Source organism: Diospyros lotus, chromosome 14 (genome assembly GCF_014633365.1).
Source record: "Diospyros lotus cultivar Yz01 chromosome 14, ASM1463336v1, whole genome shotgun sequence".
NCBI lineage: Eukaryota > Viridiplantae > Streptophyta > Magnoliopsida > Ericales > Ebenaceae > Diospyros > Diospyros lotus.
In genome coordinates, this window is record NC_068351.1 from 25,050,634 (window position 1) to 25,122,722 (window position 72,089).

Consider the following 72,089-nt stretch of genomic DNA (forward strand, 5'->3'; position numbering starts at 1 on the left):
CCCCTGCATGCGGCCCCACTACCATACAAATTACACAATCACACCGCCGAGCAAGATACATGGACACACTTCTATGCAAGATACACGGACACACTGTCATGCAAGATAGGCGGACACAACCTTATAAGATAGGCAGACACACCACCATAGTGATACACGGACACATCGCCCTTATAAGATATGTGGACACAACACCATAGGGATAATCGGTGCGCGCACATACAAACCCATACACATGCATTAACATGCATTCTTATGGACCTATTCCCATTACCTCCTTAGGGAGTAATTTATATAAATATTACCCTTTCTCATGCCTTTCTACAATCATAGCACCTAATGCCCCATTTCATAGAATATTTTCATAATTGCACATATAAATGAACAACCATTTTCCACACCTTCCAGAGATGATAAACAAGGTTAAAGTTGATGGAAGGGCTTGCTGAAAGATTATATAGTGATTTGGAAGCATATAGGAAGTATAAATGAAGAGTCAAGCAACCATAGAAGCCAAACTGTCGACAGATGGAAGAGAATTGTCAACCGCTAGAAGCCATGCCTCTATCTATCGACAGATGAACTCCCATTTGTTGACCGATTGCCCCTTGCAAACCTCCAATCTATCGATTGATAGAATGCCATTTTGCCATCCATTTATCGATTGCCTCTTAGAAACCCCAATTTGTCGACAAATGCCATGCATTTGTCAACCGATAGAATACCATTTCGTCATCTATCGACCGATTCGACTAACCTAGTCGACAAAAACCTTCTCAACTCGAATATCCACTCATGAAAGACTAAAATCTCATGCAAGCAACACCAAACTCTTGCATGAAACTACACCCTAGCATCAAACATGCCATTCCATTTAAAAATACGGGGTGAATCAAGTCCCTATTTAGATGATAGTCACGGTTTAGCAAAAATACAAGAAAAACAACACGAGCTGCAAACACCTAGGTTTAAACAAAACCCCCTTCCAACGAAGGGTTTTATGAGATCTTTACCCACAAATAGATGACTCAAGTTTCACAAAGGAAAAAGAGAATTAGGACTTACATCAACAAGGATCCAAAAAGAGGACTTGCCATGGAAAAGAGATAGAATAGGAACTTGCCTTAGTTGAGCGATGAATCCAAATGAGAAGGCAAGCCACGAACCAAGTCACCAAAACTGACAAATAGCCCTCTAACTTCAACAACTGATCTCTTATTTGGCATCAATAAGAAGAAGATAAAATAGAAGATTGGATATGACAAGAGAAGAAGAATCGGGAGAGGAAGGAAGAAAAATGAAGAAGATTTATACAAGGCCTCTTATATACTTCTCCTCCTCTTCAATTTACCCTTGCACTTGCAAGTATTTACAAGGTTGTCACTCCCCTTTTTCATCCATTAAATTAAATAGAAAATGCTCACACACACACACAATGCAACCGGTAACACCATTCCACCTCCAATTTCAAGCCCCCATTTTGACTTTTTCACATTTTTTACATTTGACTTTCATCCCAATTCCATTCCCTTTTAACTTTGAATAATCAATACACATGGTTTTCATTTAGTTTCCAACTTGTTCAACACTTGAAATATTTCAACCATCTAAATTAATCATACCAAAATGTAACACACACCAAACAAGGCCAACATATTCTAGACGCTACTATTGGGTCGTTACACAGCAATCGCATCGCTTGGCAAAAACATAATGGAGTGGCCACTCGATTCATATTCCATCTCCCACCGAGAGGCCACTTGGAAATATCAATTGAAGAATTGGAGAAGCAGGAGGCGCATAATCTCGGCCACCGCTTGACTACAAGCTGAGAGGCTTCTCGGTCCTAACAATCCTCGTGGTCACAAATATTAAGCCTCCCTTGAAGTCAACGGACCCTCTTGGGGTGTTCCTCGATCCAAATATTTTAAGAAAATAGTTGATTGTCAGTAAAGAATTATAATTTTAAAAGGACTTTAGAACAATTAAGATAAACACCTTACATAACGATAAGCATCATCCATAAGAAATATACGTCATCATAACAATCTTAGTCCTAGCTAGACTAGGAATAATTAAGATAAACGCTATCTACAAAGAATCCTAATCTCTGATTAATTAGAATTACTCCATACTCCTCTATAAATAGGAGGTCCGCCTCTTTATTCAAGTACACCCACTTTAATACTCAAACCTTATTTTTGCGCTCAAGCACTCGAAAATTGACTTAAGTATTGGAGGGTTTGCGCGGGAACAACCTCCCGTGCCTTTCACCGTTTGTTCGTTTTGGCAGGCCATTCGATTCCTGAAGACTAGCCAGTTCTCAAAGACTACTCAGTTCTTTAAGGTCTCTCAGTTCTTAAGGGTTTCTCGGTTATTTTAGGCCTCTCGTTCATCAACAGGCCTGCTCATTAGCATCAACAAGCTATCATATCTCAGGGCTTCCTGATTATTTTTAATCTCCTAATTATATGTCACGAGACTTCCTAATCATTTGCTTCAAGGTCCCCTGATCATCCTTGTCAAAGAAAGTCAAGATTATTTTTTCCCGCCTTACAAGTCTATTGTTGTTTCTTGGCAACAACTGTCAAACAATATATGTGGTGTTTGGTATATAGATTAGTTAGTGATGGAAATAATTTACATGAAAATCCAAACACGAGATTACAATATTAGGCGACATTACCAACTTCATATAAAGATGTATGTTTTAAGTATATCTTTATATTAAAGGTAAATTTTAAACACTACACCACGGAGGTTTAACAAAAAAAAAGTACCAGCATATTCTTCTCTTATTTTTAAAGTATATATTGCAGAGTACATACCTCTCATGATTTAAATGACTTCGGAGATCGTTTTTTTTTTTTTTTTTTTTGGCATAGACATATTTTCTGTTAAATTATATTAATTGAAATATCATTAAGTTAAATTTAATCAAAAATAAAATAACAAAATAAAAAAAAGTTAAAGAGTTTAAGATTGAACTTATTAAGTTCCAAAACCTGCAACAAATTCTTAATCCACTTGGATTCTAAATTATCTAAAACCCATTGCATGTGTGGAGAGAGAAAAGAGAGAAAAGAGAGAATTGAAGTAGAAGAAGAATAAGTAGTCAACAAGACCCTCATCGATGATGTCTTTTGGTCAGTCAGAATCCTCCTCTTGCAAAGGTTTTTGTTAGCTTTAATTTGTTGTTGTATTATTTTAATTAAAATCTACTTAATTATGTTAAAATTTATAATTAATAGAGTACGAAACGAAAGAGGTGTCCATACCAAAAAAAAAAAAAAAAATTAACTACAGAAACCTCAAACCATTTTTAAAGGGATGCTGATCTTTTGGTCCCCTTCTTCAGTTGATCATTTTATCCCCTCTTCCCTCTTTTGTTTTTTCGCTCTCCTCCTCGTCGGGTATCTCTATCTTCTCTTTGTAGTTGTGAACAATCTCATATATGGGATACGATTCAATTAGTCATGAAAAAATATATTCAAAACGAGAAAAAAAAAAGGGGGCGGGGGGGGGGGGGGGGGGGGGGGGAAGGGAGGAGAGGAGAGAGACGATGGGAGAGGGAGGAATTAATAATCCAAATAGATGGATAAAATAATCATCTTTTATGATCAATTGATGACAAGAAGGTGAGTTACATTTTTAAAAGTATAATAGTTAATGCCTTCTTACTAACCTTCTTTCAATAATGATTTGACGTGAAACAGACCCTTTATTTGTTTAAAATTAAGACCTAAACTTGTGTCTATTTAAGTTGTTTTACTGCTGGGAAAAGAAAATTCAAAACGACTAAAAACACCAAAGAGAACACCAAAGAGAAGAGCAATATACAGAATAGAAACAAACAGCTCGGTACTGTGTATGTACCCAAGAAAGACAAAAGGGATGAAGACAATAATAATACACATGATAAAATCCACAGTTGAAAGCATCACTCACAGAAACAAATGCTTGTTGGTTCATCAAAGGCCATTCATTGCACCTTTAAAACTTGGACTATTGACATCCCCCACTACTGGTACTAGCTAAGCGAAGCTAGTGCAACTTCAATAATCAACACTCTGCACACCCATAAATATCACGAATCACAAATCACAAACCTTCATTCCAAGTCCGGTCCTTTTTCCTCAGATATGAAGTCTGGGCCATCACCCCCATCACTGCGATCTGCAGCCACATCCCTCTTGAACAATTCATCATTCTCTAGAGCAGCAAACTTATCTTTCGACTCACCCTTCAACAGCTCCACCACCTCGAGCATGGTGGGTCTCTTCTCCGGTCGACTGTGCGCACAGAACAGTCCAACAAAGGCGACTCTTTTCAACTCCTCCTCTACGTACTTCCCGTTCAATCGTGGGTCCGCCAGCTCACTGAATCTCCTCTCGCATGCCAGGGGCAGAGCCCAGTCCGTAATTGCGCACTTCATCGTTGAACTAAGCTTTTCGAGGGGTTTCTTGCCACTCATAAGCTCTAGCAGAAGAATGCCAAAGCTGTAGACATCGCAGCTCTCTGATGCCTTCCCTAGCATTGCATATTCTGGCGCAAGGTAACCAAGGGTACCCTTAACTCGGGTGGTCACGTGCGATGCACCATCAGGTATTAGCTTTGCAAAACCAAAATCAGCTACTCGGGCTTGAAAATCTGAATCCAGCAATACATTGCTCGCTTTAACGTCTCTGTGGATTATGTGTGGGGTTGCGTGATGATGAAGATAGCTGCATCAAGTAATTTAGGTCAACAAAATAGTATGAGAACGGAGGGAGGAAGATTCAGTTGGTCAAAATACTAACGCAATTCCCTCGGCTGATCCAATTGCAATATTCATTCGTCGATTCCAATCAAGAAGGCACTCAGCTGAATGTTGCCCATGAAGATGAGAAAGCAAGCTCAGGTTAGGCATGTAATCATAAACAATTAGACGCTCTTGCCCTTCTGCACAATAGCCACGTAAGCTTAGCAGATTCTTATGCCGCACTCGTGCCAAAATCTCAACCTCAACTGCAAATTCCATTTCTGCTTTGCTGCTCCAGACCTTCAACCTTTTCACTGCGATCTGCAGATCATCACCAATAAGCATGGAAGAAAATGTTTTATTTGTATAGACTACTTTAAGATGATCATGGTAAGAATCAGAGGTTCCGTGTTGAGCATCCATAGGAAATTCAACAAGTTCACGAGTGACCAGAATTATGTGATGTGATGTGATATTCTAGCTTAATTATTTTCTCTAGTAGAACCTAAATTGAATTCTTTTAGCCTTTTCATTTTCACTTGCCTTTCTTTCGTTTTACCTCTCTTTTTCTCCTTCGGGATTCTTTTTCAAAGGTTTGCTGCTGCTTTCATAGACAAAGATGTTCCAGTGAGCTGTCTATTTGACAATTTTACCCACATTGAAGGTAAAGACTTTACCTACTATATATGCTAAAATAACTAGAATTCTGCAAATAGTTGATCTTACAGTGGATGTTAAAGTTCTTTGGGTAATCACTGTGACTGAATAATATAAATGAGAGGGAAAAGAATAAAAGGAAAGAACACTGCGGCAGGGGGGAGGAATTGAAACATAGTTTAAATAAACAAGGAGAAACCATGATAGCTAACCAGAGTAGTTCTCAACTTTTACTTATCATTGTTACATTCCACTAAAAGCCAAGTCCTGATAAATGAGAGAAAAAAACAATAATTCAATAAACTTGATAAATTTTAAATCATTCAACACAATGAAGTAAAAAAAAAATCATCAAATCCTATAAAATTACTTTCTGATGAAAAAAAACAATTGAATTCAATTATCAATAAATTAGCCATAAAAAAATGCAAAATATATACAACAATCAAAAGCCTTAACCCTGATAGGTGGGGTCAGCAACATGAATTCCACTCACATAGATTGTGTCTTCTCATTTGCAACTTTGACACTTATAAATGATTATAGTATACTTCTTCATTTTGCTGCTACTCCTACATGCACCACATCAAAGAGAAGTCACTGTTTACACTTTCAAGTGGTTACCTCTTTCCAAACTCTTGTACAAAGAAAGAACCGAATCTGTCATTGGCCAAGAAAGGAGAAAATAGAAGACACCAGATGTCCCTATCTACCTTAAGATGTTGAAAACATAGTTAGTAGGAACGTGGAACGAGGATAGACACATGGTATGTTAGAATACTAAATTTGTGGTACAAAGGGGGCAAGGTTAATTGGTTAGCTATTTTAGATTGTGGTACGTTTTATTGTTGTACTTAGGTCATAATTAGTTGGATTGATACTCTGCTTTATTATAGAAGGTGGTGATTTTTTTTTAAATTCTTTTCTATGTTCTTGCACATTGAAGAATCTAATGCAAATGAAGTCACATTTGAATATTGTTCAAATTGCGACATAATGTACAAGAAAGAGAGGTATGCAAACTTTATTTTCTCTAATATTCTTTGAAAACTATTGGTAGGGATAAGAATAGAAATATTTTGATATTTTTCCTATTTTTATTTTAAAGATTAGATTTAGATTTAAATTAGGATTTATCTTGTTATTTTGATTTGTTTCCATTTTTATAGACGTTGAATATTGTAATTATTGTATAGTTGGCCAAGCTGATTGGCTGGTTTATAGGTTGATAATAGACTGATGTATAGCTAATTTAATAGACTGATTTATAGGCTGATGTATAGGCTGTATTTCAGGCCTAATTCTTTGCCTAATTTTCTGCTGTAAAAACGTTCCGCATTACTATAAATATGGATTAACCTGAGGCCCTTGCCCTCAAGCACTCAGACAATTCTCTTCTCACATGGTATCAAAGCAAGAGTGAGAAAATTCTTTCCTGCTGTGTTATCCTTCCTGCAGTGCCTTTCTTCTCTTTCCAACTGTGCTTCACAAGCGGTGCATTCCCTCTTGAGAATCTCAGTTCTGGTGTGCTAGGATTAACATCAGAAAATTCCAATTGGCCTATTCCTGGTCATGCACTGCCCCTTCTGTGTGTGGGCTTCACGTGCCATTGCATCCTTCACTGAACTGCCACCAAACCTTCCAAATTGTGTCTTCAGCCTTTTTCTGGCATGTTTTGGCCATTATTTCGTGCTTATTGACACTGTAAAGCCCCTAACTAGGTCTGTCCTCTCATTATGAAATCCACAAAGGTTACTTCTGACATGGCAACAAATTCTCTTTCACCTCTACCAGTATCCCTGTCTTTACCTCTGAAAAATTATTGGGTGCTACTAGTTATCTATCCTAGGTTGCTGCTGTTGAATTGTGCTTCATAGGCCAGGGACATGAAGATCACTTGACTAAGTGAGCTGAAGATATTCCTGATGCAGACTGCCCAAAATGGAAAGAACAATGCTCAATTATGTGGAGCTCTTTGACAGTCTATTGACCACTCCCTCACAGTCCAATACCGAGCATATAAAACCTACTGTGATGTTTGGGAGAAAGCTCAAAAATTATATACCAATGATGTCTCGTTTCTACATGATTGTCTCCATGATTACCTTGAAGAAGAAGAACATGGATACACAAACTATTTAGGTAAACTTGAAACTTTTATGCAGGAATTTAATGAAATGATGACTATTTCCACCAATGTAGAGGAACAATTAGCACAATGGGGGAAGCTATTTATGGTTCTTGCACTCTTTGGTTTGGCACTGGAGCTTTAGCCTGTTTGAAATCAAATTCTAGCTAATTCCCTCATTTAGACCTTTGATGATGTATCCTCATAGCTACTCCCATCTATTTGCACCTGTTGTCCCTCTGACTCAGACCATTTCTATCAACTCCTCTGTTCTAGCCTCTTAGAGAAATGACAGATGAGATTGTGGGGGTGGGGGTGGCCGTGGCAGAAACCACAATTGTGACCTTCATCCTCAATGTACTTATTGCAACAAAATTGGTCACAGTAAAGATCACTGTTATTCTTTATACGGGAGAGATCACAGTTATTTTTTACATGGGAGACCTCCATGTATTGCAAACATCACTCACACAGATAATTCAGAGGGGTATGGTTATAAATTATCAGGAAGTCAAAGTCTTGATACAGGGTCGATGTTAGGAGTTGATTATAATGCATTTCTACAATTCCAGGCAGTCCAACAGCTTTCCACACCTGTAGCATCTGTTGCTCAAACCAGTAATCCCATTGCCTATATCTCACAATCTTCTCTTAGAACACTGGTGCCTCCAACCACATCTTTAGTAACAAAAACCTTCTCTTCGCTTACTTATTCAGATTCTCTTCCTAATGTTACTTTAGCTGATGGCTCACAAACTAAAGTTAAGGGCATTGGCAAGGCCAAGCCTCTTCCCTCATTATCTTTAGACCCTGTACTCTCTATTCCTGGTTGTTCTTTTAACTTGATTTCCATTAATCAAATAACTCATTCCCTTAATTGTTCTATCACCTTTGTTGCTGACTCTGTACTGTCCTGTACGGTTTCGATAGGAAATTGGAAGAATGCAAGGGAAACGGAACAGAAGGTAGGGGGGAAAAACTAGAAGAAATGAGAGATATATTAGAAGAATAGAGGAAGATATTCAGACAGAACAGCAAATGAGGGAGAGATTAGAGAGAAATGAGAGGGAAATCGAGAGAGAATTTCTAGAGGAAAACTGGATTCAATTATCATTCTCTAACTACCTTAGCCTATGTAAACTGAAGGTACAATACTACAGCAGCTTAAAGTACAACAAAGGAAAAAATACATGTAATAGAACAATTACTCCTATAATGGAACAATTACTTCTATAACCTTGGGTCGTGACATGTACTCGTGTAAGATTAGGGTACGAGACGGACAATTGGCACAGGGTGAGTCATGGGGGCTTTACTATCTTAACATATCAATCACTCTCGTGGCTTATCCTAATACTGAATCACCAAAAACCATCCACATCCATTTAGGTCATCTTGGTTTTCAAAAACTTCAGCAGATGGTTCCCAGCTGACCCAAATTGTCATCTTTAGAAGGTGAGTCATGTCAGCTCGAAAAACATGTTCATAGTCCGTCTCCCAGTTGTATCAAGCGTCGAGTCTCCTTTTCCTTTAGTCCACTTAGATGTGTGGGCTTTGAGTCACGTCCATTCAACTTTGAGTTTTTGATATTTCATCACTTTTAGTGTTGATTTTTCTTGGTGTACTTGGTTGTTTTTAATGAAGAATCGTTTACAATTATTTTCTATCTTCCAAACCTTCTGTTCTAAAAAGAATCCAATTTGGTGTTTCCATTAAAACTTTACATAGTGACAATGAACGTGAATATTTCTCTGCTTCCTTTCCCTCTTTTATGAGCAAGGTATTCTTCATCAAAATCATCTTGCCCTTATATTTCTTAACAAAACAAAGTGGCTAAACGGAAAAATAGACACTTGATTGAGACAACTCGTGTTTTAGTTCTTCAAACCAATGTCCCATTATGGATCTGGGAAGATGCAATACTTATCGCTTGTTACTTAATCAGTCACATGCGGTGTATTCTTCATCAAAATCATCTTGCCCTTATATTTCTTAACAAAACAAAGTGGCTAAACGGAAAAATAGACACTTGATTGAGACAAAAATAGTCACATGCCTTCTTCTATGCTACAAAATCAACTTCCACGTTCAATCTTGTTTCCTCAACATCCACTCTTTTCTCTTCCCCCTTGTATTTTTGGGTGTACATGTTCAGTTCATGATCACACTCCAGGCAAAGACAAGTTAGCAACTTGATCCCTTAAATGTATTTTCTTAGGCTACTCCTAGTTACAAAAAGACTGCTGGTGTTATTCTCCAAATCTCAACAGTTATGTTTTTTCTGATGATGTCACCTTCTTCGAGACGATCCCCTTCTTCTCCTCTACCTCTATTGCATGCCACTATCTCTAAAGTCCTTCTAGTCCCATATGTTGGCAATATCCTTGTATATCCATTTGAAGCCACTTCTTCCTCTGTTCCAGTCCTCACATATCATCGCTAATCTCAATCTGTACTTGAACCAGATAACAACCCTTCATTTGTTCCTAATGATTAACACCTTGCTCTAATGGTTTCCCCAACCATGGTTCCTAACGCAAGTCCTTCGTTTGCCATTCGAAAAGGTACTCGCCCACACGTAATCCTCATCCCATCTATAATTTTCTAAGCTATCATCGTTTTTATCTTCACCGTATTGTGTATTTGTATCATCCTCATCTTTCGTTTCCATTCCAAAAACTATAGGTGAAACTCTTTTCCATCTTGGGTGGCGTTAGGCAATGCTTGATGAAATGGTTGCTTTGCACTCTAGTGGTACTTGGGAACTAGTTCTACTACCACTTGGGAAATCTACTGTTGATTATTGTTGGACCTATAACATCAAAGTAGGCCCCACTAGTCAAATTGTAAAAGCTCGCTTGGTTGCTGAGGGGTATGCCCAAATCCTTGGCCTTGATTATGGTGATACTTCCTTGCCAGTGGCCATGATTGCTTCTGTTTGTTTGCCTTTTCTCACCATGACTGCATTCGTCAACTAGCCTCTCCATTAGTTGCATATTAAAAATGCATTCCTCCATGGCAACTTACAAGAAGAGGTTTATATGGAGTAACCCCTTGATTTTGTTGCTTAGAATGAGTCTGGATTGGTATGTTAGCTAAGCAAATCTCTATGGCCTAAAACAATCTCCATGGGCATGGTTTGAACGATTTAACTTTGTTGTACAACAATTTGCCATGACTCATAGTGAAGCCAAGCACTCAGTATTTTATCACTACTCTTCGCCCAACCTTTGCATTTATCTAGTTTATGTGGTTGATATCGTCATTATAGGTAGTGACCAAAAGGGCATCCAAAAGCTAAAACAACACCTTGTTCATCACTCTTAGGCCAAAGACTACAGTAAATTGAAGTATTGTTTAGGCATTGAGGTGACCCAATCAAGTATTGGTATTGCCATTTCACATACTGATGGATGCTAAGGTTATTGATATTCCAATGGATCCAAACCTCAAGCACCTACCAGGATAGGGAGAGCCTTTAGCAAACCCTAGTAGGTATCATAGTTTTGTTGCGCAACTGAATTATCTCACAGTAACCCAGCTTGACATTTCCTTTGTCGTGAGTGTTGTTAGTTTCTAGATTCTCCTTGTGATAGTCATTGGAATCTTGTGCCTTGCATCTTGAGATACATCAAAAGTGCATCAAGTAAGGGTCTATTGTATGAAGATAAAGGACACACTTAGGTTTGTTGGTTACTCAGATGTTGATTGGGTAGGATCTCTATCGAATAGACGCTCTACGTTTGGGTATTGTATCCTTGTTTGTTGGAGGCAACTTAGTATCATGGAAAAATAAGAAACAAAATGTGGTTGCTAGGTCAAGTGTAGAGGCTGAATGTCGAGCTATGGTTGTAGCAACTTGTGAACTCATATGGTTGAAGCAATTGCTCCAAGAACTAAAATTTGGAGACATAAGGCAAATGAAGCTGATATGCAATAATGAGGCAACTCTTCACATTGTCTCTAATCTAGGTTTTCATGGAAGGACCAAACATATAGAAATAGACCATCACTTTGATAGAGAAAAAATTCTTTCGAAAGATGTCACCACTGCCTTCGTGAACTCTAATGACCAACTAGCTAATATCTTCACTAAATCTCCGTAGATCAAAGATAACTTACATATATAACAAGCTGGGTGCATATGACATGCATGCTCCAGCTTAGGGAGTGTTGAATATTGTAATTATTGTATAGTTAACCCAACTGATTAGCTGATTTATAGGTTGATGTATAGTTGATTTAATAGATTGATTTATAGGCTGATGTATAGGTTATATTTCAGGCCTAATTTTCTGCTGTAAATATGTTCCATATTACTGTAAATATAGATTAAACTGAGGCTCTTGCCCTCATGCATTCAGCCAATTCTCTCTTCCCACAATAGATAACTATAGATATTACAGGATTTGGATTGAAATCATATTAGAATTTAGATTCCTACTCATACTAGAGTTAGATTTAGTTTTGGCCTATAAATAAGGCTCATGATGTAACGTTTTATTCAGTTCTTGATTATCAAATACATTGGTATCGATTTCCTCTCTTGGCTATTTTTTTCTCTTTTCTTCCCTCTTGGATTTACTTCTTTTTAAACCCCCCCCCCCCTCCTCTACTATCCTGCATCAATTTTGGTATCATAGCAGAATTCAATTCTGATTTCCTTCATCTTTCTTGAGTTTATGGAGTTGAGAATTTCTGCCAGAAATCTTGCTAAACCAAGACTTGCTCAAGCCCAAACCATTTAATCCCAACCACCAGATTCTCCATTGCCAAAGAACAAATTGTTTCGTTCCCTCTTCCAGTTTTAATTTAATTTTTCTGTTTTCTAAAATTAGTATTAATTAGTTCTTGTGTGGTCAGGATTTTAATAGCCTTATTTGCATTGCCTAACCATATCATCATCCTTATTTTCCCAGCATTACCTATACCTCAAACCTACTAACATATCATCATTACCACCTCTAGCATACACTGTCCTCTTATTTTTGAGCTTCCTTAGTGGTTGACAGTGCTTTGATTTTGGTCAAAAATCCTTGGATAGTCATCTCAATGGATGAGTGCCAACTCAATTCAACTAGGGTCACCTAAATCTTTTCTCAACACCCCATACTTCAACATTGTTTGATGTGCCCTTACTCAACCCCAGGAATCTAATGATTGAAGTTGTCACTCAATTTTTCACACTTACATTAAAATTGATGACAAGCTATGCAAAATCATCATTGATAGTGGAAGTTGCATTAATGCGGTCTCCTCATCCCAACCCAAATGATGTTTTACAGATCAACACATCTTCCATTGTTGTGGCAAATCGTAGTGTAGTGCCTATTCAATTCCTTGATTATAAGGAATACATTTTGTGCAATGTCATCCCTATGGCTGTGGGTCACATTATTTTGGGAAGGCTGTGGTAGTTTGATTGGCATGTCACAATTTCTGGTTGCTCTAACTCATGCTCGTTTATATACAAGGCAAGAAGATTCAAGTAACACCCTCACCACCTCAACCTACCAACCTAGAAAAACCTAAGTGGTACAACAAGAAAGATATAAACATCACAAGCTCAAAGGAGCTTAAGCATGAGATAGGGGAACAATCTGAAGCACTTGCGGTAGTGCTTAAAGTTCTAAAGGAATAACAAGAAGTCCCTAAAGAGGCATGCTAGGTACCAAAATTCCAAGATGTTTTTTCTAAGGAACTCCCAAATAATCTGTCCCTTTAAAATGAAATTCAACATGTCTCAAATCTTGATATCATTCCCATCTTGCCCCAGGCCAAAGAATCAGTCTACTGAGTCAGTTCCACCACATACTTGTGAATTGCATGTTGAGATCCCTACACAGCTCGAGGCATGTAGGCTTTATTCAAACCTCAAGCTGACATTCATAAGCATCATATTGAATATAAAATTGGTAATTTTGTGTTGACTTGCCCTAGACCAGAGAGGTTTCCTTTGGAAATTGTCTTTAAGTTGCATTCTCAAAGTGCAGGTTCTTTTCAAAAAAGTGTTGGACCAAATGGCTCTATCGTTGATATACCACCTAACTCTGGTTCTAGCTCTACTTTTAATGTTGAGGACATTGTTGCTTATAAAGACCACATCACCCCACCTGATCCTTTCATTGATTCTATTACTGACCCTCCTGAGCCCAAGCCTATCCCTTTGTTACCTGAACCTAAAATTGCATTCCCATTACCCCATGTAAATTCTGCACACAAGGGTAAACTTGTTGCTAATTTGGATATGCAGAATTTTTGTACCAGGGATGGACAGATACAATTTTTTCTTGTTTGTTGGATGAATCCTACTGATTTCACCTACACTGAGATTTCTAACAAACTGTCACCATTGCTTAGCCTTGTTGCACTGGAACAATATAGGAGACAACAACATATAAACATGCCAACAACAGGCCCTTCCTAATATTAGCAAGTCTATGTTGATGATAACACCTGGACACTAGTGACATGGCTATATCATAGTTAATCTAAGACATAGCTGATAGGGGAATAGCCTAAATGATTTCGTGGCTAGTGTGATTATGTGATATTGGATTGAATCTATTTGTATTACATGCTAATTTAGCATAGCATGAACATCTAGACACATGTCTTGTGTGTGTATTTGCATTGCTTGAGTTTCTCTCTAAGCAAGTAAGCTTACCACATATTTTAAAATATGTGACAGAGGAATAGGAGGCACTGGTGGAGGTTCGTTTTGGATGAGCCATGCAGAATCAAGATTTATTTTGGGAGCTCTCTTGTAAATAGCATCTTGGTTGCCTAACCTAGAATGTATGTGTAAGGCTTGCATGATGGTTAGAGAAAACATGTTTTGTGAATACTACTTTTGTAATGACAGGTGTACCTCGCATTGGTTTATGAACAATGCTTGTATAATTTTCTCAAAGTAGCACATTTTTCTATTTAGTAAATGAGCTTGAATTCAGGAACCAAAATGACAAGTATGATTCCAAGCTAAAATTAATCAATTGAAAGTGGGACCGTGGTTTGTCAACATGCTTCTGCATCCAAGGGATACATAACGGCCTGGAATTATTAAAAGAAAATTTACCTAGCATAATAGTTAGTCCCTTGTGGCTTCTCGAAGGAGGGTTGCGGGGTCAAGTGCCTAGTGAAGGCAAGCTGGGCATTTTGCTTCATCAATTCACAGCCAGAGATTTGGAATCTTATCTTCTATGATTTTTACAGGAAACATGATATATTTTAAGGGCGGATGTTTTTTACTTAGTTGAAAAATGGCTGCTCTTCTTGTTTTCCTGACTGACATGCTATTCCTTGTACCCTTTTTTCTTTTCTGGATTTTTTCAGGGGAATTCATTATTTTGTAGATTCATGTGGGTTTTCTATTCCTTGTACCCTTTTTTATATGAGTTCCCTAAGACTCAAACTTTTTCTATTCTCATTCTTTAATATTATCATTATTAATGATTGCGAGAATTGATAGCAATAATAAGATTGCTCCCTTGTGGCTAGAAAGTCACGAGTTAAAGTTGTGGAAACAACTTTTTTGCAAAGCAAGGGTAAGGTTGCCTGCCAAGATGACCCTCCTTTGACTCTCACAAAGCAGAGTCTCACGCATTGGTGATGCCCTTTTATTATTATTATTATTATTATTATTATTCAATAAAGAAACCATCAAGGCTTCCTCTTCCCATCTTCATCCTCAATCCCAAGGTTATTTGTTAGTGTTACATAGACTCTTATATTCCCTCTTATGCATGGTTGACTCTGTCAGTTATGATAAGGGTAAGGGTCTCACATGTGCCAGACCACCAAAATTAGATAACAGATACTCTTATTATATTTCTGGTTATGTGTACTGTTAGTTGGTTAGCTGTATATGAGTTAGAGGCTGTTGATACAATTAGTTATAATAGTTGGACAGTTAGTTAGGAGCCGAGCATGTATCATGTTTTTATACCTGTGTTCAGCTCATTTTCTGAAATAAGATTGAGAGGTATTTTTTTCCTATTCTCTTTGTTTCAATAAGGTATATTACAGCACTAGCTCGCTTTATCTTCAACGACTCTTGTCGTCACATTCTCCCGATCCTCCTCTGGCGGCCACATCGACGGTCCCTACATTCTTCTTTGTTCGAAGTCTACTTACTTGCGATTCTTCCAAACTTCCTATTCATCCATTTTTGTCCTATGGTGACAATGATTCTAGACTTTTCCTCCTCGTCAATGAGCAATTCCACCATTGATGATGGATCAAGTCCTTACTTTTTACATCATTTCGACAGCCCCAGACTTCTCTTGGTTTCTCAACTGCTAAATGGAGACAATTATGCTTTGTGGAGCCGAGCAATGATGATCACATTGTCTATGAAGAAAGCTAGGGTTTGTGAATGGATCCATTCCTCGACCATCACGTGATGATCCTTTTCTTGACGCTTGGATATCAGAAACAATAATATTGTTATTTCTTGGGTCTTGAATTCTATCTAAGGAGCATAGTTTTGAAAGGCGAGAGGCGTAGCGAGGCGCAAAGGGTCCTGGAGCTTGAGGTGCGACTTTGCGAAGCGAGACACACCTTTTAGAAAAAAAACTCAAAATATTGTAAAATCATAAACAACTATCAAATTATCAATAATAACACATTGATATCATTCATGATTCATTATTTTCAAATTCTAAACTAACAACATCAAAATTGATTCACTGATCATGCAAATTCTAAACTAGAAATATCATCAAAGTTCAAACTTAAAGTCTCAAACTCAAACAAGTACCAATCATAAACAACAACACGAAAACAACAACCGTATAAACTAGAAAGAGAGAGCAGCAACCAGCAAGAGATATTAAGCAAGAAAGCAAGAAATAATCAAATAAAAAACAAGTAAAGAACTCACAAGAGTAGGCTGGAACCAAGAAGAGGGGAGGCTGGAATGGAACCGAGATTGGTAGCTACTTTCGATGGGTAGCGGGCTGCTTAACAGCTTGAACTTGAAGAGCAAATGAGAAGAGAGGCGAGGAAGAGAGGAGAAGAGCATGAGCAAAGGAGAATAGAGGAAGAGGGTGCAGCTGGAGAGGAAATTAACAAGATAGGAGGCAGGCGTGGCAAGAAAGGAGAGGAAGAGAGGAGGCAGGCGCGGCTGGAGAGGAAAGGAAGAGGAAGATTGGGCCAAGCTGGAGAGGAGAGGAAGAGAGGAGGGGGTTGCGGTTGGAGAAGAGAGGAAGAAGAAGATCGGGTCGAGCTGGAGAGGAAGATAGGATGCGGGCGTGGCTAGAGTTGAGAGGAAGAGGAAGATCGGGCGAGCTGGAGAGGAGAGGAAGAGAGGAGGCGGGCGCGGCTGGGGCTGAAGAGGAGAAGGAGAGGAGGAGGAAGATCGAGCGAGCTGGAGAGGAGAGGCTGGAGAGGATGCGGGCGCGGCTGGATGCTGGAGTCAGGAGGAGTGAGGAGCGATTGGACTACCAGTTTTAATTAAAAGACCTAAGTTCCATGAGGCGTGCCTCACGCCCCAGCGCCTAGGAGCGCAAGGCGAGGGCCTTGCCAAAACCGCCTCGCCTCGGCCTAGGCGAGGCGCCAAACTGGCGCCTTGCGCCTAGGCACGCCTTTGATAACTATGCTAAGGAGATCTCCGCAAGTGTGACATATTCCGAGTACGCTCATGATATATGGATCGATCTCAAGGAAATGTATTAACAAAGCAATGGACCTCATATATTCCAACTCAAGCGTGAATTGATGAACTTGACACAGGGACAATTATCTGTAAGTGCTTACTTTACCAAACTCAAAATCATTTGGGAAGAACTTAGTAACTATAGGCCTATGTGCTCATTTGGAAAATGCTCTTATGGTGGTTAAAGCCCTAGTGGACCATTACCAAAAAAAGTATGCGATGTCTATCTTAATGGAATTAAATGATTCTTATGTGCAAGTTAGAGGTTAGTTACTGCTTATGAATCCAATACTCCAATTAACAAAGTATTTGCACTCATTACTTAAGAAGAAAATTAGAGGAATGTTCTTAATTCTGCTAGTGGTTCTGATTTTGTTATATTTTCTGTTAAGCATGATGTGAGTAAACCTAATCATGGTAGATTCTAGAATAGAGAATGACCTATATGCACTCAATGTGGATACAATGGACACACTATAGATAAGTGTTACAAACTGCATGGTTATCCTTCGAGATATAAGCCTAAACAACAGAATAACCCTAGCCAAATGAACTCTAATAAAGTGAAATCTACTGTTGTCAGTCAGGTGTCTGATTCAAATAATAGTCAATCTCAGAATCAGGAAATTGGAGGTTTCACGCAATCCCTGAACCCAATGCAGTACCAGCAATTGTTGAACATGTTAAGCTCACATTTTGCTGTTGCTAAAACAAGTGCAGAACCTGATGCTTCCCTTGATCAGGCATTAGGTACCTGTTTTTCCATTTTTGTCAGTCCAATGCTTAGTTGTCCTAGGTATTTGATATTGGATTCAGGAGCCACAAGCCATATCTGTTTTGACTATTCCTCATTCGATGAGTTGAGGCCTATTCAAAATGCTTATATCACTCTTCTTGATCATACTCAGATTACAGTGAATTCTATTGGAAATGTGAAGCTTACTTCCCATATAATATTGCTTGAGAATGTTCTATATGTGCCTCAATTCAAATTTAATCTAATCTCTGTGAGTGCATTAGCCGGGGAAAAATACCACGTGTCTTAGTTTCTTTTGTCATACATGTATTATTTAGGATGCACACAATTTGAAGATGATTGGCAAGAGTGACCTACTTGAAGGTCTGTATGTTATTGATATTGAATCTGTGGTATCTGATACTCAGATGGTAGATAAGGGTTGTACTTCTAATGCTACAATAGCTCATGTTGTTAGTAAAACTACCTGGCATAGTAGGCTAGGTCATCTTTCTTTTAAGAAGATGGACAAACTGAAAGACCAGTTACAATACAAAAACATTAACAGTGCTCCTTGTTCTATATGCCCTTTAGTTAAACAAAGAAGGCTATCATTTGTTTCAAATAATCATTTGTCCCAAAGTGCTTTTGATCTTGTTCATTGTGATACTTGGGGTCCATGTCATATGCCAACTTATGCTGGTCATAGATACTTTCTTACCTTGGTTGATGATTGCACACGATTTACTTGGGTTTTTCTCATGAGGCATAGATCTGAAGCTTAAACTATTATTCCCAAGTTTTTCTCTCTAGTTGAAACCCAATTCAACAAGGTGATTAAGAAGTTTAGATCAGATAATGCTCCTGAATTACAGTTTACTGATTATTTTGCCTCTAAGGGTGTTATCTATCAATTTTTGTGTGTTGAGAGGCCTGAACAAAATTCAGTAGTGGAAAGAAAGCATCAACACCTCCTTAATGGCATTGTTTCCCAATCAAGGGTTCCTATTAAGTTTTGGGGAGACTGTATTCCTACTGTTGCCTTCTTGATTAATAGAACTCCTACTCCTATTATACATTACAAATCACCTTATCAATTGCTTTATCAGTCCCCTATGGACTATACTCCTTTTAGAGTCTTTGGTAGCCTTTGTTTTGCCTCTATATTACCCTCTTATAGTATCCTAGAGCTACAGCCTGCATTTTCATTAGCTATCCTTTAGGTGTAAAAGGGTACAAGTTGTATGATATTACCACCAAGGCTGTTTTCATATCTCATGATGTTGTATTTCATGAGCATGTATTTCCTTTCTGTTCTATCACCTCTTCTAATGAAGTGGTGAATCCCTTTCCTGACTTGGTATTGCCTGCACCTATTCTTGACTTACCCTCTTCTTCTGCATCTAACCCCATACATGTTGATTCTCAAGCCTTGGCTAAGGACACCTCTATCCTGTCTAATCCCAGCCCGATTGAGCCTGATCTTGTTTCTACCATCCATGTTCGTCGGTCTACTAGAACCATTAGACCTCCTACCTACCTACAAGATTTCCACTGCAACTTGCTAGCCCATGGACCTCTCTCAACTCAGTCCTCACACCCTTTGCACCATTATGTTTCTTATTCTCAACTTTCTCCTACTCACAGTTCTTTCCTTCTTAAAGTCTCTTCCAATTTTGAACCCGAATATTATCACCAAGCAGTGCAATATGCTCCTTGGAGGGGTGCTATGGCTGTTGAATTGAATGCTGTGCATCTTAATAATACTTGGTTTGTCACTACTCTTCCTCATGACAAACATGTCATCGGGTGTAAATGGATTTACAAGATTAAGTATAAATCTGATGGTTCTATAGAGAGGCGGTTCTATAGAGAGGCACAAAGCTTGCTTAGTGGCTAAAGGGTACACTCAACAAGAAGGGTTGGATTTTATTGACACATTTTCCCCAGTTGCCAAGTTAGTTACTGTCAAAATATTGCTTGCTCTTGCTGCTATGCATAAATGGTTTATTGTTCAACTTGATGTTAACAATGCCTTCCTCAATGGTGATCTTTTTGAGGAAGTTTATATGGATCTCTCGGTTATCAGCCTCAAGTTCTTGTTCCTTCTTAGGGGGAGAAATTGGTATGTTGATTGCATAAATCCATATATGGTCTAAATCAGGCCTTCCGACAATGGTATTCTAACTTCTCTCATGCCCTCATTCAATATGGTTTTCAGCAATCAAAATCTGACTATTCTTTGTTTACCAAGGGTAATGGTTCCTCTTTTGTGGCTCTTCTCGTTTATGTGGATGATATAATCATCACAGGTTCTGATATTACTGCCATAGATTCTCTCAAGTCTTTCATTCACAGTTAGTTCAAGTTCAAGGATCTTGACCGTTTGAGGTATTTTCTAGGCTTAGAGATTGCTCAATCAGCCAAAGGTATTTTCTTTTCTCAACGGCATTACACTTTAGAACTTCTGGAAGATACAGGTTTTTGATAGATTATTGAAGATAATCTATCTTGGTTTACTAAAAATGGAGAGAAATACAACTAGAAAATTAAGTAAATGAAAAAAAAGTGGACTTTCGAGAGGTCCACACTCTCCCACTATCTTCACTACTCCAAAAAATTCCCCCTCTATTCTACTATCTTTCCTATTTATATGTTATTCCAGCCATCCTCCTTAACTGATTCTATTGTTCACACATGCCACCTGCTTTGCTCTACCCATATTACCCTTTAACCACTTTTGTTGCTTTCTCTCTTTCCCTTATCACTATTCTGCCCCTGCTTATTTTCTCTTTGGTAACGGAATTGTATGGGTCTTTTATCAATGCCTCCCCCCATAGAACTCACCTTGTCCTCAAGGTGGAAATTAGGGAATTGTTGCTAGAGCATGTCATAGGGTTCCTAGGTGGCTTCCAAATGGGGCAGCCCTTTCCACTAAATGAGTACATCCAAGCCTCTTAGGTTCTTACCTGTTCCCAGCCTTACTCCAATAATTGCCTCCAGTTCCACTAACATCTCCAGTTCATCACCGAGCTAGCTAGGTATATCAGTTAAAGCGATGAGTATACCATTGGTCTTGCGTAATTGGGACACATGAAAGATGGGATGAATGCTGCAAGCCGCAGGCAAGGACAGCTTGTAAGCGACTTGCCCAACCTTTTTCTCCACAGCGAATGAGCCATAAAATCGAGGTGCTAGCTTCTCATGAGGACGTGCAACCAGCAACTTGCAGCGATAAGGCCTGATCTTCAAGTGAACCACGTCTCCCACTTCAAACTGAACATCCCGCCTTTTCCCATCTACCCTTTCCTTCATCTGAGCTTGAGCCCGCAGCAATTGAGCCTTTAATTCCTCCAACATCTGATCCCTCGCAACCACCTGCTGCTCCACTACCGATACCGGGGTAGAACCCCTTTCGAACCTCAATAACCCCGGTGACTCTCGTCCATAAACCACCTAGAAGGGAGTAAGTTTGGAAGTCGTGTGGTAAGAAGTGTTCTACCATAACTCTGCCCAGGATGGCCTCGTTTGTTGCAGCTTAATTAAAGAAATTATAACTTTTAACTTCTTAGATTATAGCTTCTAAAACTTAGAATAAGTTATGAACTTATTTGTTACACCTCCTCAAAAGTTGTAGTTAAACAGTTATGGTATTTGATACCATAAGCTGTAAAATAACTTATTTTTGTATAATTGTCCATAATACCCTTAATAGTTATAGAATGATAATTTAAAAATTAATTAGTGTATATGTATAAGTTTCAAGTGTCATAAAAAAATTAATTAGTGTATAGAGAGAAAGGGAGATGGCGAGAGAGAAGAAGAGATCTGAAAATGGAGATGGCAGTGCAGAAGAAAGACCCTTGATTGCGTGGATAGAAAAGTAATTCTTTGTTAAAAACAGGAGCAAAATTGTCACAAAAATATAACTGTTTAATCAGAAGTTGTAGAAGCTGGGGTACCCCAGCTTTGAAAAAGCCAGCTTCTACCCCTTCTAAAAGCTAGTAGAAGCTATAAGCTAGAATTCTACAAGCTAAAACAAACACTGCATACTCACTTTTTTTAAGCTAGAAGCTAAAAGTTAAAGCTTTTAAGCTGCAACAAACAGGCCCGATAGCTAGCTGAACCAAGCCTTTGATTTTCTTGACACAAAGCATCGTAGGTAGGTTTCTAGTGTCCGATTTAGTACTTCCGCTTGCCCATCCGATTGGGGATGGTAAGTCGTACTTTTGCATAGCTTTGTGCCTTGAAGGCGAAATAATTCTTCCCAAAAATGGCTTATGAAGACTTTGTCCCTGTCAGACACAATAAATCGAGGCACCCCGTGTAGGCGTATCACCTCCTTCACAAAAATTGCAGCCACATTGCTAGCAAGCCTTTGGTTATACCATAACTCTGCCCACGATAGCCAACTAAACCAAGCCTTTGGTTTTCTTGACGCAAAGCATCGTAGGTAGGTTTCTAGTGTTCGGTTTAGTACTTTCGTCTGCCCATCCGATTGGGGGTGGTAAGCCGTACTTCTGCATAGCTTTGTGCCTCGGAGGCGAAATAATTCTTCCCAAAAATGGCTCATGAAGACTTTGTCGTCCCTGTCAGACACAATAGATCAAGGCACCCCATGTAGGTGTATCACCTCCTTCACAAAAATCGCAGCCACACTGGTAGTAATAAAAGAGTGTCTAAGTCCTATGAAATGTCCATATTTGCTCAATCTATCCACCACAACCAATATCGTGTCCATATTTCCAGATCTAGGCAACCCTTCAATAAAATCCATAGCTATATCTTTCCATACTTGGTAATAAGGCTTGGTATTTGTGCCGCTAGTAGATGGCACATTGGTTCACATAGCGATGGATATCCCTTTTCATTCCAACCTGATACACATTCGCTGCTATCCTCTTGTGTGTCTTCAAGAACCCTGAATGCTCGCCCAAACTCCCATCGTGCCCCTCTTGGAGCAATATAGGAATCAAAGTCGATCCCTTAAGCAAGTATAATCTGCCCTTGAATAAGAGCTGATTATATTCAAGAGTTGATTATTGGCCTTTGGCCGAAGGATCACGTATTTCTTGGATCAATTTCTACAAATCCACATCTGCCTCCACTTTCTTAGCCAGCTAATTCAAGTTGAATAACTTTAGGAACTGTTATTGCAAAAAGACCAGCTGAGTGATTAATCCTAGAGAGGGCATTTGTTGCCTTGTTCTCCCACCCGGGTCAATATTGGATGTCAAACTGATAGCCCATCAGTTTCAGCAACCATTTTTGGTGTTCAGGACTCACCAATCTTTGCTCCATTAGAAACTTCAAGCTCTTCTGATCGGTGCATATGGTAAACTTCCGGCTCACTAAATAATGCCTCCATTTTTGGACAGTGAACACTATTGCCATCAACTCCCGCTCATACACCGACTTGTTGCGGCCGTTAGGATTAAGTGCATGGTTGTAAAAGGCAATGGGGCCATGCTCTTGTATTAAAACAACCCCTAAACCTGATTCGAACGCATCCGTTTCCACCACAAACTGTTTAGTGAAATTGGGTAATGCCAGCACTGGTAAGGAGGTCATAGCTTCCTTCAATTTCAAGAAAGCCTTCTCAACTATTTTATCCCAACTGAACCCGTTCTTTCGTAATTTTTCTGTGAGAGGCCAATCCAACTTCCCATAATTTTTCACAAACCATCTATAGTACCTTGTCAGCCCCAAAAACCCCAGTAATTCCTTTATCAACCCCGGCCTTAGCCACTCAAGCATGGCATTAACTTTGGACTGGTTAGCAGCCACCCCTTCGCGTGAGATGACATGGCCCAAGTACTCCACTTTCTGTTTGTGTAGAGTTGGTTTTCAGCTAACACCTTCAACGCCTCCTTCAAATGCTACTCATGTGCCTCCAAGTCATTGCTAAATACCAAAATATCATAAAAAAAAAAAAAAATCAACACGGATCATCTCAACTGACATTTGAAGATCTCATTCATGAGGGACTGAAATGTTGCCAATGCATTGGTCAGCCCGAAGGGCATGACTAGAAACTCGTAGTGCCCCTCATGAGTATGGAATGCCATCTTCGGCACATCTTCCTTAACTCTAATCTGATGGTATTCGGCCTTCAAGTCCAGCTTTGAAAACACCGTGGCCCCATGCAGTTTGTCTAACAACTCATCAATCACTGGAATAGGAAATTTATTCGTCACCGTCACCTTATTCAAGGCTCGATAATCTATACAAAATCTCCATCCCCCGTCCCTTTTAACCAACAAAACAGGGCTGGAAAAGGGACTAGTACTAGGTCTAATAATCCCTGCAACGAGCATCTCTTGTACTAGCCTCTCAATTTCATTTTTTTGAACATAGGGGTAGCGATAGGGCCTTACGCTTACCGGGGCAGCTCCTGACTGTAAGTTGATAGCATGTTCTCGTGTCCTTCTTGGTGGCAGCCCTTCTGGATCATTAAATACTTCACTAAACTCAGCCAACACCTGCTAGATACCACCCTGTGTGACAGCATTAAACTCTAATTCAAGAAGCACCCCTTCCCCACTGTCCTTTAGTGCTTTCATCATGGCTTTTAATGTAACAAGGGTTTTGCTTAAACTTGGATCCCCTTGCAACATAACCATCATTCCTCCTGCATTGAATCTCATAGTTAGGGATTTCCAATCAACATGTACCTTGCCTAAGGTTGCCAACCATTTCATTCCTAGGATGACATCCGAGTTACCCAGCTCCAAGGGAAGATAGTCCTCAATTATCTCTAAGTTTTGAAGAGAAAGAAGTACCCCCTTATAGATTCTGGCGCCCTACACAACAATCCTCGTACCCATGATCACTCCGTAGCCTGTTGTCTCTGACCTTAGCAGTCCAAGTGTTTGTACTAGCTCAGTTGCAATGAAGTTATGAGTAGCTCTGTTGTCTAAAGTACCACGACCTCTTGGTCAGCAATCTGCCCGCGCACCTTCATGGTTTGGGGTGGCGTAAGCCCCACCATCGAATTCATAGACAATTCTATCACCTCTCCCTTAGCCTCCTGCACCTCCCATTCACACCCTCCTTTCGTCTCCTCTTCTTCCCCCAGCTCTTCCTTCTCTTCGTCATAAATCACCATGACTTGTAACTCCCTGTTTTTATAGCGATGCCCAATAGAATATTTCTCATCACATCTAAAGCACAACCCCTTCTCCCTCTTGGCCTTCAAGTCTGCCTCACTAAGTCTCTAGAAAAGCGGATTACTCCCCTTACCGGCAACCGGATTCCAGTGCTGCACAACCACATTGGTTGTTGCTGACTTTGGCGCCACTAATGGGGCAACCGTACTCACCGATCGGTGGTGGTTCGAAAATGGGTTGACGTGAGTCGATCCCTTGTTTTGACCACTTCCTAAAGAGCCTCCTCTAACAACCATGTTTCTTTCCTCAATTCGCTAGGCCACTTCCATCAGCTGATCCAATCCATTCGGCCTTAGCACTCTCAGTTCCGCTTTGATTTCCGACTTCAACCCATTAATGAATTGGCCCTCCAACAAGGCCTTCGACAAGCCTTCAAGAGGTGAAGCCAATGTCTCGAAGCAAAGGCGGTAATCTTTAACGAAGCCCCACTGCCTAAGGGCAAGGAATCTCTCCTCCAGGGTCCCCTTATGCATGGACCTAAATCGGCTCCTTAGCATCGCTTTTAGTTCTTCCCAACTCCGCACCTGACATCGTCTCTGTTCCCATTGAAACCATGCGAGCGCCGGCCCATCAAAACAAAGGGCTGCTAATTCCAACTTCTCCAGCTCCGTCAACTGGTTGATGATGAAATACCTTTCAGCCCTGAAAATCCAACCATCTAGATCATCTCTCTCGAAGATTAGCATTTCCAAGCGCCTCCCCTTGTAATCAAATCTTCCTGGCCCTTCGACTCCATCATCTCCTTCGCCTCTTCCCATACTCAATTCTGGCGTTCTCTCTATGAACGAAGAGGAACCTGGCGGTAGCTCTGTCCCTTCCCGTTTCCTTTTTCTCCCTCGCTCATGTTTATTCCATTGTGCAATCAGGAGAGTGAACTAATCCATCATTGTGGCCATATTTTTCTTGATTCCACTCACCTTTTGCACTTTTGACTTCAGCGAATCTAGCCCACTGTACAACCCATCTATCCGCCCTTTCAGGTCTCCTACTCGCTCAGTAAGGTTCACCATGGGTATCGATTTTGCTGCTCTGATACCAAATGATAGATTATTGAAGATAATCTACCTTGGTTTACTGAAAATGGAGAGAAATAAATTGGAAAATTAAGTAAATGAAAAGAAAGTGGACTTTCGAGAGGTCCACACTCTCCCACTATCTTCACTACTCCAAAACATTCCCCCTCTATTCTACTATCTTTCCTATTTATATGTTATTCCAAGCATTCTAACCGATTTTGTTGTCTACACATGCCACCTGCTTTGCTCTACCCATATTACCTTTTAACCACTTTTGTTGCTTTCTCCCTTTCCCTTATCACTATTTTGCCACTGCTTATTCCATCTTTGGTAACGGAATTGTATGGGTATTCTATTAGTTTCTAGCTAGTAAGCCTACTTCCTTACCTATGGTACATAATTTGAAGTTGAGTTCTTCTGAGGGTGACTTACTTGAGGATGCTTCTATCTATAGAAGGTTTATTGGTCGATTACTTTACCTAACCATTTCTCGGACAAACATTACTTTTGCGGTTCACAAACTTAGTCAGTTTGTATCTCATCCTAGAAGACCTTATCTTGATGCTACCCATCATCTCTTATAGTATCTCACGGTTGCTCCTGGTTAGGGCTTATTCTTCTCAGCATCATCCTCTTTGCAGCTTCATGCCTTTTCTAATGCTAACTGGGGTTCGTGTTTAGATTCTCGGAGGTCTGTTACTAGATTTTGTGTTTTCCCTGGTGAGTCCTTAGTCTCATGGAGGTCTAAGAAGCAAAGCACAATTTCCCGCTCATCAATTGAAGTTGAGAATCAAGCTCTAGCTTCCACTGCTAGTGAGATTACATGGATTAATCAGCTTCTAATGGATTTTCAAGTCTCTCCCTCAGCTCCTGCTTTGCTTTTCTATGATAACCAAGCCGCGGTTCATATTGCCACCAATCTAGTGTTTTTCATGAACGGACCAAACACATAGAGCTTGATTGTCATTTTCTTCGGGACAAGGTTGTTGATGGTCGTATCAAGCTTCTTCCTATTCGCACTCAACACCAATTGGCTAATGTGTTTACCAAGGCTTTACCAGCTGTCCACCTATTTCCTCTATTGTCCAAGACCGCTATTCTTAATATTCATGCTCCATCTTGAGGGGGAGTAACAAAACTCTTGTTATATTTCTGGTTGTGTACTGTTAGTTGGTTAAATGTATATGAGTTAGAGGCAGTTGATACAATTAGTTAAAATAGTTGGACAGTTAGTTAGGAGCAAAGCATGTATCATGTATTTATAGCTGTGTTCAGCTCATTTTCTGAAATAAGATCGAGAGGTATTTTTTTCCTATTCTCTCTGTTTTAATATTAGACATTTGGATCCTTAGTTCCTAACAGTGTACAGGGAGAAAAAGAAACTTTTGACATAAAATTCCACTTAATTTTAAGTACATTCCTAAATGATAAATACAATTTCATGTTAGAATATTATTCTCATATTTAATTATTCAAATTATGTCCAACGTGTCTACATACTACAAGATTAAGATATAAGATTTTTGGCCTAAAGATTAGAACCCAATTTTTTGTTTGGAACTCAATAAACACATGCAAAATAGTGTCTAGTGTCTGTTATTTGTATATTACATTGTATTAATGAGACAAAAGAAGGTGAAGATCTCAGTTCAAATATCTCAGATTAATTACCCAAAAAGATAAGAAGATTATTTTAGAATGTTACTCATAGGATTAAGCCAACATGATTATGGTGAAAAAATGCTTCCAACAGTGTGATGACACATTTACAAGAAGTTATCGGATATTTTTTCCCTTGAGCCAAGCAACTGTGTGACAATCCAAATTATCCGGAATAACTAAAGAAGTTAAATGAGTAAATAAATAATAAACAAGAAAGAAAGGTAGTTTCAAAAGTGGAGGATTTCTTCAAAAACTGGGTTTATGACGGGTATAACTGATCCATTAAGTGCTTTTACAGGTTAAGTGATGATTCTTTTTTTAAAATCACAACAATTTAATTTACTTTTGAGTTGGTTAAGAGTGAAGTTAAAAATTGGGATTAAGAGATGACAGAATTGTTGGTCAAAATAGTAATGAAAAATTAATAGGACCACTTGGGTCCCCTCCCATCCAAGTCATCCCTTTTCTTAAAAAAAAAAAAAAAAAAGAAAGAAGAAAAAAAAAGGGTTTAAGGGGAAAAAGGACAAAAATCAAGGGTGCAATATAAATAGGAGGTGATCCTCCCATCGTCTCATTTTGTCAAGTGCAAGTCAAGGGAGAGTGAGTTTGGAGAGGATAAGTTGGAGGGTTTTTCCTTTGGAGTTGGATCATTCCTCATCAAGGCAATGAGACTAATTGCATTATAATTTATTTGCTATCATGATTAGCTAAGAGAATAGTCTAAAGCTATTGTTAGGTTCCTAATGTTGTTTTACAGGTGGGAAGCTCACTAGTTTGCAGTTTTCTAGCTCCTAACCTCATCTTGGTAAGTCCTCTACCCCAGTTTCATAATGCATGGAGCATTCATTGGCATCACATATTGTTGGTTTGCTTGTTGGGTGCATTGTTGGCTCTTTATTTTGTATAAATGTCATGGAAACATGTTGGGGGCTATGTTTGTGAGATATTGAGACAACAAGGGCCAGAAAAGATCGAGGTGGGATCTCAAGATGAGAATGCCCGAGGTTAGGGGCCATTGTCTATAAGAGTCAATATGTAAGACTTCAAGACGAGAATACCCAAGGTTAGGAGCTACCGTCTTTGGAAATTCGGACATCCTTGGTCAAAGAGACTTTGAAAATGTGGAAGATGCAGTTGGGGGTTGCATTTCATAATTTGTGTGCTTGGACTTACTAAGCTTTCAAAGCTCATGGTTGCATCTCCATTGTTTTCAAATACTCGTGGGGAGATTACGAGCCTGGAGACTCGTTAGATGATTTCCATTTATATTTATGTAGAAAAGACATCTTGCTTGTGGCAGTTACTATGTGACAGTGTTTTGATACTACTGTTTTGGATACTACTGTTTTGGGCTTGGACAGGGTTGTTATTAGTTGATTGTGTTTTAAATTATATATTTATTGGAAACTAGAATGTCTTGTGGAACTTTTGGAGCAAGAAGCATGGGAAAACAATTTTTCTATTATTAGTTATGATTTTTCTAATAAACCCTGTCTAAATAGTCCGAACTGAAACGCAATTGTTCATCAGTGTATTTTGGTGAGTTCCTTGGCATGAAAAACTCTTAAGGGTGCGTTTGATAGGGGTGGAAAATAAGGGTGGAATTCATTTTCCATCCAAATTCCAAGAAATTTCATCAAACAACATTTTTTTTCCATGGAATTCGAATTCCATGTTAGTTCAAAAAGTGAAGATTTTCCTTAAAATCAATGAATTGGAATTCCTAAGGGGTGGGGTAAGAATTGAAATTCTATGGAATTGGAATTCCACCCCACTTTTCACCTTCCAATCAAACGCACCCTAAGAAAATTTCATAAGATGAAAAATGAGGTCTAGTATCTGATGAATCCAGCTTCACCACCTTTAGAATTTTGTAAGAAAAAATATGCTTGTTTGAGTAATGACTGTGTGACGCAATCACTCAATTAGACTAACTGACTTTGAGTCCAACTCAAGAGGGTCAAACCTTCTTGAAATAAAAGAAATTTGGATATGATGTAGCTCACTAAATAAGCTTTCCAATGGTGTATGAGTTGTCCCAAAAGACGAAGCTTTGGTTGCTGAAATGTTAAAACTACAAAAATGTGTCACAATAGTAGCAATAGCGTACTAGTGAAGAGTGGACTTTGTGAAATTTTTCGAAGGATTAAATGATGCCCTTTGGGGTTTGTAGACTTTATGTGAGGTTAATCTATGGATCTTCTAGTCCCGATAAAATTTTTAAGATTTTATAGGAAGGTTAGATTAATTTAATAATTAAAACTTGATATGGTGGCGGGTAGCACTTATCCCACACAAGTCACACGACCGGACAACCAACAAGGGAAACCATGAGATTTCCCATTAATGGCTTCAAGATGTAACCCAATCTCATATTCGAATATTCAAATTGATATTAATTTGAAATAAGAAATATTCCATATTATTTTTAAATTGGGGATAAGAAGGGACAGATGTTACATTAGATCCCTAGGATCCTTTCTTTCTTATCTCATTTGGGCCATTCCTTAGGCTTGTAAATCATAGTAATTAAGATTTACTTATTTGGCCTCCTTTTGTCACCCTTCCCGAAACATTTTTCTTAAACTTAGCGTATTTGGGCCCATTTAATCATCTCTCTTTAGCTTAAATTTAACTGTCACATGGTTAAGGTTCTATCCTCATTTTTGGCTGATGCAGGGAGCACTTTTTTGTCATTAGTGTTTTTATTGTTTAATATGCTTGGTTTTTAAGTTATTAGGTTTTAAATACTTTATTTATTAGTTTTCACAAGTAGTCATGTGAATAGCATTTGACTTTTAATAAAAGATAGATTCCTTAGATTAGATGGATTCCTTGTGATGACTAGGATTCATATGTGATCAAGCATTAGGATTTATTATAGGTGTAAACTAGCATACGTAGTCTTTTACCAGACTTTGTAGGCAGCCATTTTATTCTATTTCAACTATGAGGATTTCTTAAACCCTAATTATAAGATCTCCGTTTCAGAATTGATCTTACACTGTTTTCGCCTAACTTTTGCACTTGTTTTGCTGATCCTTCCATATACATCATGGGCCCACTAGAAAGTCCCATGGTTAGACTCTCAAGGCTTTTTTTCAAACCTAACTTAGGCCACCAAAACCCAGACCAGAATCAGTCCCTTGCCTGATACATATAAGGCTCTTTTTTGAGTTTTTTGACAGAAAATAGTTAGGGCTCCTTTTGTCCAATCTTTACATGTGTCTTTCACTAAATTTCAATGCCATTTACTCAATGGGTATTCCTTAACAGCAATTAAGAATATAAAGCCCAAGATACACCAAACTATAACCTTAAACAACCACACTAGCTCCAAAATAACACCTTTGATACTACAATATTTATTATCAAGATAACTTAAACCTGATTCCCACAATATGTACAAATAAAAATAAAGCATGTAGTTTAAATTCAAAATATGCTTTTAACAACAATTTCTTCATCTTGCTCTATGCAAGTTGTTTGCAAGATGCTTCCATGCAGGATTTTATATGTTATGATTCATGTATTGGGAAGGATACATAACTAAATGCAAATGTCATCTTCTTATATGCAAAGAAAGGCTATTTACATGAATGTTACTACTAAAAGCGAATTTTGAGTAAGGAATTGAATAATACTCCAAAATAGACTAATAAATGAAAGTGTATTTCAGATAATTGAACAAAGGTACATGAGAAACATTTATTTAATGGTGTCAAGTATGAAAAGAATGGGGCAATATTAGATGAAGTTTAGGAAAAGATTTGTCTACTGTGATGGGGTTAGGGTGACTTCAACAGCTAGAAGTGTTTCTCTAGTTTCTCAATGGTTAAAGGAGGAATACTCCCATATAGATATTATATACAAATTAACTGTTGGAGTCAACAATTAAGAGATTCCGCTACAATGGTATGGTAGTCCTAATTAGATAGACTTAGAGAATAGTCTCAGACTTAGGTGCCATCCTAAGATGATTCACATACCATATGGATGCACCAAGCCTACCATCACCCATTGGAAAAACAATCAACATTAGGAGATTATCTGATTAAGAAATGACATCTGATTGGTGTTCTTTTATGAATTATCAGTGAACATGTTATGGGAATTTATTATTACTCGCACTAAAACTGCCAATTACTCACAATCCCCCCTTCATTATTACGGGAGACAACCATTTGTATGCCAATTTTTTTTTTTGAGACATCTAGACTAGATTAGAACTGTAGAAGCTGTAGCAATCTGGATTAAGTAGTATTTTTAAAATCCTATCTTAGGCCAAACTGGCCAAATTAATTAATTAATTATAATAACAGTTATGTTCCTAGACAATGTATTTCTACGTTTATAACTAAAAACTACAGTTTTGTAGGGATAACTACTTAAAAAAGAAAAAGAGAGCCAAAAGTTTAGTTGATTACTTGAGAGCCATCCCATAGCTGACCCCAATAAACACTGCCAAATCCGCCTTCTCCGAGCTTATTGTCATAATTAAAATTGTTTGTGGCAGAATGCAATTCCTTCAAAGAAAAAATCCTCCATGTCGGTTGCTTCTTCCTCTGTTCTTTCCTGTGCAATTTGGCATCTACCATTAGGGCAAAAAGCCAAAAAATCTCAAATTTCAATGCAGATGCTAGACTTCACAAAGACAACCAAACTCAAGTAAATATCTCTAGAGAAAATAAATCATGATTAAGCTCATTTCTTAGTTCCCGATATTGGGTAACGGAATCAAAAGATAGAAACGATTTTCTCGGCAAACAAACAAAGGGAAAAAGCTGAACAAACATTCCCTTGGCAAAAATCAAAGACTAAAACACAGAGTTGTATTACGGGAAAAGTAGGAAAACGAAGTAAGAAGCCGAGCTCGACAAACTAAATTCAAATCGAGGTCTGAACACTCACCGATCCAAACCCTTAGCGCAACAAAACATCGAGCGAAAAGCCATGCCTTGCAACTGATCCTCTCTCCTCTCTTCAGGCTCCGATTACGAATGAAGAAGCTACCAATCGAAACCCTTTCTCCAAATAGAATACAAAACTCAAAGCCATAAAGCGCGAGCGCTCTCTCTCTCTCTCTCTCTCTATTGATATATATATATATTTTTTTGTGGGTCTTAAAACCGACTGACTATACAGCCGTAAAAGAGAGGAGGAAAAGGTTAAAGCCAAGAGATACGAAACGTAACGCTTTTGGGAGATGAAGACATGGGAGAGAAAGAGTAGCAAGCAGCTGGCAAGTGTGGAAGAGAGGTCTCTCCCTTGGACTTTGTTTGTTCGTTCGTTCGTTTGTTCGTTTGCTTGTTCGGTCGCTGTTTTAAATTTCAATTTTCGACTCTAAGGCCGTGTTTGGATCTCCTGCAAGACAACGCCCAAAATAGAAAAATTTTATCCTCCTTTCTACTTCATCACCATCTGGTTTTTAGATCAAATAATATATAATTTGTTTATTGTTTTGAGATCAAAAGAAAAGACTGAATGAATAGTTTTAGAAATTTTGAATTATTTATTATTTTCTAAATTAAAAATATTATAACATTAATTTCTTTTAGAAATAGTTAAATAAGCCAATTCTCAAATAAACCCTTTTTAGGACACGTTTGGATAGGGTCATTTAGAATTTGAAATTATTAATGACTTATTTTAACTATTTAAAATTCTTTTTATTGTTTTGATATTTGATATATTATTAGTTTATGAAGCCTTAAAATTTTTTTAAAAATAAAACTTTTCAAATCTAAAAGGCAATAGAGAATGAAAATTTTTTCTCCTCCTTTCTTAATAACCATTTGTCTTGAAATCAAACAAAAAATTAAGACTGCGTTCTCTTTGTTATTTTCAAATTATTTTTAATTTTTAATTTTTTAAAACAATAAAAATGTATTTAGTTCGTCATTTCCAAAAACAAAAAAAAATTGTAGAAAACCCAAAACAACAATTGGTTGTTTTCAACCAAAACAATATCTAAATCCAAAATATGAAAAACACAATTAATTTTTCATATTTTGGCTCTAAAAAAGAAAAGGGAAAAAAGAAAAAAAAATTATTCTTAATTTTTAAAAATAAATTTATATATTTATTTAAAATTTAAAAAATATAATATATCTATATTAAAATTAAAAATATAAGATAATGTCTAATATATTATTATGTATATTACACATATTGTATGTAATAAAATTTAATATAAATTATCACTCAGTAATTTATAATCAAATTTATTATTTTATTTTAATACAAAATTTTATTAAAAATAATTAATTTTATCATTTAATAATCAAATTTATTGAATAAAATATCATAAAATAATTTTTTTTAAATTCTAAAATAAACTCATTTTTTAATTTTCTATTTTAAGAAATAATTTTATAAATTATCACTCAGATAATAAATAGAAAACGTTTTTAGTTTTTTGAAAATAAATTATTAAAATAAAAAATTAAAAATAAATTTAAAACTCAAAATTAAAATTAAAAATATAAGGAGAAGGTAGTTTAATATTTTTATTTTTTTTATATTTTTTATTTTAAGAAATAAAAATTTTAGAAATTTCGATAACACTTTAATTTTAGTTATATAATGAAAATTTTTAAAATTAGTAACTTTTTATTATTTTCTATATTAAAATGCTATAATATTCTGAAACTAAATCAAACAAGCTACTAATATTTTGTTTAAAAATTCAAAAAAAAATAGAAAATATATAAAGTTTAAAGTTAAATTATAATTATCCAATCACAACTCATCTTATATATATATATATAATTGTAATTTTATATATTTTAAATGAATTTGGGATATTATACATTATCAAATAGGTTGTTTCCTCAATTTAAAAATGAAAAAATAAAGCCTAAAATGATAAACTAATAAATGCCAAAAGCTGCAATAGAAGAATTTGAGTTGTTGGTGGCAGGTTTCAGAGGGCCACCAAGTATGGTGGATATGCCTGTATTGGCAAGATAATATAATAATAATAATAATACGACCCTCTCCACTCTGCTCTCTCCACTCTCCAACTACTTTGGGGACCATATATATATATATATATATATTTTGGCTATTTCCCTCCAGGCCTACCTTCTAATTATTGCCTGTCAGTGGAGTGTGCCAATAGCAGTTATTATCAGCCTTGCAAAGACAAACCACTGCAGCAAAAATTATCGGGTAGATCATCACTTAAGAAGCGATGTTTTAAAGTGTCAGTTAATTAATAAAATGATAATTAACTTGTGGTTAATTTTATTTAATTTTTATTTTATGTACTTTAATGAATCATAATTTAACGAATCTAAATAGTTTTATCAACTAAATGATTGATAATTGAAGTGTATTGGGGCCTAGAATTTATTACTCCAGATAGTTAAGAGTTCAAAAATTTGCACATCATCACTCATTAGTTGTTATATATATATAGATGAGGCGATACAGATTCTTTAGTTTGCTGTGTTTGCTCTAAATTTTCTATATTTAATTTTTTTATTTTTTTAATATAAATAAATAAATAATTCATGTACGAGTTCGATCTTTATCTGCAAGTGTTAAAGTTCTAATTTATGATTTACTTTTATTGGTATAATTGAAGGTATGAGCACCGGAAACTGCACAAGAACAGTCATCCAAAAAAAAAAAATTCGAGATGCTCGCCTGTTAAGATGCATCAACTGGGATTTGGAGTTTAGTTTTTGTTTAGATAAACTTTAAATAAAGATAAACTTTTGGGTAATGATAAGATGACTCTTAAATTTATTTTGATTTAGAGTTTATGACTTCAATTTAAAGAATAATTAGTTTTAGTTGTTCTGTTGTTTTTTTTTTATATTAAAATATATAAAACATATTTCAAAAAGTTCAACAATTTGAATACCAAACCTAGCATTTGTATAATAATAGATAGATAAATTTAGAAATTATGTGAAATAAGATCTCAACTAAAGATCTACTGTATGTCAACCACACATCACTAATTTATTAGGCAATATTATTAAGTGTAGTCTTTAGTCTTGTGAATATAAATGTCACATTTAAGTACTATTTTATGTGAAAACTTTTACGGTTAGAGTGGTATAAAAGCCAACCTAAAATTACTATCAAGTGGGTATGAGTCAATAAGGTGGTGTTCTCTTTGTGTTTCAGTTTTGAGTTTTGAGTTTTGAATTCATTTTCAGTTTTATGTTTTGAGATTTTTGAAAACACGTTATTTCTATTATTCTGAAAAACTATTTCTAAAAATAGAAAACTAGAAAACGCGTTTACTTTATAATTTTGAAAAATTATTTTTATAATATTTTATTTAATAAATTTGATTCAAAATAAATTATAAATATTTATTAATAAATTATAAATTTAATTTAAAAGACTTTAAACTATAATACAATTGATAACTAATAACAGAATAACAAAAAAATTTAAAATCTTTAAAAATATCATACTTTAAACATTAAAATCTAATAACAAATTTTAAATATCTATTAAAAAATGACTAAAATTACAAAATAACATAACATTAATTTATCATAGGTATAATCCAAAATCTTAAAAATATCTTTAAAAAAATTAATACAAAAAAAATCATTTTACATTTTTAGTTTAATATTCAAATAAAATAAAAGAAAAAAGTAAAACAAAACAAAACACAGAAAATCAAATCGCATAAGGGTTTGCGATCTGCGATGGGGGGCTGTGATGTCGGACGGTGGGGGGCGATGAAGTTGGACGGCTTGCAAGAGTTTGCGAGGGGGGATGGTCGACGGCAGTGGTTGCGGTGGTGGTGGCGGAAGCAAAAGCGATCAACGGCGGTGATGACGATGGCGGGCCAGAAAAGAAGAGAGAAGAAAGGATATGGGAGGCAGTCGACGGCGAACGCGATGCAAGGGTTTGCGGCGATGGTCGCAGAAGTGGTCGATGGCGGTGATGGCGATGGCAGTGGCAGGTGGAGGGCTATAAGAGAAGACAAATGAGACTGGGGGTGGTCGACGGGGGATGCGATGCAAGGGGATTGTAGTGGCGGTGGCGATCGCCAGCTGTGGTTGTAGTGGCGGTGGCAGTTGACGACGGTGATGGCGATGGCGGTGGCAGTTGACGAGCAAAAGAGAAGAGAAGAGGTCGACGACCAGAAGAGAAGAGATGAGAGAGAATAAAGCTGGTCCCTGAAGTGGGTTTGCACAGTGGGGAAGAGGGACGCATTTTGGTGTTTTGGGTGGGTTTTCACTAAAAACACCCAAAACAACAAAATTGTTGTTTTGGGTTTCCTTTACAAAAATTTTTCTCGTTTTCAAAAATGCGTTTTTAAAAATAACAAAGTGAACGCGTTTTCAGTGTTTTGAGAAATTGAAAACTCAAAACGGACCGAAAACAGCACAAAAAGAACAGGCCCTAAAGTGTTGAGATTACGTTCGATCATAATGGGAGATTTTTGGTCTACTAAGACTATTAGAACCTAAAGGAGTAAGTCTTTTTATAACTCAATCTTACTTTACTATTTTGTTGGAGAGATTTTAGATGTATTACTTACGCCATCTTCCATCACATTCTTTATTATATTATAAATAATTCACTCCCTATTCTGATTTTGTCTAAAGAATTGTGCGTGCTCCAACCACACTTCATATCCCACTCCCTTTCTTACTTATTTTGTAACGGTTCGCCTCCCGGAGCCCTCGCTAGTATAGAGAATCCGTGAGAGAGTCATTACTTAAATGATATCGAACAATAACACAACTACATTCTTACTAAAATCATAATCTTTTTATCATAGCACATCTCATAATCATGTTTACAAAATCATTCATCAATTGGGCCCACTTGGGCTTACATAACATACAACAATCTCAAAAAATATAAACATTAATCAAACATAGGCACAGCGACACCCAGGACCTAGTCTCGGGAGGACTCTGCACTTGCTATCATGACTCGACGATTTGGACCCAACCCTATCGTACTCACCTGCGATCTCGGGATACTCTTACCTGGAATGATGGAAAGCAAACGTGAGTCGCGAGACTTAGCAAGCTCATGAAAGGAAGGCTAGAGGTTAAAGATTGGACTCTCCCCATGACACCCTATGCAATTCATGCAAATGCAACCACGCCATGTCATGAGCTATACGTGCCTTACTTCTAAATGCATAACATAAAATTAACTGCACATAAGGAACCATGGGCCCACATAAGTCACACATTGGCACTCAGGTCCCACATACAAACCTACTGCAGCCTAACATAGGCTACCATTTCATCATTCTCTTAGACCCGCCTTTTCCTGATATGGTCAGCTTTTCTTGACATTCAACATTTGGCTTTTCCTAATACTCATTACATGCTCTTCCTAATGCCCATCATACTCTCATGTGTTCTTCCTATCATTCATCACATTGTCATATACTTCTACGATCTTGGTATTCCCTCGGGCCATCCCCAAGCTAATATCTAAGGTCTTTCCTCGAGCTTGCATCATCACCATGTAATGCAACAAATAGGAAATGCAATGACCCCTGTAACACCCCAAATTTCTCGAGCGTGTTATAAATTAGGATTTCGGGAATATAAAAATTTTTCATATCACAATAGCTGTCATACATCACACAATATCCCCAAAACCCTAATTTTCACCTTCTCAGCTTAACAAATCTAATAATTAAATAACTAAGACAGGCGTTAAAATCTCGAATGCCGAAGCTAGATCGAACCTGATATGGTTCACAACCATAATACTTTATTTATCATAAAATTGTTCAAGACGTCTATAAAATATATTACATGAACATCATCAAGTGATAACTGGACATCTTAAACATATCCAAAATTACATAGGTTCACACATAAACAAAAATATGCTAATCATGCTACAGACAGTAATTTAAGTTAATTCTTCAGCTACCTCATTTCCTTTAGAGCCGCTGGTCGAACCTGGAACGTTTGAATATTCTAGGGACATAGTCCAATTAGAAGATGAATCTTCTAGTGAGAAACACCAAAAACAGTTTATATCGATGCATGATCAGGTATAAAATGTATGAGTAAAATAACGAGAACTACTCCGAAGTGCCTCGTGAACATGTCAGCCTCCTCCAACGAGAGTTTTCTCAATGGCGCATGTATAGCGCCTCTTGGGAGGTCCCTAACCATATCACTTCGGCTCGACCTCATAGAACTCATGCAAGCACTACATCCGTTATTCCTTAGACTCACGGTCTTCCCCACGAGAACTTTCTCGATGGCGCACGCATAGCGCCTCTCGGGGGATATCCGACTTTTGCCCTCGGCCAACAAAAAATAGGTACAACAGTATGGCCACATGAATTTTATAAATGCAACAGTTAAAAATCCAATAGCATATAATTTTCAGAAAAATACATTTCATATATGCAACATGATTTCACGTAAGAGAATAACAAGAGTTTATGTATAAGAACTTCACCAAACACGTCTCATGCAATAGAAGTCTCTCATAAGAGAATAAAAAATAGGATTTGGAGTATAGGAGTCTCACATTGTTGGTTTATCTTTTGGACGGTATGGTTTCACTGCAAACGGCCTATGTTTCTGCAGAAAATACACGTTTTGGTAAACCTAAACTCAAATATTTTTACATAGGGTTGATGGGCATTAAATTAGGGGCAAAATTGGAAAATTTGAAGAAAAATGGGCCCCTCACATGCCCTCACGCGTAACTATTTTTCAGCGCATGTATCTCACGGGCTCCACAGCAGCTTCGGATTGCTTCGTTTCGGTTTGGTATTTCGACCATAACTTCCTCATTTTAACTCCAATTCGACCCCCATTTGAACCTACGCAACCCTCTCTTCCCCCTCTATAGGATTATAAAAAAAAATCGAACTTGCCTTGCTTTTTTTCTGACTGATTTTGGCAAATTCCAGTGAAGACTCATAACTCTGACGAGGCTCGTTCTCCTCGACTTCTCCTTCGATTCTTCCCATCTTCTTGCTGAACTTCCTACTCTCTCTCTAGAGCAAGCTCCCCCCTCTTAGAGTGCCTCAGCTCTCAAACTTGTTTGGAATGATTTGAGAACAACCCATGGTGCCTATTTATAGATTTCTTCAATCAATCATATTATGCCACTTGTCACAATCTTAGCCATGGACTCCAAAGACTCAAACCTATAATTGAATGGCTTTTGAAATCCAAAGCTAGAATGAATTTAACTTTTGAAATCTAAGCTAATTCCCCAAAGTTCTTCCAAATGACATTTTAACCCTTATTTCAAGTCCTCAACTTTAATATTTTACCACATAAGCTCTTAATTTTATCCTTATTTCGTTTGGATAATTCTCTAATTACAATTACACCCTTAAACATCAAATTTATCGAGATACTTAAAATCTCAAAATTAATAACTCAAAATTACTTGATATGTACGATTTCTCGAAGCCTCTTACCATCATTCGACTATTTTAGGCTACAACTTAGCTTAACTGAAAAACCGTCTCTAGTTTAATTTCTTTTAGCGTCATAAATCTCACCTTGAGACGCTCGTCAAAAATATACCTTTATCCTCAGGTATCTAAGATTTAGGGCACTTCCTGCGACTGATTTAGTCACTCGTTGCCATTTTAAATATATTTTTTGGTATTTTAAACTCACTTAAAATACGTGGCATCTTCACAAAAATATAGGGTATTATACCCCCATAAACCAAGCATCAGGCCCTACTATGCCCACATAGGAATACACATATGTGGTATGCTCTAAATGCATATGCTCACCTAGGATACCCAAGTTGGCTCTTAGACCAATCGGGTCATGCAAATGCTCACACATCCCATCACACACAAAGCATGTTCCCAAGTGAATGCAACCTAGCCCCCTGTAGCACACACATCATGATATGCACAAACCAAGGCGGGAATCTGAAGTACCAGCTCTTCTGGCCTGTCTAGCGCTTATCGTAACAACCGATAACTGGCGCCCATATATCCAGCCATCAACTGCCACGACCCACGGTTGACAGTCAATGGCTTTGTACCCCTATACCCTTAGACACACTTACTGACACTATTAACTCACAACATTTCTCCATAACTCTTCATGTACATAATCCCATGAACATCATAATACCGTTCTCATTCTCATCTCTTATAAACATGGAAATGAACCACTTACTTTTCCAATTAAACTCTTTAACATAACCCCATAAATCATACTGACTCTTCTAAGAACCTAGCCCATCGGGTTCGGCATCATTCCAAGGAAAGCGAAGCGATACGAAGCTCCATGACGGTCAAAATGAAAGACACCAAGATATCCTTACTTAGGTTATTCCATTAACAATAAACTCATTAATAAAATATAAGTCATAGGGTGGTTGCCACGTGGATTATAATTATTAATGCGTGGAACCGAGTTACGATGAGAGAGGGAATAAAATACAAAAAATAGCGAAGACTCTTACAGGAAATGAAGAACATGAGGAAAGGGTTAGGAGCTTACCTGTAAGAGGTTGATTCTTGACTTTTCTATGCTCCCGATGCGAAGTAAAACGTTTTGCTGCAATTAATAGAGTTATGACCTAAATTAATTAAATCTAACCGTGTAATCCATATAATTTAGCCGTGAAAAATTCATAATTTAAATATATAACATCTTTAGTAATTTAACCCACTTACGGAGATATTTTAAACATTGAATACCCTCGAAAACCCCTTAATTTCCTCTTCTTTTTTTTCCATTTTTCTCCCATTTCCTAGCTGTCGTGCGCATCCCCAATTCATTTCTCATTCCTTTCTCTTTTTTCCTCTCTGATTTGGTAGCAAAATGCTGCTTCGCATGCAAGGCAAAATGGGCTGCCCAAGGGCCGCCATGTGGTGTGGCTTGCAGCCGCGTAGGGCTGCCACCGCCCCAGCTCGAAACGACGTCGTTTCGGGCTGGCCTTGCTGATTAAAATTAGCATTTTCCTCCCCCAGCGCGGGCGCATTCAAAGCCTCAAACTTGCGTCCCCCTGCCTTCCTCGTGTCCGCGTGCCAGCTGCACTGGCGATTTCTTTGATAATATATATACGCCCCATTAATCTTAAAGGAATCTCACGGCATTTACGAAAATTATATTTAAAATTCCATAATTTCTGAAAATTAACACATACACCCCTAACTCTTTTTTTTTTCTTTCACTTATTCAACTAACACCCAATGTTTCCAGAAATTTCACTAAATTAATTTATTTTACTATTTTCATAAATACTCCCAAATAATTTAATTAATTACCTAAATTTCCTATTTCCTCAAACAATATAAATACATATACTTTCTAAAATCTCCAAATATTCAATAATGACTTCAAATATCAAAATTAATAACTATTACTTGTCTCCAAATTTTGGGATATTACATATTTATTAATAAATTTCAATTCTATTTATTTTACCTTATAATTTTTATTACTATAAAATTTATTAGTTATTTGATAATTTTATAATAAATATGACGATATTAGATTTGTATAATATTTAATATATTTGTAAATAAATTTACTAATATTTTTTAAAATGATTATTTAACAAAATTATTTGAAATAGTTTCATAATTAAAAAATTAATATTTTAATATGTTAAAATTAAAATTTTAACAACGGTCATATTCTGATGGTTATATTTCAATGAAATATTACAACAACGGTCATATTCTAAACGGCTATATTCTATTGGATTATTCCAACAACGGTTATATTCCAATGGCTATATTCCAATAGAATATTCTAACAACGGTCATATTCTAACGGCTATATTCCATTGGAATATTCTAACAACGGTCATATTCTTATGCATTTTAAATAAATGATACATTGTGTCAAAAAATTTATAATCCACAAATCTACAACACTAACTGCCATCGCCAATATTTAATAACTAGGGATAACCCGTGCCTGAAGGCACGGTGCAACTAAAAAAATCGAACATTAAATTTAAACGTAAAATAATAAAGCACTGAACTTGGATATGTACTAAACTGAAAGCCTAAACTCGCTTATATCACGTGTTTGAAGACAATCTATATAGTTCTTAAACACAAAATTATCAAACTTGGATACGTACTGAACTGAAATCCTAAAGACACGGTGTAAATAATATTAAGATTAAAATGCACGGTGTCTTATGTTGAAATTTATGAAAAATTTGTAAAAATTTTATTTGTATTAAACGCTCTACAAAACTCAAATAATAAATAAATATATAAGATTTATAATGTTAACCAATATTGCAAATTAAAATATAAGAGTGAGTAAAAAAAATTTAAAATCTGAACAAAAAACAAAAATTAAAGTTATTGTATAAACAAAAAAATTTCAATTTGTGTTTTACAAAAAAGTATCAGTCAATATAATAAAATAGCTTGTGTTTTACAATTTTAGCCTGTATTCTACAATTAATTACTAGCCTATATTATACAATTCCAAACAAATCAAATATAAAAAAAATTAAATATCAAATAATATACAACAACAAGTACTCTGCAATCTAAAAGAAATCAAAAATTAAAATGCACACCAATTAGTGCTACTGACATCAAATTATAACTACATAATATTAAGATTAAAACTAAATCATAGCTCAACTCAATGTAAATAATATTAAGATTAAGATTAAAATGCACGGTTACTCATTCACGTAAATATAAGATACTCATTCAGCCACGTCAGAAACTTATTAGTTTACTCATGCAGTTTATTAGAGCAATGAAAAATAGTTGATTTTCCAAATTATTTCTTAAAAAGTTGTTTGTATTTTAGTGACGACAAACTTATTGTTTTTTGATAAACAAAATGAAGATGATGAACAACTATTTAACCTATTTAATATATTGTTTTGGGCATGATATTAAATATTATTTTGGGATTGTAAATAACAACTATTTAACAAATTTACTTTAAGGGTGTTCTTCAATATTCAAGGGCGAAGATGATAAACAACCCCTACACGTTCTCACACTATGTTCAAGGGATCTAAGACTGAAACTATCTTATGATCCATTTTCAAAGGCCCTATGGTTATTCATTCTAACATAAATATAACTTATTTTTATATATAAGTTACTCATTCTCTTTGTTAATAGATGTTAAATATATTTAATGTATGTTAATATATGTTAAATATACATACCCAGAATTTTCATAAATATACACACATAGAAAAAAGACACGCACAAAATATATGAAATGGAGTTTCACACATAAAAAATATATTTAATTAAGGAAATGGAGTTACGCAAAATTTCCTATGGAGTTTACACAGAATATAGGAAATGGAGTTACACAGAATAAATACACACATGCTACATAAAAATATATATACATATACAGGATACATACACAAATTACATAAAACACAAAATACATAGAATGAGATTTGGTGCTTAAGTTTGAATGAGATTTGGTTCCTTACAATTAGTATGGTACTAAGCCACAACTGAACTTAGAGGTAAAAATAAGACCCAAAAAAAAAATGTTCTTCAAACCACATAACACATTGAACACAATTAAGGGGATAATTATGACATAGTACGAATCTTGAAAATAAGCTTCATGAAATGGTGGAAAGCTAAACTTAGCACGGGCATGGAGTGGCAACAGCAAGAAGAGGATTTCTTCTGTGGATGGTGACGCCAGGGCATTCAGCCATGTCCAGTTCCTCTGCCTTGGCTTCACCAGGCAATTCTCATTCAAACATACACAGAATACATACAATAATATTTAATAAATTATAAAAAAATAAATTTTGTAGTTCATAATTTTTTTTTAAAACTTGCAGCATACTTCTCTTATTTCCAGAATACATACATACATATATATATCTGGGAGAAGAAAAATAGTGAAGAGGGTTGTGGGTATTTAGGTCATTATATGGGAATGTGTTGTCAACCAACATTGCAAGTGATTGATTGGTGAAGAAATCATATAATTTCTCTATCCCCCTCATAAAAAAGTAATATTAATCAGCTTAGCAACATATCCCCCACTACCATGATTTATTTTGACCTAATTTTCTTCAATTTATAACCTTTGCACAGGAGGTATATAATATGGATACAGTTTTACGTGAAACCCAAGGGCTAAATACATTTTCTCGAAGCCATTTATTTTCTATTTATTTTTAAAAATTTTAGTCAAGTTGACCTCCCATTCTCTCTCTCTCCCTCTATCTTTCACTATCTCCCACAGTCTCTGTCTGAAACCCATCGCCTAAAGAGGGTCGCCAATCGTCGATCCCCTGGCCCTCCCACCTCCGCGAGCATCGTCGGCCGTCGTCCCTTCCTCTACTGGTTCAGTGTGTATGTAGATATACATATATGTGTGTGTGTGTGTGTATGAAAGAGAAGATGTGTATATATATGTGGCTGCATGTATATGAAAGAGAAGATGGATATATGTGCCCATTGATCTCACCTATTCAAAGTATCAGAAATTGATTTCACCCATTCAAAGCCTTATTATATAGACACACACACATAAAATACATACACAAATATACCTTTGAGCTGGAGGCGGAGCTTCAGGTGGCGTTGGCAGGAGGCGATGACGATGGCTGGGTAGGGGCGATGACGGTGGGCGGCAGGGGCGACGATGTAGGGGCTGAGAGAGAAAGAGAGAAGGGGAGGCAGGCAGAGAATGGGTTTGACAGAGAGGGAGGATAGGATGGAGTGGGGGGGAGAAAGAGAGAGGGGGGCTGGAGACGAAAATGGGTGGGTGCGTGGTGGGTGGGAAGGAAAGAGAGAAAGACAGAGGGAGAGAGACAATGAGATGCTCCGCTGGGCGAGAAATGTTTTAATCCCAGCCATCAAATCTTCAGAAAACTCATCTCAACCATCCAAAAAATGTCTCCCTCACATTTGTGTTAGACAATTTAAAAACCTTCTTGCTTTATTATATAGATGTCGTTTCAGCCATCATTGTAACATCCTGCTTGAGCGACAGGAAGGATCGGAATAACTTACCCTCATAGGCCTACGCGAACTTCTCATGGGGTCATCCATCCTTAAGCTTCTCTAGCTCAAGCACGCTTAACCCCGGAGTTCTTTGCCTACATTCAGCTTAAAAGGTATCCAGTTGATGTTGTTTCATTTTTTACACTATCCTCGATATATACTAACTTTTCTGAGCTCTCGGGGTATTACATTCTCTCCCCTTAAGCACATGACGTCCTCGTCATGCGACCTTACAACTGATCCCAAATCTCCCTCCTTTGCATGGCCGATGTGGGATTCGCCTAAGGTGCCTACACGCACCCCCCTTAGGGACTCAGCGACCTCGTCGAGGTTTGCCCCACCACCGCGCTCAGATGCTCGGGGGTCAGCTTTGATACCACTTGTAACATCCTGCTCGAGCGATAGGAAGGACCGTAACAACTTACCCTGATGGGTCTACGCGAACTTCCCAGGGGGTCACCCATCCTTAAGCTTCCCTAGCTCAAGCACGCTTAACCCCAGAATTCTTTGCCTACATTTAGCCCAAAAGGTATCCAGCTGGTGTTATTTCCTTTCCTACACTATCCTCGATATATACTAACTTCTCTGGACTCTCAGGGTATTACAATCATGTCCAACATCTGTATGTTCTTTTGAATGATCCATGAAGAAGTTGAAGACGATGAAGAGGATGAGGCTATTGCTACAGCTTTAGTTGAATAGTATGCTGAACATATGGATCACGACTCTTTTTCACATCACGGTGGATCCAGCTGAACCACCGTGTCATCAATCGCAATAGAGCTGAAGGTCATGAGAGGATTTATCGTGATTATTTTGCGGATTCACCAACATATCCACCACAATTATTTTACAGAAGGTTTCGTATGCATCGATCATTATTTTTATGAATTCAAGCAACAATTGAAACACATGATCAATATTTTGTTCAAATATTTGATGCCGTAGGAGTTCCCAGATTATCATCACTCCAAAAAATGACAGTTGCATTAAGGATGCTTGGATATGGATCACCTCCAAATGCTGTGGATAAATATGTTAGGATTGGAGAAAGTACAACAATAGAGAGTTTAAAGAGGTTCGTGAAAGCAGTAGTTGAAGTATTTGGAGAGCAATATTTGAGGTAGCCAAATACTAGTGATATTGCAAGGTTGATGAGCGTGGCTAAGAAGCGTGGGTTTCTAGGTATGTTGGGTAGCATTGATTATATGTATTGGAAGTGGAAAAATTGCCCAATTGCATGGCATGGAATGTATACAGGTCATACCCGTGAACCAATGATTATTTTGGAAGAAATAATTTCTTATGATCTGTGGATATGACATGCCTTTTTTGGATTACTAGGATCATTAAACAATATTAATGTGCTAGATAGATCCCATGTATTCTCTAAATTGGCAGAAGGTCACGATCCTGAAGTTTCGTATATTATCAATGGACATGAATATATCATGAGATATTATCTTGCCGATGGTATATATCCCTAGTGGCGTACTTTTGTTAAAACCATTCCATCTCCTTAAGGGAATATGAAGAAATTTTTTTGCTGCACAACAAGAGTCCACTAGAAAGGATATCGAACGAGCATTTAGAGTTCTACAATCACGATTTGCAATAGTATGTGTATCGGGACGTATGTGGGATGTTGAAACACTCAAATATTTAATGGCATCTTGTATCATATTGCACAATATGATAGTTGAAGATGAACATGATACAATTCATGAAGATGTGGATTTCAACTATGATGCAGTTGTTGCTACTCCAACAATTGATTTATCTCACAATGGCACAAGTGAAGTTATGGAGTTCATACAAGTTCACCATCAAATTCGAGACAAACAGACTCATATACAACTCCAAAATGATCTTGTAGAGCATTTGTGGGAATTGTATAGTGTAGTGGCCAAAAACAACCACGACAATAGAATTTGTAGAAAGGGAAAGCTGGAGCCGAGGCAGAGCAAGGTTGACAGCTGGTAGGGAGTCTGCTGATGGAGATAGGCGTCGGGTAGCTTCGATCCTCGATGTATTGATCAGGGTCGTAGATGGACCTCTGAAGGTGCCTTCGGTATCACTCGGGACTGATCTCCTGAGTGCTTGATCATATCTGCGCTCACAAGAACGAGTTAGAAGGTACACGGGAATTCCTCGACCGCATATGCCCTCCGATGCTTAAGTCAGTACCAATAGGAGAGAAGTTCAATAGACAAATAAAGTATGCTATTATTGAATAGGGAACGATTATACCTTTCTTGACGAGAAAGGGTCGATCATGATATTGTTATGGGGTGCCAGGGATAGGCATGTACATTAGTAGCACTCGAACGGGCTTGAGAAGAATCCCTCCCCGGAGGTCGGACAACCTAAGGGGGCCTCCTGGAGAAGGTGTGTAATGGCCCGCCTCCTGGAGCCTCCTCGTGCACAAAGAGGATCTGTGAGAGGGTCATTACTAAAATAATACCGAACAATAACACAATTATAACTCACACACAACCCTTATTAAAACAGTAATCTTTCTTTAATATCACGTCTCATAATCATCATTACATAGCTGATCACCGTGTGCCCATTTGGCTTACATAATACACATATATCTCAAACATAAAACATTAACCTTAACACAAGCACCATGACATCCAGGATCTAGTTTCGGGAGGGCTCTACACATACTACCATGACTCGACGGTCTAGACCCAAATCTCACTGAACGTACCTACTATCATAGACGTTTCTCTTACCTGGAATGATGGAAAGCAAACGTGAGTTGTGAGACTCAACAAGCTCTAGAAAGAAAGGCTAAAGGTACAGACAAGACTATCCCCATAACACCCCATGCAATTCGTGCCAATGCAACGTCATGTCATGCCATGCCCAATACCTATCTTATCTCTAGATGCACAAACATATAATAAATTTCACATAAACGGTCCTTGGGGCCCACACAAAACACACACTGGCACTCAAGTCCAACACACAAACCTGTTAGCAGTCTTTTATAAGCTACCTCCATACCATTTCCCTTACATGTCCATTCTTGTTGCTCACAACATAATCTGTTGCCGTGAGTCTCACCCCAAGGTCTTTATGTTGCCGTGGGTCTCACCCTAGGGTCTTATTGTTGCCATGGGTCTTACTGCCGCCGTGGGTCTCACCCCAAGGTCTTACCATGGCCACGTCCACCACCCATACTCATCACTTAAAACCGCACATTCTCACCATGCAGTGTAACAAATAAGAAATGCAACGACTTTTGCAGCATAAACGTGATGACAAGGCCCCCATAAACCAAGCATCAGGCCATGCTATGCCCACATAGGAATACACACATGCAATATGCCTTAAATGCACTGGCTCACCTAGGGAACCCAAGTTAGCTCTTGGACCGACTGGGTCATGCAAATGCTCACACACCCCATCACACACAAGGCATGTCCCAACAGTGAATGCAACCCAATCCCTATGTAGCACACATCATGATATACACAAACCAAGGCAAGAATCTAGTAGTACTGGCTCTTCTGGCCTGTCTAGCGCTTATCGTAATAGCCGATGACTGGCGCCCATACATCCAGCTATCAGCTGCCACGACTCACGATCGACAGTCAGTAGCTTTGTACCCCATACCCTTAAACACACATAGACGACATTAAACCTAGTCACTTAAGCTCATCATTTCACACACTCTATCCATATCAACATAGACTTCATTATGTCATTCACTAGACAAATATTAGGGCTCATATATATATATATAAATATTTAAAAGGAATAATAGTCAGTCAATGCCTGAAAGCGACTTTAAAGCCGTCTGGCAGATTCATGTGTGCATTCACAACTATTATTAGAAGGTCTTCTTTTTATTATGATTCATTCATGACTTTTTGCCATAAATTCCATTTTATTAAGCTCTGGCATTATTTCTTCTTATTAATTTTCCACTGGTTGCTGCTCATCTATTCTCATACACAGGAAACCATCTCCATATTCATAATAAATTATTAACAAACTCTATAATCCTGACCATAGCCATTTTCTAAGAACCTAGCCCCAACGGGTTCGACATCATTCTCAAGAAAAATGGAGCAATACTAAGCTTCGTGATGGTCGAAACAAAAGACACCAAGACATCATTGCTTGGTTCATTCCTCTAACAGTAAACCCATTAATAAAATATAAGTCACAGGGTGGTTACCACGCAGATTATTATTATTAATGTGTGGAACTGAATCACGGTGAGGGAGGGAATAAAATACGAAAAACCACGGAGACTTTCACGGGAAATAAAGAATATGAGGAGAGGGTTAGGAGCTTACTTGAAACCGGCTGGTTCTTACCTCTTTTGTGCTCCCGTTGCGAAGTAAAATGTTTTACTACGACTAGTAGAACCATGACTTAAATTAATAAAATCTAACCGTGAAAATTGCATAATCTAACCGTGAAAAATCCATAATTTAAATATATAACACTTTCAGTAATTTAACCCACTTATCGGAATATTTTAAACACCGAATAGCCTCAAAAATTCCTTAATTTCTTCACTTTTCTTCTCTTTTTTCTTCTATTCCTGAGCTTGCATGCGCCTCCTCCTCCTTCTCCTTTATTTCTCTCATTCCTCTCCCATTTTCTTTCTATTTTTTGCCTTTATTTTGCCCGAATTGGGCTTCTAGAATGGCCGATTTGGCCTTAAAAATGACACAGCGAAGGAGCTTGGTAGCCAAGGAAATTTGGGTGGCCCTTAGCGTGCCATGCGTCCCACACACACACCATATCACATATATAATGCTTGAGCTCCCTCTCTCTCTCCTTTGATTTTAACAATAAAATGGCCCCTGCACACCTATACCTATATATATATATTTATATATTAATTCATTAATTTAAGTTAAATTAATATAATTTACATATTTGTTATTATTATTAGCATTATCCCTATTATTGTTATTATTATAACTATTATTATTATTATTATTATTATTATTATTATTATTATTATTATTATTATTATTATTATCATCATTATTATCTCTTTTATTAGTATTATTCTTACTATTATTATGATTTCTATTATTATTGGTATTATTCGATTACCTTAAATCCTCAAATATTCAATACGGACCTCTAATACTGGAATTTAATAATTATTATCATCTCCAAAATTTTAGAATGTTACAAGGTGGGCCTCACGGCGTATTGTTGAAACAAGGTCTTGGCCCTTAAGTGACCTACCCAGGCGCGACTCCGAGCTTAGCGAGAGATATCTGTTCCCTTAGGGGATATGTTGCGCTTCCTGGATGCCAACACATTGCATTATATCTTATAAGTATATCACATGGGATAATATAAACATTAAACCTTATATACAATATGTAACGTGGTGTGCATTAAGAGACATGGGGTCTGAGGGTGTATCATAATAGCATGGCATGCCATTGTACCATATCACAACCATGGGTCGATTTACCTGGCTACCACGTTCATACATAAGTCTTTACACTACACATATAGATAGATACATATGCCTTGCTCAGCTACCACGCACATACATGCTGCCCATATATATACACACATACATATATATATATTGGTACACATGTAAAGAAACACACACACAGAGAGAGAGAGAGAGAGAGCCTCTCGGGAAGAAGCCTTCCCAAGAGCAGCATGCCGCCTCCAAGAGGCGGCTTCCAGAAAGCCGCAGGCTACCTCTGAGAGGTGGCTTCCCGAGAGCTAGACTCGCCAAGAGAGGAAACATGGCTGAGGGGGACTGCGGAGAGGAGAGAGGTGGCCATAGCCCAGAGAGAGGGAGATCTCTCAGAGAGGCTGAAAGCAAAGCCTCTCCGAGAGAGACCACCAAGAGAATAAGAGCTTTTTGCTAGAAGCCGCTGCCGTGAGGATTGCCATAGAGGAGAACGCTGAGGAGGAAGGCTCTCTGAGGGGTAGAGGTCCTCCGAGAAGACCACTTTGCTTTCGAGAAAGAGAGATCCTCTCCAAGAAAGAAAAATCTCTCTCGGAAAGAGATTGACAGAGAGAAAACGAGAGAGCAAGTGCAGGAGAGAGAGAGAGCTAAGGAACAGTGGCACCCCTTTGGTTTTTTTCCTTCTTCTCCCTTATATACCCTTAGACTTCTCCCTTATTACATTTTCACCCTTCCTTAAGCTTGGTTTAATTACATTTTGGCCTCTTAAATTCTATATTGCTCATTCGAACTCCAATTTAAATAATTTCTTTACCATTAGACCATGACTTTTCCTAGGGATTGAAACCCAGGCTTGGGACCACTTTTGGGATTCGCCCGCCTAGGCCAAATGACCAAAATACCCCTAGGTGGCTAATGATCAAAATACCCCTAGGCGCCAAAATGACCGAAACGCCCTTAGGTGGACGCTCAGGAATTCTATGGCACAACATATGGTAAACATTCGACTTGAAATAAATTTGTAGCATCCCAAAATTTGGAAGCAAATAATAATTATTAATACCGATATTTGAGGTCATTATTGAATATTTGGAGATTTTAGAGAAAATATTTATTTATGATGCTTTTAAGGAAATGGGAAATTAAGGTAATTGATTAAATTATTTGGAAATATTTATAGAAATAATGATGGAATTAAGTTGGTGAACTTTTGGGAATGTTCGGGGCATAAGTGTAATAAAGGGAAATGAGAGTTTAGGGTGTATGTGGGATTATCGGAAGCTCTGGGGCGCTGGTGCAAATCCCAGAAATTGGCTGAAAGTCACCTTAAAATTAATTAAGGGTGTATATTGGTTGAAGGTGAGTGGCAGTCGGGTGGTCGTGCGAGAGGCGATCAGGCGGGGGGTGCGGGTTCGAGGCCAAGGGAGAGCAGACGCACGCTGAAGGAAAAATGCTTATTTTAATCAGCAAAACCAGCCCGAAACGACGTCGTTTCGGGTTAGGGCGATGGTAGCCATGTGCGGCTGTAAGTGTGCCATGTGGCGCATGCTGGGAGCTCCTCCTGCCTTGTCTTCTTCATTTTTTCTATTTAAGGCAAAAATTTGGCCATTTTAAGGCCATTTCAAGGGGAAAAAATAGAGAAGAGTTGTGGGAGAAGAAGAGGGAACTCTGCCAACAGGAAAAGTGGGAAGAAATGGGAGAAAGTAAGAGATTTTGAGGGTATTCGGTATCTAAAAATATCCAGGTAAGTGGATAAAATTATTAGAAGTATTATATATTAAAATTATAGGTTTTTCACGGTTAGAGTATGCTGATTATGTGATTAGATTTACTTAATCAAAGTCGCAATCCTGTTATTTAGAATATTTTACTTTGCATCGGGAGCACAAAAGAGGTAGGAATCAGCCTGTTGTAAGCAAGCTCCTAACCATTTCCTCATGTTCTTTAATTCCCGTGAAAGTCTCTGTGGTTTCTTTAATTATATTCCTTCCCTCATCGTGACTCGATTCCACGCATTAATAACGATAATCCGCGTGGCATCCACCCCATGACTTATATGTTAACAATGGGCTTATTGGAGATAAAATAAATTAAGTGAATGACATTTTGGTGTTGTTCATCCCATTCCATCACGCGGCTTCGTATCGCTTCGCTTTCTTTAGGAATGATGCCAAACCCGACGGGTTAGGTTCTTAGAATAGTTGGTATGGATTACGAGGTTATGTTAAAGGGTTTAATGGGAAAAGTGAATGGTTCATTAACATGATAAGAAATGAGAATGAGAATGGGATTATGATGTTTATGTGGCTATGTACGTGAAGAGTTACAGAGAAATGTTATGTAATGTTAAGTCTAAAAGATATGAATTAAATGTTGATCATGTGTGTCTTAAGGGTATGGGGTACAAAACCACTGACTGTCGACCGTGGGTCGTGGCAGTTGATGGCTGGATGTATGGGCGCCAGTCATCGGCTGTTATGATAAGTGCTAGACGGGCCAAAAGAGCTGGTACTGTCAGATCCCACATTGGTTTGTGTATATCATGATGTGTGTGCTGCATAGGGACTGGGTTGCATTCACTGGTGGGACATGCGTTGTGTGTGATGGAATGTGTGAGCATTTGCATGACTCGGTTGGTCTAAGAGCCAACTTGGGTACTCTAGGTGAACCGGTACATTTAGAGTGTATCGCATGTGTGAATTCCGATGTGGGTGTAGCATGGCCTGATGCTTGGTTTATAGGGCCTTGTTATCACGTTTATACTACAAAAACCATTGCATTTCCTATTTGTTGCATTGCATGGTAAGAATGTAATACCCTAGATTTTTGTTTCTTTTCTTTCTCAGTTCAAATATGTAATATCCAAGAACTTTAAATTTTGATATATACTAGGAATCTTTAAATTCATATATATGATGAAATGAGACATTTTCAAAGGGTTACGAAAGTCCTAAGACAAAAATTCAGTTTTTGAACTAGTGGCAAAATCGTAATTACTAAGTCTAGGTAAAAGTGAATTTTTTGAAAAAACTCGGGCACAAGTGTAATTTACTAAAATCTTGGGGTATTAACGCAATTTATCCTTTCTTCGGGGACTAAAATGCAATTTAAAAATGGCTCGGGGACCCAGTTGCAAGGGGTCTAAGGATAATTACCTAAAAAATTTGGGTTAAAATATAATATTGGTAAACTAGCTAAAATATCAACAAAAAATATCAAGGATTAGCTAATCAACACCCTCTAAGTGTCCTTGTAAGGTGGAAGCATCCTATTGGGCGTTTGAGGATAAGATCATCGACGACGTGGCACAATCCTATTGGTTCGAATTTCAAATAACTTTCAAATTCAACTTTGGATTTCAAATAATTCTTCAATTCTACTTTGGATTCCAAACCTCATTTAAATGTAACTTAAGACACATGTTAAGATTTGATTTGGGTAAGTGGCAAGGTAATTGATGGGTGTTGAATCCAATAAATAATAAATTCTTGCTCTTAAAAATATGAATTGTGATAGTGATGAGCAAGGTTGTATCCACAGGGATTGGTTAAATCTATTCCTTTGAAAAATTAGAATAAATAGAAGAAACAATTGGGGGGTTTGTGTTTTGAAATTTAAACAATTAAAAATAGAATATTATTCTAAATTAATAAGGCAAATCAGAATGTAAAAAAGATTAAAGTAATTAATAGAAACGTTTCCGATAGAAGGGATTGATCCACCATGGTTATAACACTGATCATTGATGCCAAAGTCACTAATTTTCCTTGAATACTTGACCTTAGAAAGAACAACAAGCTTTGTTCATTCAATGTTTTCCATATTTCTTAATTAATTAAGACAAGCTCTTCAATTAACCCTTACCTTCAAACAACCCTAGAACAAGCTCTCTAGAATTTAATTCAATGGTAACATTAAACTTTGTGGAAACAAGACCAAATTTGAACAATAAACACACAAGCTCGGTTTATTTAATTCCACACATGTACTCCCTAGGAATTGAACAAAAACTTATCCATAATCATCAACCCTAGTTGCTACTTATGCAAGAAAGACCAAACAATTACGGATTTGGTATTCAAGCTAGCAATAGATCATGAATCAAGAATTGAATAGCGACCGTCTATGTAATCAAAACACACAACCATAAACATTAAAATCAGAAGATACATGAATGTTCAAGAGAAAATCAGATTGCAAATAAAATCAAAAAGATCTCATAGTGTTCTTCACCATGGCTTCAAAATATCCTTCTACCGAAAAACCAAAGTTTAGCCACACATAATGAGAGAAAGAACACAAAAAGAAGAGAAAATATGAAACAGATGCTTCTTCCCCCTCTTGGATGTGATTCTCTGCCTCTTTTTCTTCCTGGGCGTCCCCCCTCTCGAGATTGGATCAAGACTTTAACTATCCCCCAACAAAGAATCCAAATCAGCCAAGGAATTAGGGCTCCTAGACTCCCGTAACTTGTGAGCCCGTTTTGGGTAGGATAACGAGCGTTTTGGGCTTTGGACCCTTATTAAGAATTGTATTTCAGAATGTTTAAATGAATTTAGGATTTTGAATCACTCGATTTGGACATCATAAGCTCAAGTTATGGCCTTTTAAAGATTCCATATTTGTGTAGAATTCTAATCCAATTAGGATTTGGCCCAGCTTTTCGGCTCTAACTTGAAGCAATGTTTAGAGGCCCAAACGAACTCGGATTTGGACAAATCATACCATTCGGGAAATCCCAAGAAGTCCTCTACAAAAGCTCTGAAGACCTTATTCATATTCTTGAACTCTAACATATTCGAAAATCTGCAAGAAGCCCGAAAGGTCAAAATATTAAAAAGCTGAAATTTTGTAAGTAAAAGCCCAATTTATTCTAACCTATCTAAAATTGCCTTAACCATAAAAATAAGTATAAATCAACACAATAAGGAATAAATCTCACCCAAGAGACCATATGTAAGGGAAATAAATATATGGAATTATGCACTTAAAAATTTGATGGGTGTCGAATCCAACAAATAATAAATTCTTGCTCTTAAAAATATGAATTGTGATAGTGATGAGCAATGTCGTATCCACAGGGATTGGTTAGATCTATTCCTTTGAAAAATTAGAATAAATAGAAGAAACGATTGGGGGGTTTGTATTTTGAAATTTAAACAATTAAAAATAGAATATTATTCTAAATGAATAAGGAAAATTAGAATGTAAAAAAGATTAAAGTAATTAATAGAAATGTTTCCGGTAGAAGGGATTGATCCACCAATGGTTATAACACTGATCATTGATGCCAAAGTCACTAATTTTCCTTGAATACTTGACCTTAGAAAGAACAACAAGCTTTGTTCATTTAATGTTTCCCATACTTCTTAATTAATTAAAACAAGCTCTTCAATTAACCCTTACCTTCAAACAACCCTAGAACAAGCTCTCTAGAATTTAATTCAATGGCAGCATTAAACTTTGTGGAAACAAGACCAAATCTGAACAATAAACACACAAGCTCGGTTTATTTAATTCGACACATCTACTCCCTAGGAATTGAACGAAACCTTATCCATAATCATCAACCCTAGTTGCTACTTATGTAAGAAAGACCAAACAATTACGGATTTGGTATTCAAGCTAGCAATAGATCATGCATCAAGAATTGAATAGCGACCGTCTATGCCATCAAAACACATAATCATAAACATTAAAATCAGAAGATACATGAATATTCAATAGAAAATCAGATTGCAAATAAAATCAAAAAGATCTCACAATGTTCTTCACCATGGCTTCAAAATATCCTTCTACCGAAAAACCAAAGTTTAGCCACACATAATGAGAGAAAGAACACAAAAAGAAGAGAAAATATGAAACAGATGCTTCTTCCCCCTCTTGGATGTGCTTCTCTGCCTCTTTTTCTTCCTGGGCATCCCTCCTCTCGAGATTGGATCAAGACTTTAAATATCCCCCAACAAAGAATCCAAATCAGCCAAGGAATTAGGGCTCCTAGACTCCCGTAACTTGTGAGCCCGTTTTGGGTAGGATAACGAGCGTTTTGGGCTTTGGACCCTTATTAAGAATTGTAGTTCAGAATGTTTAAATGAATTTAGGCTTTTTAATCACTCGATTTGGACATCATAAGCTCAAGTTATGGCCTTTTAAAGATTCCATGTTTGTGTAGAATTCTAATCCAATTAGGATTTGGCCCAGCTTTTCAGCCCTAACTTGAAGCAATGTTTGGAGGCCCAAACGAACTCGAATTTGGACAAATCATACTATTCGGGAAAGCCCAAGAAGTCCTCTACAAAAGCTCTGAAGACCTTATTCATGTTCTTGAACTCTAACATGTTCGAAAATCTGCAAGAAGCCCGAAAGGTCAAAATATTAAAAAGCTGAAATTTTGTAAGTAAAAGCCCAATTTATTCTAACCTATCTAAAATTGCCTTAACCATAAAAATAAGTATAAATCAACACAATAAGGAATAAAGCTCACCCAAGAGACCATATGTAAGGAAAATAAATATATGGAATTATGCACTTATCAGTAATTATTGTTGTGCTAGGTGGCGGGACACTTGGCAAAGAAGATTAGCTTGGAATTCTATAAATAAGCTTGAAATCTAACTTCCCAAGCCATCTCAAAATCGTGTGAGCCAAATCCATATTACTTTGTGAGCACTTTTAGCAAGAAATAACATCTTGAGTGTGAGAGGGAATTTCTGTAAAAAGAAAGAGAGAAAGTTAGTGAAAAAAGAGGGAGAAAACGAAGGAGAGGCAAAGGCTTGATGGAAAATGGATAATCACAAAAGAACTGTTGTAATAGTCATAAAATCAGAGAGGTAAGTCTAATTTATTTCTATAATCATATAGAGGACTGAAATAGGAGTCTGTATCTTCAAACGGAAGTCGAATCGGAGTTAAAACGAGGGAGATATGACAAAAATACAAAAAGGTGTCGAATATGTCACCAGCGTGTGCAAATACGCACCACCTCTTCTTGGGGCGCGTGGAAGCCCCTTTTCCTACAAAATTTTCCAGATTTTCTCCTATTTAAATACCCTACAACCTTATGTAAAATATAATTTAAGTTTGGCTTATAAAAGCCCATGTTTTCTGTAGGGAAACAAACCCACTAAGGTGTGAAGGCCTTAAACCTTAAAAAAATCTTGTCCAACCAAGTTAAGGTAAGTATATTATGAACTATTTATGATGTTTAAGCATGCCCATGAATCATATTATGTGGTCCCTCATGTTATGTTTATGTCTACACAAGTTTTGGGACAGGAGCACGGTAGCGCTAAGCATGAGGGTTCGTGCCCCTGTAGTTGGTGGAACCTCTCATGTCTCCTTATTATATGTTATGTTATGTTATGTCATGTATTGCTTAAATTGGTATGATGGTTCTCTTGTACTTACTGAAATTTGCATAAATCTCATCCCATATATTCCCCCCCCTCCCAAGTGATCGTGAATAAGGAGATTGGAGGACTGACGTGGAACGTGGTGGCTTCTTCAAAAAGGGATTTTCATAAATATAAAATTAGTCTTTCTTTCCTTTATTGAAACAAGATTTCAAAGTTAAACTCAAAATGCTATGAGAAAGCTGGTATTACCATTAAAAGTCTTGTTTCTCGTATTAAGTTACCAATATTTTGTCATGGTATCAAAGTTAAAAAGCTATTATTATAAAGCTAGTCTTTGAGAGCTATTTAAGGGGTACACATCAAGTGCTTAAAGCATGTTTTCACCTTGGAAGTACGGAAGCTTATTTTATTATTAAAAGTCATGCTCTTATTGTAAGTTACTAATGTGTAAGTTACTAATGTCTCACTTTATGTTAAAAATCATTTCCCTTTATATGTATACATGCTAAAGCTCTCTGTAAATATTTTTTGAAGTATGACTTGAAATCTTATTTAAGACTTGATTTTTGTCAAGGTCATACTTATGAATTATAAAGTTATGCTTCTTGTATCAAGTTTCGATTGTTGAGGAAACCAAAATCTTATGATGGTGATTGGTTTAAAGGACTATTTTGTGGTTTATGTTACGTTTTATGTCTTGACAAAATTTGGATATCCTTATCGTTCCTTTATGAATGAAAAACCCCGCTTCCTTTGACACTAAATTCTAATTTTGTAACCAATTGAAGCCATGAGACGATGGGGGTATTTGTTTTTTGGAATTTTCATCTAAGATCCTCAAACAAAGTTTTAAACTTCTTGTATTCCTGATATCTGAAAGTTATATATGTACCTATACCTTTTATTCTTCAAAAAGTATAAGAGTTATATTTAACACATATATATGTATATGTATATATATATCAAAAGAAAAAAAATTATGAAGAAATTTGACCGCTTGCCTTGTTTTTATGTTCACGTAAGTTAAGGGTGTCACAGAGAATGTGCGATTTTAAATGATGAGTATGGGTGATGGGTGGTGCCCACCACGGATCGTACGTTGTGAAAATGGACCACGGGTTGGTGTGGCCCACCACGGAACGTATGTCGTGGAAGTGGCCCACAACTGCAGCAGGTTATGATGTTATGTTATGATGGGTAACAGGAGAAAAGGGTATGGTATGATGTTATGTTATGATAAGTGACAGGAAAAGGCATGGTATGACAGGAAAAGCCAATGGATGAATGACAGGGTAATAGTAGGTTATGATTGATGTTATGGTAGCCTATAGTGGGTTACTAACAGGTTTGTATGTTGGACTTGGGCGTCAGTGTGTGTTTTATGTGGGCCCCAAGGACCGTTTATGTGAAATTTACTATATGTTTATGCATCTAGAAATAAGACAGGTATTGAACATGGCATGATATGACGTTGCATTGACATGAACTGCATAGGGTGTTATGGGAATAGCTCTGTCTTTAACCTACAACCTTTCTTTCTAGAGCTTGCTGAGTCTTATTGTAACACCCCAAATTTTTCGGGCACGTTATAACATAGGATTTTGGGAATATAAAAATTTTTCATACCACAATCGCTGTCATACATCACAAAAATTCCCCAAAACCCTAATTTTCACCTTCTCAGCTTAACAAAAATAATTAAATAGCTAAGACAGGTGTTAAAATTTAAAATGCGGAAGTTAGATCGAACCTGATATGGCTCACAACCATAATGCCTTATTTATTATAAAAGAAATCGTTCAAGATGTCTACAAGATACATTACAAGGACATCATCTCTCGTAAGTGATAACTAAACGCCTTAAACATATCCAAAACATACATAGGTTTACACATAAATAAAGATATGCTAAACATGCTACAAATAGTAAATTAAGGTTATTCTTCCGCTACCTCCTTTCCTTTTGAGTCGCTTGTTGAACCTAGAATGTTTGAATATTCTCGGGACATTGTCCAATTAGAAGATGAATATTCTAGTGAGAAACTCAAAAACAGTTTATATCAATGCATGAACAAATATAAAATGTATGAGAAAAATAACGAGAACTACTTCGAAGTGTCTTGTGAACATGTTAGCCTCCTCAAATGAGAGCTTTCTCAATGGCGCACGCATAGCGCCTCTCGGGAGGTCCCTAACCATGTCACCTAGGCCTAACCTCATAAAACTCACGCAATTACCACATCCGTTATCCCTTAGACTCACGGTATTTCCTACGAGAGCTTTCTTGATGGTGCACGCATATCGCCTCTAAGGGATATCTTACTTTTTCCCTCGGGCAACAACAAATAGGTGTAATAGTATGGCCACATGAATTTTATAAATGCAACAGTTAAAAAGCCAATAGCATATATTTTTCAAGAAAATTCATTTCATATATGCAACATGATTTCATGTAAGAGAACAATAAGAGTTTACGTACAAGAACTTCACAAAACACGTCTCATGCAATAGAAGTTTCTCATAAGAGAATAAAAAATAGGATTTGGAGTGTAGGAGTCTCACCTTGAAGGTTTATTTCTTGAAAGATACAATTTCATAACAAACGACCTAGGTTTCTGTAGAAAACACACATTTTGGTAAACCTAATCTCAAATATTTTTACATAGGGTTGAAGGGCATTAATTTAGGGACAAAACTGGAAAAGTTGAAGAAAAATTAGCCTCTCATGCACCTGGGAAGGTGGGCCACGCGCCTTCATGTGTAGCCACTTCCCGGCGCATTTAACTCACGCCTACCAGATTTGGACAACTTCGCCTCGTTTTGGTTTTTCGGCCATAACTTCCTCATTTTAACTCTGATTCGACTCCCGTTTGAACCTATGCGACTCTATCTTCCCCCTCTATAGGATTATCAAAAAAAATGAACTTACCTCACTTTTTTTTGACTGATTTTGGCAAACTTTGGTGAAGACCCGAAACTCTGGCATGGCTCGTTCTCCCCCGCTTCATCGCCGATCTCTTCCATTCTTTTTGCAAAATTTCCTCTCCTATCTCAAGAGCAAGCTCCTCAACTTCAACCCTCAAACTCCCTTGAATGATTTTGAGAAACACCCATTGTCTCTATTTATAGATACCTTGAACCAATCACATGGTGCCACTTGTCACAAGCTAAGCCAAGGACTCCAAAGACTCAAAGTTATAATTGAATGGCTTTTCAAATCCAAAGTTAGAATGGATTTAATTTTTGAAATCCAAGCTAATTCCCCAAACTTCTTCCAAATGACATTTTGGCTCTTATTTCAAGTTCTTAAACTTTGATATTTTACCACTTGAACTCCTAATTTCATCCTTATTACGTTTGGATAATTCTCTAATTACAATTACACCCTCAAACATCAAATTAATTTTCATCGAGATACTTAAAATTCAAAATAAATAATTTAAAATTACTCGATATGTATGATTTCATCCTAGTGCCCTCACAGGACCTTCGTTTCATCCCGAAATCATCTCAGGGTTATTTTATTTACAAAATTAGAGCCTCATCAGTGTTCTATCGATTTCCCAGAAGCCCCTTACCATCATTCGGTCTTTTTAGGCTACAACTTAGCTTAACAGAAAATCGTCTCTAATTTGATTTCTTTTAGGGTCATAAATCTCGCCTCGAGACGCTCGTAAAAAATGTACCTTTGTCCTTAGGTATCTAAGCTCTAGGGCACTCCCTGCAGCTGATTCGGTCACTTGTTGCCATTTCAAGCATATTTTTTGATATTTTAATGTCACTTAAAATACATGGCAACTTCACGAAAATATGGGGTATTACACTTGTGACTCGCGTTTGTTTTCCATCATTTTAGGTAACAATATCCTGAGATTGCAGGTGCGTTCGACAGAGTTGGGTCCGGATCATCGAGTCATGATAGCAGGTGCAGAGTTCTTTCGAGACTAGGTCCTGGTTGTCATGTGTCTAGGTCAAAGTAGTGCTTTTATGTTTTTGAGTCAAGTGTATGTTATGTAAACCCAGGTGGGCTCAAGTTGCGAATGATTATGTAAAGGCGGTTATGAAATGTTATGGGATGTAAAAAGTTATGGTTTCTAAAAGTAATGCGCGTGAGTTTTAGTTTATGTTATTGTTCGATATCATTTAGGTAATGACCCTCTCACGCATCATTTTTATGCACGGGGAGGCTCCGGGAGGCGGGTCATTACAAAATTAATGTACTTCGTTTCTATTGTATTAGAAAATAATAGTCAGTTTCGAGTTAGCACTCATGAGAAATAGCCATCAATACTAAACTATTATCACCGCCCATAATTCTTTTTTCATAAAATAGTTGTTTTCGCTCTTCCTTTTTTGTTTCTCGATCTTTCCTTTTTCTTTCTCACTCTTCCCTTAATCTTTCTATTTCCAATCTTTCTCTTTCTAGCTTTAACATCTCATTCGATTGTTCAAGTAATAACATTTTGGACTACGTTCGCTTTTTAGTAATTTTTATCAAATTTTTGTAATTGAATCAGTAGGAACTTCTATTACCTTAGTTTTTTTTTTTTTCTGTCCACGTTCTTTTGAAACATTTCTTCCCATTGGTCGTTCCAATGAAGACTCATTGATTCAAATATCAAAATCAGACAAGTTCAGTGAATCAGGAGTAGATGGTGATGATGTTGTAGGACTTGCATGTTCAGAAATTTTTGATGTCTTCTTTGAATAACCTGAGGCGGATTTAGGTGCATATCGCAACTTATGCTAGTAATGTAGAAATGTGAAAGAAGATTTTTGTAGGCTCTTGTACATTTTTACTACTTCAGAAATCTAGACAGTTAAATAATAATGTTAATAAAACAATGACTAGCAACATGATATTAATAATTATCAAGCATCAAATAACTATAAAGGTTACCTTATTTTGTTCTGTTGTTCCACTTTGATTTCTACTGTAACACCTCCTCTCCTAGAACTGCCCGAGAAGAGGTGCTACGGGAAATAAAATAAAACTAACTGATATATTGAAATCTGATACCATAAATGAATATCTCAATCAACAAAACTCTGAGTCAACATAATCTGAAAACTATAAACTCTTTCTAAGGGAGAATCCCTCAACTGAAATGTAAACTAATACTAAACTGACAAACACTATAAACTAATAAACTTCCAGACATATTTGGTCTTGAGTGGCTCCACGTACACACACTACTAGACACTGCTGCTAGGCCCCACATCTGGTACTCCCCCACTAGGACCTAGAATGGTGAAGAGTACAAGGTGAGCTACAAAGCTTAGCAAGTAATAAACTGGAAAGAATAACTGAAGTTGAATCGAAGAATATCGATACTGATAAAGTACTTATTGAACTTGTACTAAGGGATATAATAATTACTGGATTGCATTTACAAGATGTAATGCACATAAACTGTAAACTAAATGCAAGTATGCAGCTTTGGCATGTAAGCCCACATAACTGTAATACATACCTGGCTAATCTGAATCCTGCAAACATAAAAATTGTAAGCACATACTGTGGGCAATATGCCCCTAGCCCCTTGGTCGACATCAGGCGAGCGACTCATAACTGAGATATAACTAAACTGATACTAGTGGGATCCCTGCGGACAAGTCGCCTGGCGCGCATAATGCAATGCTCATATAAGTGCTGGCACACGATATGTAGTGCTCCATATAAAGTCATGCTCAATGCTCATACAAATGTGTATGCACATACTCTCACCAAAATAATGCTGATCATGTCATAATTAACTACTAAACATGAAATATGATTTTTACCAGCCATATTTAGATACAAATATTTTGAAATTTTCGAGTATAGGCATGGCATATTGGATTTTTATCATATCTTGGCATAAAAATTCAATATTTGAATTATTGAATATTTATATTAAATTTAAGACTTGCATTAAGAATTTATTTGAAGTCATTCGGATGCCATATGATACTATTTGGATGATTGAGGAAGCATAAGGAAGCAATTCGAATGAAACAGCAGCCCATTCGAATGAAAAAAAATGGACTACAGCAAGCTCATTTGTATAGCAGAAACTCATTCGAATGACAGAGACTCATTCGAATGATAGAGGCTCATTCGAATGATAGATGATATATAACAAAGGCTATTCGGATCTGATCAAGGACTCATTCGAATGACTCACAAATTCATTTGAATGAATTTTGACAACTTTCAACTTTTGAACTGGCAAAAAACGACTCATTCGAATGCAATAGTACCCTCATTCGAATGAATGAATGGGATACTCATGGGTCATTTGAATGACAGAGAGACTCATTCGAATGCTAGACTATACAAAGCAACAACTTATTCAAATCTTCAAGGGCTCATTCGAATGATAAGAAAACTCATTCGAATGACAGTCTCAAAACTTCAAAAACACATACGAATGATACGATAACACATGACTTATTCGAATGACAAAGGACTCATTCGAATAACTGATACATTATAAGGGAAAAACTTACGATAACACTGAAAACTCATTCGGATGCTTCGAAACTCATTCGAATAATACAAGACTCATTCGAATGACTGGAATCTCATCAGACATAAAACTTACGATAACAGAGACGATATCTTGAATCAAAGCTTAACATTACTACACCATTCCAAAAGAAATCTTGGGAGAACAATCCCAATTGATATAAAATAATATCAAGATGGATAAATCAATCATTTTTGAAAGAAAAACGCTGAAAAGAATTGTGCATGGCTTATCAAATCTCACTGGATAAGGATATATCGCATGAATATATATACATATACTCGAACATACCATCTGATTAAACTAGGAACCCAAAACAAAGAGTCTTGGTATTCTGAGATCACTGCTAATATGATTTGAAGATCATATTTAAAAGATTCACTATAAAGAATCCCACATAACTTACTCATGCACTCACTGTTCTACGCATACATATATATATACTGCAACTGATATAAATCTGAGAACTCAATGAAAAGCTGGGATAAACTGAGAACAAACTATCATGAATCTATAATGAAAGGAATTACAGATAAGATACTTGCCTTATGCTAACTCTGATCGGATCGAACGATTGCAATGGAAAATCTAAACACTGTAATGCTTCTCAAACTCTCTGTTCTTCACAAACTTCTTCTCTTTCCGTGGCGTGAGAAAATTGTGACTTATGAAACTATATATATACACTGATCTAAGAAACCCTAACGCCATAACTCATTCTCCTATTATAACCAGGAGACTTCACAAACCCAAAGCCTTCTCATGCTCGGATACCTCAATCCCTTAAGAATAATAACTCTAATTAATTAATTAAATTCTAATCACAAATTGCTAAATGACTTTCATGTCCTTGCATTAAATTTCCACAATAAGTAAATATAATTAAATGCTATTTCCTCAATTAAAATCTCTAAATTGCCACATTAAAATTTAATTGGCAAATTCTCTCAATTAAACATAAAAAATTAATTAAATAATTCTAAATAAATGCTGGGCCCTCTAACGGGTCATTACATCTAACATCTATTTGGTTATAGTATCCAGAGAATTTGCTCACAGCAAGTTGAATTGTAGACTAATGATGCATTAACGAATTGGGATTTCAATCAGATTCAAACTCTTTATATTGATTGAAATAAGCATGAATCCTTTCCCAATACCTTTGTTTTGTTTGATCGTTACCGTGTGTAGCATTCGTACTAATATTTAGCCATGTTGACATGGGCATTAAATCCTCTTGCATTGAGAAATTTCTTATTTGTGGCTTTCTTTGAGTGTTGAATTTGGATGTATCAAGTTGGGATGGAGTGGCAATGACATTTGCATACTTGTCATAAATATTCAAGTTGTCGTTCAACAATTTTGTGTAGTATGGTTCATTATCTCTCTCTATGGAAAACAAAAGTTAATTGGTCAAATTTCGTAAAAAATCAAAAAAATAAATACTCTCCTTGTGATATAATAAACTACTATTTTAAATACAACATTAAATAATTTAATTGAGTAACTTTGACATCAATTTTTAGGACCAGTTTTAAAATATTACATTAAAATAATGCGATACACGTATACATAATTAATAATTAAATATACACACAAAATAAATAATCAAATACAAAAAATAATAAAATACATGCACACACAAAATCTAAGCATTCTTTTAGTCAACCAAACACATTTTAACTTAAAATCAAGCAAGACAAGAAATAATTAATAATCAAACAAAATATTAAATAATAAAGAACTTCTTAATATTAGAAAATAAACAAATAAAACCAAAACAGAGGATAAAAATTTCAATTACCATATAAATAATAAAATTTAAATAACTCACTATTAATTTAATTAATAAAAAACTAACTGGTTATGCGTTGAAGATGGGCACAAACCTAGAAGGAGGAAGGAGCCCTCATCGCTGCTAGAGGATGGAAGTGCCACTACTGTCGTCGCCGTTGCTGGAGGAGGGAAGCGCCGCTGCCACCGCTGCTAGAGGAGGGAAGCACTGTCGCCGTCATTGCCGCTGCTGGAGGAGGGAAGTGCCACCGCTAGTAGGCTAATTTGGAGGCTGTTGCTCCTTTTTCTTCGCGCGCCACTGTTGCTCCTTCTTTGTGCGCTGTTGCTACTACTCCTCACCGTCGTCACTGCTGCTGTTGCTAGTTTTCTCCTTTGCTACTACTCTTATTCAAATCTCATATTGAACACAGAGTCGTTGGAGGCATTTCTTCAAATTTTAGAAGCCAAAGAGCCGTTGAGAAATGTAGGGAGAAAAACATGACTCCTCAACTGTAGGGAGCCATTTGAAGGTCCACAAAAATTTAAAGAGTGACTTGACAGGTTGGGAGCAGCATTGGAGCAAAAATTTTGAGAAATGCTCTCCAAATTTTGACTTAGCGAGGATGCCAGCTTTGCGTTGGAGATGGCCTTAGTGTCATAAACTCAAGAGTTAATAGTCACCTTTAGTGATTGATGCTCCAAAATGTCAAAATTTTATTATATTTATACCCTTAGTTTAATCTTAAAATTAGTTTTAATTGAATATTTATATGCAATTTGTGGTTATATGTAGGTTTAAAAAATTAATATAAAAAAATATATAAAATATATAGATAATAATAATAAAATAAATATAATATAATATAATATATATAATATATATAAATATAATACCTATATAAATATAAAACATATATATATCATATAAGTGCATGCGTGAAGCATATATATAATATAATATATAAGCATATAATATATCATATAATATATATAACATTATAACATATTATAATGTCTTGGTAGCCATGCATGAAGCTCAATCCGATAAAGCCAACATTCATTTGGATGCTTCACAATACCCATTCGAATGGATAAAGTCTAAGTACTGTTGAAAATCAAACTCATTCGAATGACTCGTCCCTCATCCGGATTTTCCCTCTCCAAATTGTTCAACGCTGTTTCCAGCACCATCATCGGAATCCCTTTTTGAAGATTTTGTCAGAGCACGCGCAAATGATAGTGGTGGCACGCGATGTAATTTCTTCTTTGACGAGGGCCATTTGCAGGAGATGAATATATATATATATATCTATTGTCGGCTTCAAGAAAAAGAGATCCCCATCCGCCATTTTAACTAGAATAAGGGGAAAAGCACACTGTTCTATTCCTTTCTTTTTGTTCTTAAATTCCAATAGTTTTTTATTTCTTTATGTTGTTCCAGTGTTCTTCATTTCAGTTACTTACATTCTGCAGTTTTCGTTTCTGTTCTTTTTATTCTGTAACTTTAATTCATTGTTCATCTACATTTCTCTAATTTCAATTTCAGTATTTACATTCCAGAACTTTAATTCTGTCTCTTTAATTTTTTCTTTGGAGATGTGTGGCTAAGCTTAAACTTGGGCCAAGGCGCGGACAGTGTCCAATGCCATAGATTTCCCAAGATAGCCGAACTTCAAATGCATTACAAGAAACCTGATTTAATTTGAGTATTGCGCGTTCATTGAATTTTTGAATTTGGAGTGGAGCATAAGCCAAACTTAGAGTCTCCATGCCATGTATGGAGGTTACTTAAACTGGAGATGCTATCATACCCGAATCCAAATGGGTTATCTGATTACTGCATATTAACTGTATTTTAATTTATGGTAGTTGCTTAATGTAGAATCTCTCATGCCATGTATGGAGATTGCTAGACCAAGAACTATCATCATCTTGAGATGCATTTTAATATCAAAACCTCAAATTAATTCAGACATATGTTTTTGGTACCTATCTATCTATTGGGAAGTTATGGAATTGGCACTGAACATTGCCTTGACTCAAGACTTCTTACAGTTATAGTACTTCATTTTTGTTCACTTAAAATCAAATGAATTGGCCTGACAACCCAATTTATATCGTGGCTCTATTTTCATTTTATTAATGATCTCCCAGTGAATCGACCTGGACTTTCCCAGAAAATTAAATTGTGCTACAGCGCACACTCGTACACTGGCGAGTATAAACGCCTTGTGCCTGCATGCTTGTTTCTTCTTTGTTTATTTTGTATGTGTTTGTTTGAAATAAATGCACAAGGTTAAGCGCAGCCAATTTTGGCGCCGTTGCCGGGGAGATCGGTGATGGAATTAGTGCTGCAAAAAAAAAAAAAAAAAATACAGTAACTTAGTTTCTGTTAATTTTGTTGTTGTGTTATTAATACATGAGACATAGGTTAGGTAAGATTCATTGTTAGAATTCTTATCTGCATTTTCATGTTCAGATTCCATCATGTCTCAGTATTTTGATTATATGTCTGTGTTTGGAAATTCTTTTGGTTATCACGATCCCATTGAGCAAACTGTTTCTAGACCCTTTGAGGATTACCCAAACCTTCCTAGGCAACCAACTCCATCCTACACCACACTTCCTGTTGTTCCCCAAGATTTTAATGACGACCCTAGTGCAACATTGGATTATTTAACTCGAAAGGTGGAGTGGTTAGAGTTTCAAAATTTTCAAAATTTAAGTAAGGTTAGATGCTCGGTGTGCGAGTCTTCAAATCATCAAACAGATGATTTTCCTACCATACCTATTCTCAAGAAATTTTTGAATAGGCAGCTATCTGATTTTCAGACACACCACAGTGAGGAGACGTTTTCTTTTAACCATTTGAATCGTCCATGGAACAATGACTCTGTGTTCCAATCTTATGAACCTTTTCCTCCATCACCTCACCAATTTGAATTAGAGCAAGGGTTTGCATCCGATGTTTATCAGTCTCCATATGAGAAATCTTTAGATGATACCCTTCAGGAGTTCATGGAAGGTCAAAAAGTTTTTGAGCAAATGGCCGAACTTCAAGAACAAACCATTAGGGCCACAAGTGACATTTTAGAACAATTGACCTTGTTGACAGAGATCTTGAGCATGAGTGATCTGGGTGAGTTTCCAACCCAACCTAATCAAGATTCTATAGGTCAATGTGTTTGGGAGGAACTTCGTCCAGTGATACCATTTTAGAAGAAGAAGTTTGGGAGGAGGATGAGGATAAGATCCAGAAGTTGAAATGTCAAGATGACATAGGTCTATCCACATTTGAGCCTAACTTTTTGTCCTTTAGGTTGGTTTATGTAGGGGATAATATTAAACCAGACATGTGTGAGGTGTTTGTGCAAATTAATATGCCACATTCTGATGTAATAGATCCAACACCTCTGAATGAAACATTTTCAAAAGATGGTCGTGCTTTTATAAGAAAAATCCAGTTGCATCATTTTGAAAATAATGTTCTAAGTGGTTTAAAGCATGTAATCATTGATGTGATTCGAAGTGCAACCACTTATTTTATCTTTAACTGGAAAAAGAGGAAAAAGCAATAAAAAAAAAATAATAAGAAGAAGAATAAAAGGCTATTATTTCTGCCTTCATGTAGTTTTTAATTTTGAATGTGTTTTTTTTTAGTTCTTTTATAAGTTTGGCATTTCTCTTTAACGTTCACCAGTTTATGCTTCCTTTTTAGTTCAAATTTTGAAATCCACAATGAGCATATGGATTTTTTTTCTGCATTGAAGACACCAGGTACTCCTAAATCTCAACTTCTTACTATGTCTAAGGGTATTTCACCATCCAGGTATTTCTAATTTTTTTTTTAAGTGTTATTGTGTTTAAGGACAATACATAATTCAAGTTGGGGGGTGAGGTACAATTGATTCATGTTTAATTGTGGTTGTTTGTTTGATTTGTTTTTGAAAAAAAAAAAAAAGGGATTTTGATATTTGAAAAAACATATTCTAAAGACCTCTGCAACATTCGAATAATCTCAGGCTCATTTGAATGACCCATAATCCTTAGTGCGCATATCGCTAAAACCATTCGAATACTCTCAAAAAAATTCGAATGTTCATAAAATTCATTCGAATGAAATTACTGTTGCATTCGAATGACCGGCCAAATTCCTTCACAAATGAGATTACTGTTTAAAATTCATTTGAATGAAGGTAAAATTCATTTGAATTCATTCGAATGAATTTGTCATTTCTTTTAAAAGCTGCAGTCGGCATTCGAATACCCTCAAGGTCATTCGAATAACCTGACTTTCATTCGAATCCATCTCAAGCATCCGAATGTGACTTTGTTTGTTTGATTTGTTTTTGTTATCAGAATTAAAAAAAAATAAAAAAAAAAATTAAAAAAAATAAAATAAAAAATATATATATATTTGCTATTTACTGGTGTTTGATTTGTTTATTTTGCTTAATATTATAAGTCTTTGTTAATTAGGCTTCAACAGTTCCAATATTAAAAAAAAAAAAAAAATGTGACCCTATTTCATGTTTACCCATGAGCATGCTTGACTCTATTTTGATTTTGTTTAATTGTGTGGTCGTGTTATTTTTTTTAAAAAAAATGTATAATAATAATAATAATAATTAAAAAAAATAGTTTCTATTTAATTTTGTTTGTGTGACTTTCTGTTTGTGTTATATAAAAACATTCGAATGCAAATTTTTATTTGTGTGTTTCTGTTTTTATATGGTTTCTGTTTGTATTATATAATAATAAATAAAGAGAAAAAAAAATATTTCCGTTGTGTTTTAGTGTCTCAATTTGAGTGTTTAATTTTATTTGTTTGTGTGTTTTTCTGCTTGTGTTATACATAAAAAAAAAAAAAAAATTAAAAATTTTTTTTTGGCTGACATTCGAATGAGTTGCTCCTACATTCGAATGACTTAAGAAAATCAAGAAGGAAATGTATAGAAAAAGAAAAAGCATTCGAATGTCTCCATTTTCATTCGAATATGCATGAAATTCATTCGAATGAAAGCACTGTTGCATTCGAATGACCTGTACAAATCCTTCACAAATTGAATTACTGTTTAAAATTCATTCGAATGAATTTTATTCTCATTCGAATGATAGTCCTAAAATATATATATTAAATAAAAAAATTAAAATTAAAAAAATATTAAAAAATTAAATATAATATTAAGAAAATAAAAAATAAAAATAAAAAATAAAAATAAAAAATTGAATAAATGCATTCCAATGCTGTATCTGCACCATTCGAATGCATCACTTAAAATTAAAAATATTAAAAAAATAATATTAAAATAAAAAAAATAA

The 72,089-nt window shown here is 36.6% G+C and overlaps 1 protein-coding gene across 1 annotated transcript; it reads right to left on the bottom strand.

Annotated features, from left to right (window-relative positions):
- Positions 1-3,812: 3,812 nt before the first annotated feature.
- LOC127790346 (PTI1-like tyrosine-protein kinase At3g15890) lies at positions 3,813-33,069 on the bottom strand. The gene is made up of 4 exons (XM_052319811.1): positions 32,679-33,069; positions 32,195-32,342; positions 4,800-5,062; positions 3,813-4,724 (listed from the first exon to the last, which is right to left on the bottom strand). Exons 1-4 carry the CDS (start codon positions 32,720-32,722, stop codon positions 4,112-4,114), a joined length of 1,068 nt encoding a protein of 355 aa, XP_052175771.1. The 5' UTR covers positions 32,723-33,069; the 3' UTR covers positions 3,813-4,111.
- Positions 33,070-72,089: the final 39,020 nt, after the last annotated feature.

What these genes read in the sequence shown, in the direction of transcription:
- LOC127790346 (XM_052319811.1), bottom strand. Translation starts at nt 32,722, where the DNA reads ATGGCTTTTCGCTCGATGTTTTGTTGCGCTAAGGGTTTGGATCG. An exon ending in TGCGCTAAGGGTTTGGATCG is followed by an intron (nt 32,343 to 32,678) that starts GTGAGTGTTCAG and finishes CAAATTGCACAG; the next exon opens with GAAAGAACAGAGGAAGAAGC. An exon ending in GGATCAGCCGAGGGAATTGC is followed by an intron (nt 4,725 to 4,799) that starts GTTAGTATTTTG and finishes TACTTGATGCAG; the next exon opens with CTATCTTCATCATCACGCAA.